The 68,739-nt window shown below is 56.5% G+C and overlaps 3 protein-coding genes across 4 annotated transcripts; 1 reads left to right on the top strand and 2 right to left on the bottom strand.

The window, feature by feature from the left end:
- Positions 1-626: 626 nt before the first annotated feature.
- SCNM1 (sodium channel modifier 1) lies at positions 627-7,458 on the bottom strand. Of its 2 annotated transcripts, none has more exons than XM_073323060.2 (8): positions 7,312-7,458; positions 5,720-5,790; positions 4,412-4,500; positions 3,958-4,055; positions 3,776-3,876; positions 2,695-2,882; positions 1,980-2,106; positions 627-1,506 (listed from the first exon to the last, which is right to left on the bottom strand). In XM_073323060.2, the coding sequence occupies exons 1-8, from the start codon at positions 7,360-7,362 to the stop codon at positions 1,452-1,454; spliced, it is 780 nt and encodes a 259-aa protein (XP_073179161.1). In that variant the 5' UTR covers positions 7,363-7,458; the 3' UTR covers positions 627-1,451. The 2 variants fall into 2 exon arrangements, with proteins under 2 accessions (XP_073179161.1, XP_073179160.1); XM_073323059.1 differs by having other exon boundaries at positions 627-1,511; positions 7,312-7,457.
- A 393-nt stretch (positions 7,459-7,851) lies between these two features.
- Positions 7,852-15,968, top strand: LYSMD1 (LysM domain containing 1). The gene is made up of 3 exons (XM_073323061.2): positions 7,852-8,442; positions 11,853-12,169; positions 14,121-15,968. The coding sequence occupies exons 1-3, from the start codon at positions 8,263-8,265 to the stop codon at positions 14,278-14,280; spliced, it is 657 nt and encodes a 218-aa protein (XP_073179162.1). The 5' UTR covers positions 7,852-8,262; the 3' UTR covers positions 14,281-15,968.
- A 3,452-nt stretch (positions 15,969-19,420) lies between these two features.
- On the bottom strand, positions 19,421-33,191 carry TNFAIP8L2 (TNF alpha induced protein 8 like 2). The gene is made up of 2 exons (XM_073323062.1): positions 33,060-33,191; positions 19,421-20,321 (listed from the first exon to the last, which is right to left on the bottom strand). Exon 2 carries the CDS (start codon positions 20,314-20,316, stop codon positions 19,756-19,758), a length of 561 nt encoding a protein of 186 aa, XP_073179163.1. The 5' UTR covers positions 20,317-20,321; positions 33,060-33,191; the 3' UTR covers positions 19,421-19,755.
- Between the last annotated feature and the right edge of the window lie 35,548 nt (positions 33,192-68,739).

Raw genomic sequence — 68,739 nt, forward strand, 5'->3', positions numbered from 1 at the left:
GCTCCTGGTTCATGGCTAGGGCTCCTGAGCAGTATCGTAATACACCTAATGCATAACATACAGCACCTAGCACAAGAGGGTCCAGGTCCATGACCAAGGCTTTAAGGTGCTACTGTAATACACCTAATATGGGTACCTCGTACATGGCTAGGGCTTGGAGCACTACCGTAGTACATGTAATATATAACTAATAGATAACTTCCAACACCTAGTGCCATTGGTTCCTGGTTCATGGCTAGGGTGCCTGAGCATTACCGTAATACACTTAATACATAACATACAGCGCCTAGCACAACAGGGTCCTGGTCCATGACCGAGGCTTTAGGGTGTTACCATAATACATCTAATAAATAACAATAATTTTAGCCCTCTGATCCAGCAAAGCACTTAAGCCTGTGCTCAACTGTAAGCCCTGATTTCAAATGGGACTGCTCCCATATTTACAATTGAGCATGTGCTCAGGCCCTGGAATGCCTCACAGGGACCACCACCCTTTTCCTTGTTACTGTGTGTGGTCGCTAACATACGTATATTTGAAATGAAGCGTCAAATGTAATGCAAATAGGAAGGTGCCACCTCACCCGTGGGCTGCTGCAGAATAGGCCCCAGGAAGTAGGAGAACAGAAGACGTCTGTATTGCTTTTTAATGTACCAAGCCACCCCTGCAGCACAGGGAGAAGCCAATTCGATTTGAGGATCGACTTTTTAAAAACAAACTTAAACCACCGGGGGAAAAAAGGCCAGAGAATTGCCTGTTAGGAGAGAGCATTGTCCCGTGAGCTCTGGGGGGCAGAGAGCGTCTCCTTTGTTCTGTATCTGTGCAGTGCCCAGCACAATGGGGATCAGCAGCTGGGATGCCTAAGTGCTACCGTAATACACCTAATAAAAGTGATCAGAACATAAGTGGGAGTCAGGACTCCTGAGTTCCATTCCTTGCTGCCAGTCTGTGCCTCAGTTTCCCCACATGAAAGGGGCATGATACTTTCCTCCCTCTGGGAGAAGCTTTAAGATCCTGGGTTGAAAGATGCTAGATGAGCCCGAAGCACTGACTTCCTCCGACACTCTCCACTTTCCCGTGTCCCGCCGAGAGCTGTGTCTCACCCTTGTGCTCATCCCCAGAGACAGAGCAGACCTCGTGCTGGGAACCTTTGGCAGTGGCAACATGACAGCTCCCACTGTGAGTGACCCCAGCAGTGTCTGTGGATACAATGAAGCGGTGATGGGGGTTTCTAGGAATTGTTTGGAAACATCCTTCTTCCCTGGTGATTTATATCCCAAGTCAAAGCCATGAGAAGATGCAGACAGGCCGTTCCTGCCCCCGCTGCCAGCCTCATCCCAAGAGATCGGTCAGCCTTGCTCGGTACCGGGCCCGGTTCCTGGGGGTATCTCACTTGTTGGAGAGGCTGAGAAGTCAGCATGGAGGCAGAGACGGTGGCTCGTCCTCGTCAGAGTCAAACTCCACGTTCTCGTCTTTCACCCACTTGCCGGAAGTGTCCTGGATCCAGCCTGAGCTGAGGGAAGGACAGACAGTCAGAGAGTTACAAACACTAGGACAGGTGGATGCTAACTGAAGAAGACTGAAGGATGGTGTTAAGGAGATGGTTTCTCTGCTGACATGGCACAGGACTCCTAGGTTCTATACCCAGTTCTGTCAGTGCCAGTCTCTCCATCCCACTCCCTGTGCCTCAGTTTCCCTTCACCTGTGAAGCCATCCCTTTGTAAAGCATTTGGAGATGGATGGATGAGGAGCGCTGTGCGGGACTGCATGCATGAGAGCCCAAGAACTAGATGGGCAGAGCCATGGAGGACAGATGGTAGATTATATCCCCGGGCTGGCCCCCAGCAATGGGCTGGAGAGGACTTTGGGGGCTTTTCCCTTTGCTGAGTGTTGAGATGAGCTCCTACCACTCAGCCCCAGGGATCGGACCCCTGCCGATGCACCCTGCTGCTATGCGGGGAACAAGCAGAAGCCAGCTCACCTCCTGAGCAGGAGATAGTGCTCCAGAGCTTGGCGCTTCTCAGGGCTGATGGCTTCAGGCTGGGGAGACAAGGAGGATTTTCCTTTGCTGCTTCTCTTGATCCTCGCAGCAGGTTCCTTCTGCAAATCTAGAATGAGAAGAAAGGGACGCGATGAGGCTGTGAGGCCTTGGAAGGTCGGGATGGAACATCGCTGCCCACCGCCTGGCACCTGTGCAGAGAGCTCATCACCTCTGTGGACGCACTTAGTTCCGAGCCAAATCGGCGGCTCATGGGAGGCTGAGATCAGGGAGCTCATGTGACAGGGGTAATGGCACTTTGTCACTCAGGGTTGTGAGCGGCACTACAGATCACTGTAGAAATGCAATGAGAAATGCACCCCCCAAGGGAAACCAAAGCTTGGGGATTTGCCCCAGCGCAACATAGCAAATAAATGGTGGGGAGAGTAAGAGAACCCAGGAGTGTGGAATTCCAGCCCCACCCCACCGCCCACTCTAACCACTAGACCCTACTCCCCTCCCAGAGCTGGAGATAGAACCCAGGAGTCCTGACTCCCAGCCCTGCCCCACACTCTACCAGGCAAACAACAGCAGTGGAATTTCCTGAGGATTGCAGAAACATATGAGCCACTACAGTGAGACAGGTGAATGGTCGATTTAACTGTCCCCAGGCGCCTCAGTGGAAGGGGCAAGACCCCAGAGCCTGTCAGGCTCATACCTGCTCGAGGGCTGGCATGTCCAGGAAGCCGCATGGAGTGGGGGGCGTCCGCAGCGGCACATTCCTCTTCACCTCTCGCCACGGAGCTTCCCGGCTCTGCCGGCTGCTTCCCAACAGCACTCCCGAAGGCAGTGGGGGCAGCAGGCTCCCTCCCAGAAGAACTAACGCTTGAGCTGCTGCCATCGGACCTAAAACAGACAGCAGGTCCCCTGCGACTAGTGTTGACCAGCTGCCCATTGTGCACAGCCACAGTGACAACCAGGGATGGTATCTTGCTGTCTAGAGCCCCATCCGTCAGAGGACCCCAAAGTGATTTCTGGACAGGGAGTAACCCGCACAACTCCCCACGTAAGGAAAATAAATATTATCCCGGTGTTACAGAAGGGGAAACTGAGGCACGGAGGGGACATGACCAAGTCAGTGGCACAGCTGGACACAGAACCCAGGAGTCCTGATCCCCAGTTCCCTGTTCTAACCACCAGACCCACTCCCCTCCCAGATCTGGGAACAGAACCCAGGAGTTCTGACTTCCAATCCCCCTGCTCTAGCCACCAGGCTTCACTCCCTTTCCAGAGCTGGGAAGAGAACCCACGCATCATCTCTTCTAGTCCTCTGCCCTAACCACCTAAGGCTGGGAACAGAACGCAGGTCCCCTGCTCTGACCATTAGACCACACTCTCTTCTCAAAGCTGCTGCCTTTACATGATACGCGTTCCACTGCTGAAATATAAAGCAGACATGGAAGAGACTTGCAATCCCCCGCTCTGAAATCATTCCCACTACACCCGGAGCCTGGCCTACCAGGAAAACGACCAGCTTAAGGATTCAGGGCCAGATCCCCAGCTGGTGTAAGTCAGCACCATGCCACGGACATCCACAGAGTTATGCTAACTGACACCCACTGGGCGAATGGCCCTTAGAGAGGAACAAAGCAGAAAAGCCTGCTGTGGGCAGATGTCCAGCAGATGGTGGCGCCACCCAGCAGCAAAGACCTTGCCAAGGTTGTGCCAGGCTCTCGTACCAGCCCCCGATGCCATGGCGAACCCTCAACCCGAGCTGGCAGGGAACGGATAGGTATTACCTGTTCCTTCGGCAGCAGCTGTTATAGGGAGAGGCTTTCAGCAAAGCGTTCTGGGCAATCTTCCTGGTCTGAGCCAGCAAGGGTGCAGGGAACGCAAGATCCTAAGGAAAACACAGACAAGCTCAGGACAGCCAGCCGGGTAAAGGTCGTGGGAGGGGTTCCCATAGGGCGCACATGCCAACCTGCGTGCCCGCCTCCTCTGCCCGCAGGAACTCCTGCTGCCACCGCTTCTGCACCTCATTCTCATGTGACCGCTTCTTTCCGTAGAACGTCTGCAGGCCTGGGACACAGAGAGAGACAGACACAGGTAATCCAGGCGCGAGACTCTCGCCAGGCAGTCTGCCACCCAGCCAGGGTTACACTGCCAAAGGGCTGCCTAAGTGGCTGTCAGTTTGGGGTGGCACGGACTGCCCCCTCCTGCTGTGTCTCAGGGGGATGGATGGATGGCTTTGAGCAATCCAAGCACTATAAAGGTCCAAACCTCGCTGGGACATCTCAATCTGTCTTCTACCTACCAGCACCACTGACTGCCCCTGAGCTTTGGGAGTGAAGCTGGACTCTTCCTTCCTCCTGCACCATCCCCACTACCCAGAGTCTGCAGCTCCCTGAGGAACTGAGCCCTTAGGGCTGACTTACTAGCTACGTGTTTCTTGCCGGCCCTATGGACCGTCAGCATGTCAAGTGTGTCAAAGACTGGACGGTGGAAACACACTGTGCAGGCGTATCTGAGAGAGAGAGGAAAAACAGTCACATCAAGCCGGGAGCATCCGCCGTCACGCACACCTATTAGGACAGATGCCTCCCAGCCCTTATCAGTGTTAAGAGACACAGCGCAGTTGGTAACACTGAGCTGGAAGAGACACTAGTTACATCCACTAGAATAAATTACCATGATTCTCAGATTCACCCAGCGCAGTGGGACCTCAACGAACGTAACTGGCTGAGGCTCTCAAAGCACAGGCAGCCAGGTTAAGTGTTACTATTCCCATCTCACCCACGGGGAAACTGAGTGATTTGCCCAATGAGTCAATGACAGAGCTGGGAAGAGAACCCAGGTATCTCGACTCCCTCTCCAATGCTCTGGATGCTGGACCACACACCTTCTGTTTTGTTATCCCCAGTTTGCAGTTGAGGAAACAGGTCAGGACAACGTAAGTGACAACCAAGGAGAGTCAAGAACTGAACCCAAAATTCCTGGCTCTGTGGCCACTGGACCGTGCTCATTCTCTGACAGACATCCAAAAGTCTGAATGCCGAGCCAACCGGTCTGAGTGTGTAATATTAGCCAGAGGCTCTCTGGGGGACGTATGGCTCTTTTACATCTGAAGAGAAATGGGAACTGCAAAGCCAAAATTAAAACTAAAATTAAAAAAAACCCAGATCAGCTTCAATATACAGCCCAGATCCCAGCACCCCGGATTTTGGTGGTGTTTGAAATCCAGATCTGGGTCTAACTTTTACAGATTGTCCCTATTTTTATAATGGGCCTGAGCAAAACATTCCTGAATGCTGGGGCCTTGGAAATCCAGATCTGAATTTAATAACAAATAACAACCCCAAGCTAGCTATTATCTAGTGCTTTTCATGAGTAGAGCTTGATAAAGGAAGAGCAGTATTGTTATCCCCATTTTACAGATCGGAAAACTGAGGCACAGAGTGATGAAGGGATTTGCCCAAGGACACTTAGCAGGCTGTAGCAGATCAGGGAAGAGAACCCAGGTGTCCTGATTCCAACTCCAGTACTCTGTGCATTAGGCCACACTGCCAATTTTGCAGCTTCAGTCCTCAGAATAAATAAATACACTAATTAATGAATTGAACCGATTCAAAGGATCATGTTTCAATGTGGGCTTTAGGCTGAGGTTGGATTTTATTTGACCCGATCCTTATGGCATACGGTCTTCTCAGAACCATATTGCTTGCTGTTGAATGGGTCTAACGCACCTGCCGTTCCTTAGCAACAGCGCCTCGTCCTCTGGGATGTAGTTTGCCAGCAGATCTGCAACTCTTCTTTTCTGAATAAACGAACAGGCCACGTTACTGAGGAATCAATCTCTCTGGTGTAGGCAGCAGAGCAACTGGCATCAGTGTGGCCATAGATCAATAAGAATAACAATCTCTAGCTCTTATCTAGTGCTTTTCATCCGTGGGTCTCAGAGCGCTTTACAAAGGAGGCTGGTAGCATTATCACCATTTTACAGATGGGGAAACTGAGGCATGGAGCAGGGCAGTGACTTGCCCAAGGTAATCCAGCAGGCCAGTGGCAATGCTGTGAATAGAGCCCAGAGCAGCAGGGATCGGGGGTGGGGGGGAAGAGGAGCCAGGGGCCGAGAGGTTTTGGGGTGGTTGGAGAGGGCCAAGAGGTGTTAGGGGCTCACCCTGGGGATGGGAGAGTGGTGGGGGGGAGCATTGGGGTGACTCAGGGGTTGAGAGGGAAGCTTGGGGACTGCTCTGGGGCTGCAGGGCAGTGGGAGGGCTGGAGGGAGCCAGGGGGCGGGGAGTTGAGGGGCTTGCTCTGGGGATGGGGAGAGCTGGGGAGGGGTCACGGGAGCTGGGAGGATTGGGGGGGGTCACTTTGGGGAGGGATTGAGGAGGAGCCAGGGGGGTCCCTCTTGGAATGGGGGGAGCTCGGGGTAGCGGGGAATTGACGGGAGCTGGGGGATCGCTTTGGGGATGTGGGGAGCCAGGGGGATGTGGGGGAACTGAGGAGTCGGGGGGTCACTCTGGGGATGGGGGGCTAGGGAGAGTCGGGCGGGATCGCTCTGGGGCTGTGGGGAGCCGGAGGGATGGGAGGCTCTGGGGGGACTGAGGCGGAGCCGGAGGGATGGGAGGCTCTGGGGGGACTGAGGAGGAGCCGGGGGGGTCACTCTGGGGCTGTGGGGAGCCGGGGGGCTCTGGGGGGACTGAGGAGGAGCCGGGGGGGTCACTCTGGGGCTGTGGGGAGCCGGGGGGCTCTGGGGGGACTGAGGAGGAGCTGGGGGGTCACTCTGGGGCTGTGGGGAGCCGGAGGGATGGGAGGCTCTGGGGAGACTAAGGCGGAGCCGGGGGGGTCACTCTGGGGCTGTGGGGAGCTGGGGGGCTCTGGGGGGACTGAGGAGGAGCCGGGGGGGTCACTCTGGGGCTGTGGGGAGCCGGGGGGCTCTGGGGGGACTGAGGAGGAGCCGGGGGGGTCACTCTGGGGCTGTGGGGAGCCGGAGGGATGGGAGGCTCTGGGGGGACTGAGGCGGAGCCGGAGGGATGGGAGGCTCTGGGGGGACTGAGGAGGAGCCGGGGGGGTCACTCTGGGGCTGTGGGGAGCCGGAGGGATGGGAGGCTCTGGGGGGACTGAGGAGGAGCCGGGGGGGGTCACTCTGGGGCTGTGGGGAGCCGGAGGGATGGGAGGCTCTGGGGGGACTGAGGCGGAGCCGGGGGGGTCACTCTGGGGCTGCGGGGAGCCGGGGCGGGGTCGCTCTGGGCACCTGACGCGCCCCGGCCCAGGACAGCTCTGCGGAGCCGGGGTGTCCGACCCCGCTGCCCAGCCCGACCCGGCCGCTCACCTGCAGCACATTCAGCTGGCCCGAGTCATCCCCCTCCCGCTTGAAGGACATGGCGGCGCTCCGCGACCCCCGGCCGCGGTAACCATGGGAACTGCGGCCACCCAGCACTTCCGGTTTGGTTCACTTCCCGGCCTACCCTTCCCAGCATGCCTCTTGGCGCTCCGCGCGGATAGGTCCCTTGGGCTAAACCTCCCATGAAGCATTGAGAGGGGCCGAGGAGGCGGGGCATGCTGGGAAATGTAGTCCCGGACCCTGGCCCCTCTCCCCTTCGGCGTGGCTTGTGGTTGGGCTGGGGGGAATGTTCCCCATTGTGCCACCTCTTTGGCCCCACGCGGTTATGGGGTGGGAGGAGCTGCCAGGGATCCTGGGGGGGCAGGCAACGAACCAGGGAGAGACCACATGTCCCAGAGGTCTTTGCGTGGGGTGGGAGGGGGACGGGGCTGGCCCCGCCCCGCCCCGCCCCGCTCAGCTGTTGGGGACCCGCTGAGCGACAGGGGAGGCTGCGGGCCCTGGCTGCTCTGCAGGGGAGGGGCCGCTGGGGGGTGGCTGGGTCCGGGGGAGCGGCTGGGGTGCGGGGGGGGGGTTGCCCCTTCCCCCGAATAAAGAAGGAGCTGGGGAGGGGACAGAGAAGATTGAGGAGGACCCCCCCCATCCCTCTCTGGTGTAAGGGGTGGGCAGGAAATTGGGGGACCTCCCTTCCATCCCCTCCCCCACCTGTTCAGCGTGGGTGCGGAAATTGCCCCCCCCGCCTGTGCCCTGGAGTAAAGGCTGAGGGGCGAACAAGCAGGAAAGCAGAGAGCGTTGTGGGGGGGGGCTCAGAGTGGGGGAGCCCTGGCCTGGCTGTTTACTCTGCTCGAGGGGGGTCCTGCCATGAGCACCCCTCAGGAAAGCCCCCCCAGAGCCCGGGCACCTCTGCTGCCCGCACTGGTGCCCCACTGACTGGGGGGGGGGATGGCCTCCCCCTCCAGGCAGGGGTCCCCTGGAGGGGCTCGGCTGCTCTGCGGCAGCAAGACCCGGTCCTACGGCAGCCTTGTCCAGTCCATGTGCTCCCCGGTGAGGGAGAGGAGGGTGGAACATCGCCTGGAGCCGGGGGACACCTTGCAGGGGCTGGCGCTCAAGTATGGGGTTACGGTAGGTCAGCGCGGCAGCTTTTTATTGCAATCAGGGGGGTGCAGGTGACCTGGCAGGAGGGCCCCAGTGAGGTCCCCCGGTTAGAGTGGGGGACAGAGTGCCGGACTCCTGGCTTCTCTTCCTTGCTCTGGGAGGGGACTGGGGTCTTGTGGATGGAGCAGGGAACTGGAAGCCAGGTCTCCTGGGTTCAGGGTGGATTTAATTTACATCAAATTGACTTAAATCATTATTTAAATCACTAATCAGGAAGACTTGATTTAATAATGGATTTCTGCATAAAAGTGCGTTCTTGTTCGTTGTTATAACCTTAATACACAACTTCACAACTCAGATAGATGTAGGTTTCATTTTTAGAAGGTATACACCATACATTTTTAAAGTGATTTATTTTGAAAACTTTTCAGATTAGTTTTACAGCTATATCAGAAAATGAATGTTTGGTTATTTCATTTACCAAAGGTAATTGAAGCAGATATTTATGAAGTCATTGGGAGGTGAACTATCTCCAATTCAAGAGATTATTCATTAATATTTGGAGAATTTTCTTGCCATGCTGTATTAGGAGGAGAACTTCACCAGACAGACATTTAAATTGTTTTATTTAACTAAAACAACAACATTAAGTATTCTGGATTTTTTTCTTCAACAGCAAACATATAATATTTTACCAAAACAAGCATATGAATTTTTGAATTTAGTTAAACATTCAAGTTTTTTAAAATCAGGTTTGTTTTGGTTAAAAATTGTTTTTAGCTAAAATAAATAAATGAATGTTAAACCCCCACCCCATCAAAAAAAAAAATCGACCATGTCAGCCAGGTCAACATGAGAAACTTAAAAAATTGGTTTCTGCAGATAACTCAGTTGTCTTCACCTTCATTTTCCTGTTTGTTCATAATCTGGAAAAGAAAAACAGGCTTTCCTGCTTTTTCAGGTACCAAACAATTTCTCAATTTGGAATAAGAAAAGGAGTACTTGTGGCACCTTAGAGACTAACCAATTTATTTGAGCATGAGCTTTCGTGAGCTACAGCTCACTTCATCACTACAGCTCACGAAAGCTTATGCTCAAATAAATTGGTTAGTCTCTAAGGTGCCACAAGTACTCTTTTCAATTTGGAATGAATTAGTCCAAAGGAAGAAAATATTTTTTCTACACCGGCAGAAGAAGCTACTGCTGTTAAAAGTGAGATTATCACTTCAGCAGTCTCTGAATCCAAGTGCTTAAGTGACTTCCACCAGTTCACTGGTGTGACTTTCTTTAAAACATCATCAGCAAACATATTTCTTGAATGGTTCTTATTCCCAAACTGGGTCTCTTTTATGGGTAAATTGTTTAGGTTAATCTTTCTATCTATACAAAATTGGGTTCCTAATCCATGAACTATTAGAACTCATTACAAAACTTTTCTTGAACATTACTTGAATATATATTCTCATATTATAGAATTAGAATTTATAATCCCTAATCCATGATGAGATATCTGAGCTATAATGTGTCTTAATTAAAACTATCTTTAGATAGGTTTTTTCCTCAAAAGGAATTTTAATACAAAAAAATCATTGATTTTTATCCACCCTGCCTGGGTTCTACTCCCCACTCTGGGCCTCAGTTTCTCTATTACAAAAACCAAGTTATTGCTATTGACCTATCTTTGGTAAAGCGCTAGCTATCTGATTTCAAATTGCCACAGCACTGGTGAATGCTCCTCAAGCTGCCAGCTCTCCATTTCCAGGCCCTCCTGAGGACGCTCTTAAGGGATCCCCTCAAGAAATGTGCGAAACAAGCAATTATATCTGTAGAGTGAATCCTTCCCCTGGGTTTCCTAATGCGTCCTGACTTTCATTCTTCCCCTTGTAGGCCCTGATTCTGCAGCTTGGCTCCAGATTGATTTCCCCCCCCCACCCCATTTTGTACAGTGCTTGGTGTGTCTTGGAAAAGGAGCTCTGCCGAATCATTTAGCGTTACCCCTTTTCAGTTTTGTTTGCCGAGTGTCTGGGGTGAAGCAGGGAGGGTCCTGTCATGAGCACCCCTAAGAAAAGGGGCACTGGGAGGAGTCACCTCTCCAGAGTCCAGGCACCTCTGATCCCCCTACAGTGAGGACTCCTGGCTCTTGTTTGAGGCTACTCCAAAACACATAATGAACCCTAATAATTGATACTGCTCCAGAGCAGTGCCAGGGGACTGGCTGCGAGATCAGAGACCGAGTCCCCACCCCTAGGACTCTACAATCCAGCACCCTGATTGTGGAACTCTGAGCGGGCACCCCTCTGGAGTCCCTGGGGTGTGGCGGTAAGGGGGGGTGCACGCGGGGCTGAATGTCTGGAGTCTCATGCAGGATCAGGGCTCCGACCCTGCACTCGCTGTCTCCTCTTGATCCCCTGTGCGTGCGGCTGCCTCCTTGTGAGGCTGATGTGACCCTGGTAATGTGTGCATACACACACACACACACACACACGCTCTCACATCTTTCTCATTTCCTGTTTTTGCAGCTTTCTGTTCCTTTGGCCTCATGTGGCTCTCGGGGAGGGAGGCGGGGGGCAGAGATCAGTTTCTGCTGCAGAAAAAGCTTGCCCCGTATCACCTCCAGCCTGCCCGGGGCCTGCATTTGTGATCAGGCAGCAGATGGCTGTTGAGTGACTCTGGGAGTGTAGCAGTTTGAATCTTGACAGGCCCTGCAGCCTGACAGCACCAGTTCAGTCTTCCCCATGACACATGCATGCTGCCCCCTGCTGGTGTGCTCCTGCCCTGCAGCTGGAGGGGCTGGGAAAGCGGGGAGCTGTCTCTGGGGCTGCCAGCCAGGGGGGCCAGCTGTGTTTGTGTGACAGATGCTGAGAACCTGCCAGCTCATTTTGCAGGAGCCCAACAAGCCACCAGTCAGGCGGAAGGGAGGGTCTTTCGGTCTCTGGGCTGGAGTCGCGGCACGTGCCATGGTGGTGGACTCCCAGCCTGTCTCCCTCATCCACCCCTGGCTGAGCGTAGGAGGCAAGTGTGCTAGGGGGTCCTCCCTGCCTAACAATGGCACGCCTCTCTTCTAGCCACTGGGACAGCACAGTACTTGCCTGGCTGCATTGAACACCATCCTCCAGGGGCTTGGTCAGTTTCCCTCCCCCTCCTATCGTGGCATTCAGGTTCCAGCAACCCCCTAACCCGTCTCCCTGCCAGCATGAGCCCGGCACCCGCAGCCCAGATCACATCATGCGCATGCCTGCCCTCATTGCTCTGTTTGCTTACTGGTGCCCTCCACCCCATTTCGGTGGTGCCATGATATTAGGTGTCCAGCCTGCAAAGGAGCTTTAGGGAACAAGCCCTGGATCAGAGGCTGTTGTTCTCCTGGTGTATAGAGAAGGGGGTTGGTGACGTGTGTCCCAGGCCTGGAGGGGTCACAGGTGCTTATGGTCTCTTCCCAGATGGAGCAGATTAAGCGGGCGAACCGGCTGTACACCAGTGACTCCATCTTCCTCAAGACGACACTGCACATCCCCATCCTGGTGGAGCCCAAGCAGATGGCGAACGGCTTAAACCTGGAGGAAGAGGAGGCGGAGGAAAAAGCCAGGCGGCCTGCCACAGGGGAGGAGAAGCCGGTGCTAAAAAATGGCCCTGTGACCAGCACAGGTGCCACCCCCTGCCACGACCTCTCGGCCGCGGATTTCTTAAGGAAGCTCGACTTGGAGATCAGCCTGTCCAAGAAGGCTGCAGTGAAGAAGCTGCGGGAGGGGGAGATCGCGTAAGTGCCACCTTGAGGTTACTGTCGCGCCAAGCCACTAATGCAGTGCCCGGGCTGTATGGGTAGAGGATCAATCCCCAGACCTGCTCGTAGGCCCCTGCCAGCTGCGCTAAAGGAGAATCTCCCCTGGCTGCCCTTGGGTTAGCGCTTATATCCTCTGTGGGGCTGCTACAGGGCGAAGTGACCCCACAAGTGCCAGCTTCCTCCTGCAGGGGACGCAGTGATGCCTGAGTACCCCCCGCTCAGGTTTTACGTGCCCCTTGGCGGGGAGGGAGAAATTAAAGCCCCAGTGAATCAGGCGCCATGCTTGTCAAAGTAAAAGAGCCCAGCGCCGAAGCCTGTGAGATCCTCCATGTCCTGCCCCATAGTTTGCTCCTCCCCAGCCCCCCAAGAAACCCACCTACCCAGGGGTCCCCAAGCCTGAGGGGCGGTGCCCTGGCAGGGGCTGTAGCGAATGGAGGTCGGAGAGTGAGGGGTCGTTCCTTGCTGATGGCGGGGAGGTGACGTAGCCTTAAGCTTTGCCCGCCCCCCCCCCCGGTGCCATTGGCGACTACGTGCCATGCTCATGGCAGCTAGGATGGGGGAGTAGAGACGTGCACGGTGGGGAGTTCTCTGAAGGCGACAAACAGCAACCCAGGCACACACAGACATGTTTGCTTTGATGCTGTTTGTTCCCAGGGCCCCTCCCTCCCCCAACTTCATCTCCCACTGGCGCTGTGCGGGCAAGAGATAAGAGCCAGGAACTCGTGTCCTGCCGGGCATGTGCCGCTCGCTGCAGGGCGTCGGGGTGGGAAGGAATTCATGGGGGGCACTGGGATGTTTCCTGGGTTACTCCAGGGAAACGGCCGTCGGTCGCTGCTGGAGGAGGGGGAGATGCTGGGTTGGATGGGGCCTGGGTCTGATCCAGGCTGTCAGCACCTACCTCCCTGTGGGTCGTGGGGCAGACCTCCCTGTGCTGCTGGAAACGGGGATTGACAGAAGCCGCTCAGTTATTTTCCTCCCTTCTGTGCAGTGCTGCAGGGGGGTTAAACAGCCAGTGCATTAGCTCAGGGCACAGCCAGAGGAGCCCGCGGCCACCGTCTCCCCTCAGTCGGCTGCTGTAGAGGGAATGCCCTTCTCCTGGCCTGGGAGTCTGGCACAGCTGGGCCTCTGAGGACTGTGTTAGGGGAGCTGGCTGGGCTAAGGAGCCGGCCGCTGCTTGCCATTGACTAGCCTCTGTGACCACTAGAGGGCGCCGTTGCCTGCGTTGAAGATCTCTGCAGTTCCTATCCCAGGCCTGGCCCCCCAGCTCAGGCAGTGCCCCTCAATCCTGACCTGCAGCCCCCTCCTACCCCAGCCCTGGGCCCCAACCCTCCAGCTTGGGCATTGCCCCTCAATCCTGACCTGCAGCCCCCTCCTACCCCAGCCCTGGGCCCCAACCCTCCAGCTTGGGCATTGCCCCTCAATCCTGACCTGCAGCCCCCTCCTACCCCAGCCCTGGGCCCCAACCCTCCAGCTTGGGCATTGCCCCTCAATCCTGACCCGCAGCCCCCTCCTACCCCAGCCCTGCGCTCATCCCCCAACCCCAGTTGTGCCAGTGTCCCTCAATCCCAGCCCCAGAAGTCCCAGCCCATGGCATCCTCCCCACAGCTCTGCTGATTCACTCCAGCCCTAGGTTACTTTGTAGCTTTGAACAAAGATCCCACAGGGATTATACAGGCCTCCCTACACCCTCCCCATCTGTACTCTGTCATCTCTGGTCCGTTGCACCCCTAGGTACCCCACTCCCCGCGCTGGCCCAGTGTGTCTAAAGGGGGCTCTTCCCTGGATCCTTCCCAGCCCCAGCACAGGGTGGTGTGTCAGTTCAGCCCCCCCCCCCCGAGGAGGGCATGGCTGGGGGGATCCCTGAGCAGGGCCCGTCTGCGGTGGTCATTCCCCGTCCAAGATCTAACTCCCTTCTCTCTCCCCGCAGAATCGCCAGGGCTGAGCCAGGAGCCAGCAGGACCTGCTCCTATCAGAGCGAGCCCTCGCCTCACGCTCAGCAGCGCTCCCTGCTGGGCCCCGTGCCGCTCACCAAAACCACCCGGGCTGCCACGCTGCGGGACCAGGAGGATGAGATCTTCAAGCTCTGATGGGCGGAGCCTTCTTTTCCTCATGGACTCGCCTCTCCCGTCCTAGCTGGCGCGTCCAGCCACGGGGAGAAGTGGGAGCGGCGCAGGGTTTGTGACGGCCCTGCCAGGGCTACGGCCCTGATCCTGGCAAGAGCCTGCATGAGCCCTCCCGCTGCCCCCGCCTTTGCGCCAATCTGCAGAGGGATGGGCTGGCTGCAGAGGGATCGGTGTATGGGGGACGTTCTCTGGCGGGGGGGGGCATGCACTGAGGTGTGTTATGGGGGTGACTGGCAGAGCACCCCCTTGGGGCGGAGGTGTCTTGGCGGCACGCTCTAATGTCCGGCTTTTTCTGCACTGCTCTGCTCCTTGCTGGCCTTTCCCACTGCCGGGCTCTCAGTCCTGGCTAGAGCAGCCAGAGCTCCCCATCCCAGCATGCCAGCCTCTCCCTGTCCCGTCCTGTCAGGTCACCTGCAACCCCCTTGGGTCTCCTTGGCTCCCCCGCTCAGACTTTAGGGAAAGGCCTCGGGATCAGGTCCTCCGCCCTGCCCCACCCCCCATCATCTACTGATGCCCCTCAAACCCGACCTGCAGCCCTCCCTGCTCTTCCTGTTGTGGGACCTTGGCCTTAAATGAAACAGGTACCTTCACAAGCCTGACGTCCTGTGGGATGGCAGGACTCCCTGGCAGCTGATCCCGTAGGATGCCTGGCAGGCAAGAGTCAGCATCACCGCCAGCGAGCCCACAAGGGGTCGGGCTGATAATGCTCAACTCCCTCATGGGAAGGGCTCAGTATCTGCTGTGTTGAAACCCAGCCCCTTGGGCCTGAGCCGAAATCCGCCCAAGTCTTTCCATTGGGACCTGGCTTGGGGGCCAAGGGGGCGAATTCCATATGCTGCTTGGCTTCCTCACCCCGAAAGCGATGGGTACAACCCCTCCCACCCCCACTCCCCATGGATCTGTCCCCTGAGTCTGCCAGAGCTACTCAATGACCTCTCACTGCTTAGGATTCCTCTTAGCCCAGCTCTGGGGGAGGGAGCTGGCATCTGGCCCTAAGCCCAGCAGTGCCAGTCCAGCTGTGGGGGAGGGAGCCGCGGTCTGTCCCTCCTTGTGTGCCATTAATCCAAGGGCTGACCAATCCTTTCCGCCCATCTGGCCCCACTGGGGCTGTATGGGGCCCCTGAGAGACTAGTGCTGCTGATCGCCTGTTAATTTGTCTCTTTGTTACTGGGTGTGAGAGGGAAAACACTCAGATTGACTCTCAGCTCCCAAGCTGGTGTTTCAGGTGGAGGGTAGGGCAGGGACAGCTAGTGGCTTGTAACTGGCGTTTGTGGGCCAGGGGTGAATGGAGGACTCCCAGAACAGCCCCTCTTTGGAAGGCGTTAGCTGCTTGAGCTGAGCCAGTAGCCCCAGACTCTGTGTGGGGCAGGTAAGCTGGATTCCGATTTCCCTGCTCGTCTGTTTAATTCAGCCGTACTGATTTGGAACTCTTCGCTGTCCAGTACGGCCCAGCTCTGGAGAGGGAATCGGAGTTAAAAATAAAACCCTCCCTTGGGTTCCTCTTTAAAGCCGTCTCACAGCTGAGAGGCCCAGATCCTCTTTAAATAACTCTGCCAGGTACTTTTCAGGCTCAAGATTGAGATCGGCCGGCTGCTAAGGGACCTGCAAATAAAAGTGTTCCATCCTGATTGCTCTTTGAACAAAACACGCAACATGACTCCGTGGTAAATCATTTCTGTTCCTCCCCTTTATTTCCCTGGTGAGGCACAAAGCAGGGTTGGGTCGGCCTTTGTACAGCAGTGGCAGTCAGCGGGGAGTGCTCCAAAAATGGGTCAGATCCTGTTCCCATAGAAGTCGCTAGATGTTTTGCCTTCCGTTGCAGTGTGCGGCCCGTATTGGCGGATATGTCGTTTGTCTTAGGCTCTCGATTGCAATGCGTACGGCCCACATGACACCTGTGTTACAGGGAAAGCTGTGTAGCCCAGGGCAGGGGCTGCGGCAGAGCTGTCTAGGGGCAGCCCAGGGCTGGGAGAGCAGCGGAGTGGTGGGCTCTGCGTTGGGATTGAGGAGCTGCAGCAGAGTCTGAGCAGGGCTCAAGGCTGGGATAGTGGGTGCTGGGGTACGGCAGAGCAATGGGGGGCAGAGCCGGTGCAGGGTAAGGGGGGCTCCTGGGTCAGGGGTGGGGTGTGTCAGGGGCCTGCTGATGCAGTGAGGGTGGGAGATTGATCTGTTGGGCTTGCAGTGATGGGAAAGCAGGACCAGCGCCTCCCCCTGGCTGAATCCTGAGCGGCTCTGGGCCTGTCCCTGTGGCGGCTGCCTCTGCCCTGCCCGCTGTGCCAGTGTGTCCCATTGCTGCGCCGTTTGCCTTCGCTGCAGTGACCTGCCCGCGATGCCCCAGGCTGGCCTTGCCTGCAGTCAGCCTCTCCCTTGGAACTGTCCGAGTCCCGCGGGCAGTGGTGCCAGCAGAGCTGCTCTCCGTCCCTGGCCTCTGCCCAGTGCACCTGGCTTCTGCTAACCGGTGACATTGCATCCCTGCGTGCGACAGGGAACTGCGGATTCCTCTGTCTACTTCCTCCTTGCCTAGGTGGAGTGGTGGTTGGATGCCCAGGCCGGGTCTGGCCTGAGAGCCCAGGCGATCTCCGTGTCCCTTTGGTGCGTGGGCAAACAGCCTGTTCTGAAGAGCCCCCCCACTTTTGTGCCATGGACACCTGTATGCTGCCAACCTGGCTGTGACCCGTCAAACTCATTTCACACAGGCCGCGGTACAGTAACAGCTTTTAATTGTGAAGCTTATAGGGCCCTAGGCTCTTCAATGGCTGCAAGGAGCCGCCTTGAGAAAACCGGCACCTTTAGCAGCTCCCCACAAAGCACTGGGTTCAGGGCTGAGGTGGCTGGAAGAGTGCCCCCTACTGACTCACCAGTGCAAGCTGCGGGAGCGCCTGGGAGCTCCTCTTCCAAATGCTGACCAGGTTGGGGCAGTTCCCACATTCCTCCTCTGATTAATTACCTGCCTGGCTGTAGTGGGACCAGCACAGATGCTCATCTGCAGGGAAGGTTTTACTTTTGGGGTCTAATATCTTCCGTAGAAGGCAGCTCCTGGAATGTGGAGAAGCCAGCAGCTCCCCTAGCTCTGGATTTACCACGCCCTTGTGGGTCGGGCAGCGGTGGGAATCGAACCTGTGACCCCTCCATCTGCAAATGCACCAGCCAAATTAAAACTGACAGCCAGGGGTTTCTGTAGTGAGGGTTTGGACTGTTTTAATTTCCGGGGGCCAGAAAGCACTGGGCGTGTGTCCCCCCAGATCCAGGTTTCTTAAGGGGTGGGCTGTGAGGGCTAAATGGGATGGGCACAAGGCAGTGTAGCACAGGGCAGGGGTGCATTCTAGTCCCTGCAAGGCAGGGACCCAGTTCCACTCTGCTTGTGTCCCCCTTCGTCCCACAGGGACCCGGATCCTATCGCTCGTTGATCTCTTTTCTCTTACCCACGCAGTGCGGGAGCCGGTGTTGCCCAGGGGCAGGTTTCAGCAGACTCCCCCGTGCTCCACCATCCAGGGAGAGCCTCCCCGTGCCTCAGGTTGCAGTCCCCTTTGCCCCGGCTACCCGGAGGAGCGGCCGGAGCTGTGCTCTGGATCGCAGTGGGAGCAGCCGCGCTGAGTCAGTCCACCAGCGCTGCTTAAAAGTGGTCGGGCCCTGGGCGCCCCCCCCCACGCCCCCTCCCAGCTCTGTGGCCTGTGGAACTTTGAGCAAGCGCAAAAACTTTGCAGAAGGGGGGGCATTTGTTCCCCGCAACCCCCACTAATTGATGCCACCTGGGCACTAATCAGCCTCTTACCCCAACCACGAGGGGGAGACAGAGCCATATGCTGGGTTAGCGCCAGGCCAGCATCTGAGTGCTGGAGAGGGGTTGGGGGGGAACCCCTGGGGTGCGTGGAGATGAGGCCAGGCTAGCAGAGCGGGGAGGCAGGCAACCGCTGGCCTCGTGCCCCCGTTGGCTGAAAGCACCTGTCTCCCAAGGTGGCTCATGCCTCGTGTTCACAAGCACGGTGAGGGGCTGTTTTCCCAGGGAGCTCCTGCTTTGGTCTCCCCGGCCTCCCCCTTCCTTCGCCGAGTGCTGTTTGACATCGCAGGCCTGGGATGTGCCCAGTCCAGCTGTGTTCTCAGTGAGCTGGCAGCAAACCGGGCAGGGGATGGTGGCTCTGAGGGCTGCATGCCCACCCTTTAACTATGCCCATGCCAGCCAAGGTAGCCTTGTCTGCTGATCTGTTCCCCCCGCGCCCGCTCCGAGGAAGCTGCTGGTATCTTTGCTTGACCTCGGCAGCCCCTGGGTTCGCGCAGGCCCCAGCTGTGGAGGGAGCCCGGCTGCTACGGGGCCTTCTGGAGTCATGAGTTGTCTGGGAGGAAATCGCCTGACCTTCCAGCCCCCGTAGGCTGCCATGCCTTTGGCCATAAACTGTGAGTCAAGGGATCACGGTGCTGGCGGGGCTGGGACAGGAGGACAGAGTGGCCAGGGAAGGCATGGGGGGGACCCTCCCATTTGCTTGCGGGACCTTTGACTGACATGGAGTTTGTGACCTGCATGGGGTCCCCCCATTTCTCACCCTGCTCGTGGCCTCACCCATGTCTTTGGCTGCGTCAGCGGCTGGGCTCGGGGAGGGAAAGTCCTAAACTCTGCATTGCTGAAGCTAAGCTCCTAAACTTGAGCTCGATGGTGGGGCAGAGCTCCACTGAGTGCAGCCCTGGGGACTAGACCTGACTGCTGGGGAACCATGCGGCAAGGACAGGGGCTGACGCTGGTGGCTGGTCCCTTCCCCTGGGCGTTGCGTTTCTGTGCAATTGACGTATAAGCTCAGAATCTGCCACCCCCGCCCCCTCCGTTTTGCTGGCTCGGTGGAGCCTCGACTGATCCCTTCAGCCTTGGGCAACCCTGCAGCGGGGAGTGTTTCTGGGGGGACTTGATCTATTGCCTTCATTGGCCCAGCCCCATAATGCCCTGCAGCAGGAGCTGAACCCAGCCCCACTTCCGCCGGCCTCACAAACAGAAGCATCAAGGGGTAGCTGCCCAGGCTGGCCCCGGCTCCCCCAGGCAGCAGATCCCCCATGCAACACAGCGAGGCGGGTGCGGCTTCTCCCCCCTTAAAGTGTTAGTAATGACAAGACAAATGTGTACAAAAATAACCACTCCGCAAGAGTCATTGATGGGGAGAAAGAGTCGGAGACTGGGGCGCTGATCCATGAGGGCGTGGAGAGATCTGGGGCGCATGTGGAGAGCACGGATGGTCCTGAGCGCAACCAGGACACGCCTGAGTCTTGATTGTCCTGTTGGATCATCCAGTTCTCCATCCCCTATAAACCTGAACGTCCTTGCTCCTTGGCTAGGATTTCCATAGGTGCCTAAGGGAGTGAGGTTCTTCCAGGCCCCCATTGGATACAAGCCCCCAACTCCCATAATCTTTTGCTGGCTGAGAAGGAGGAGAAAGGCAAGGCCCCCTCCCACCCCCCTCACAGCTTCCCCTCCTCTATCAGCTTGTTCAAGCCCTGGCAGATCTTCTGCAGGTGGGGCCGGTAGGGCTCCCCGGGGCTGTAGAGGTGGCTGAGCAGATCCTCGTTGGCGAAGTGGTCAAAGACGTGGCGGATGCGGCTGTGGGACTTGGCCGTCAGGTGCTTCTCCACCAGCTGCAGCAGCATATCCCGGCAGTCCTGCAGCAGCTGGGTCAGCACGCCCGGCTCGAAGGTGAACTCCACCTCGTAGAAGCTGACGGCCGTCATGGCGCCCTGGTGCAGCTTGTGTTTGAACTCCTCCGCCAGGCCCAGCTCGCCAGCGCTGAAACGATGGTTGCGGTACAGCACGCTGATCTTGACGGCCACCTTGATGAGGTTCTTGATGACCTTCTGGGCCTCGGCCCGGTTCTGGGTGTGCAGCTTGGAGACCCGGTACAGCTCGTCCAGGATCTCGCTGCTTGTGTCATCCAGGAAGACATTCGCCACCGACTTGCTGGCCATGTGGCTCAGGATCTTCTTCTCTGCCTGCAGGGCCAGGTTCCTGGAGCTGAACGTCTCCATTGTGGCTGCAGGGAGAATAAAGAGATGCCGCTGTTACGGGGTGTGGGGGTGACAGAGGGCATCGTGGTGAAGGCTCTGTGCTGAGACTCAGCAGAGCTAGCGTTGAGTCCTAGCTCTGCCCCGGCACCTTCCTGTATTTATATGAGGAGCTACAGAGGGGATGTGGACACATTGGAGAGAGTCCAGCGGAGGGCAACGAAAATGAACAGGGGGCTGGGGCACATGAGTTATGAGGAGAGGCTGAGGGAACTGGGCTTGTTTAGTCTACAGAAGAGAAGAATGAGGGGGGATTTGATAGCAGCCTTCAACTACCTGAAGGGGGGTTCCAAAGGGGATGGAGCTCGGCTGTTCTCAGCGGTAGCAGATGACAGAAAGAGGAGTAATGGTCTCAAGTTGCAGTGGGGGAGGTCTAGGTTGGATATTAGGAAACACTATTTCAGGGGAGGGTGGTGAAGCACTGGAATGGGCTCCCTAGGGAGGTGGTGGAATCTCCTTCCTTAGAGGTTTTTAAGGTCAGGCTTGACAAAGCCCTGGCTGGGATGATTTAGCTGGGGTTGGTCCTGCTTTCAGCAGGGGGTGGGACTAGATGACCTCCTGAGGTCTCTTCCAACCCTGATCTTCTCTAATTCGATGAGTGTATCGTGCTGTAGTGCTGATCTGGGGGTGTGACACCCTTTCTTTCCACCGACCTGAGTGACCCCTTGAGAGGCCGGCTTCTCTGACCCAAGTGCTCTGGAGGTCTCCCCTCCATGGCCTCACCTGGCTTGCTGAGCGTCAGGGTGCTGACTGCATGACGCCAAGGGAGTATCTGCACTAACTTCGTACACCTTCCTGTGGGTTAGGGGCTAATGACTGGAATGCAGGAGCCCTGAGTTCTATCCCATGCCCTATCCTGATTTGTGGGTAATTCTCTCCTTTCTCTGTGCCTCAGTTTCCCCATCTGTAAGATGGGGCTGCTGCTGCTGCTGTCCTCTTTTAAGGGCTAGGGAATTTTTGTTACCATCATTCCTTCTCCAATGACTCCCCCCCATCACTCAGCAAACATCCGCTCTGTGTGTGTCTCGTGAACCCCTTTACAGACTGTGATTTGGGTCACGGCAGACAGCCCCTCTCCTCTACTGCCCTCTGCATCCCACCCCCTTGCGGTTAGCAGCCCCGTGTTCTTTTTATGCCATTGCTCCAGGGCCGGACGTGTCGCATTGGGCCAGGTGGCGGGGGCTGGAAGGGGGAGGGGATGTGGATCAAACCATCCCAGTGCAGCCCTAGCGGAAGGTACGTCTCACCTGGGGCTCACGGACGTCTCTGACTCTTAGCAAAGCGCTGATGAGACACGGCCACCCCAACGCAAAACTGTGCACAGATGTTCTGCCTGAGTTCCATTTGCAGCAAATTTATTCCTGGTGAAACCAGAGGCCAGCGGGTGTTAATTGCCCTCCGTGCCAATTTATACCTGCTGAGGATCTGGCTGAAAGACAGACCAGGGCACAGCTCTGGCGGACACAGGGCATGGTTCCCAGCCATGCTGCCCCTGCTCAAATCCTGCTGCTGCCTTGTCTTGGAGGGGATGCCCTTGGAGCGTGAGCGTTCAGTGCCTGGCTCGACCGGAGCGGGAGCAGTTCGGTGGGATCGTCGAGGCTCAGCGCTGCTAACCGGAGTTTTGCCCACTTCTCATTTTGCGGTTGATGGCATTTACCCACGTCTCGTCTCAGGACTGAAGAGCTGACTCGCTCCTCCGAGAAGGCCAGCTCGGCTGCATCTCTCCCCACAGCTGACGTGCGTCTCTACCAGCTGGTCGTGCTCAGCAACAGACGAGGCACAGAAATCGTACCTTGTCAAAGTCTGAAGTGAGCCCGCCAGTGCTCGGCACGCGCGGATTGTCTGGAGACATCTGCTGACCGTCACACCCTATGATTCCTACAACTTGACGTAATTGGCTAGACTAAACCCATTCAAAATCAGGGCATCTCTGTACCCCTTTGTGCCACTGATGCCCCTGTGTGGCCTGGAACACCTAAAAGGTTAGTTTACCCACTTCTTTTTTTTACTGCTGGGGCAGTGAATGAATGACAGAGGCTTCTGAGGTGAGGATTTGCCAGGAACTGGGCTGAGACCCCCAGCTCGTGACACAGATGCCTTCTTTTGCACTGTCACATCTCCTTTGCAGCAGTGCCAATCGAGTCACGAGAGCGGCCCTGGATGTATAGGCCTTTGGGGGAGTCAGAGTCCTGGTGTTAAATCCGGATTGCCCACTCTGTGTGATGCAAACCGCTAAACCGACACTGTGCCCCAGATTTGCCTCGGCACTCTGTTATCAAAGCGCTCTACAAAGGAAGGGCAGCGTGGTTATCCCTGTTTTAGAGAGGGGAAAACTGAGGCAGATTTGGAAACTGAGGCAGATTGACTTGCTTGTGGAGCAAGCTGGCATGGTGGGAGGGCACTGGGCCCATAACCCAGAGATGAATGGAGCAAACCATTCTCTGCTAGCCCCCGCCTCCTTTTGAGGTGAAGGACGGTCCAGTGGTTAGGGTACTAGCTTAGCAGACCTAGGTTCAAGTCCCTCCTTTCCCACAAACTTCCAGGGTGACCTTGGGCAAGTCACCTAACAGCTCAGAGCCTCAGTTTCCCCATCAGCCCAATGGGGATAGATACCCTGCGTCACAGGGGTGTTGTGGGGAAAAATACATTACAGATGGTGAGGGGTTCAGCTAATAAGGTAAGGGGGCTAGCTAAGTCCATAGAAGACAGACAGAACGCCTTGCCTCAGAAAAGAATCAACTGTTTACATGGATAACAAAGAACGTCTGCAAATGCACCTGTCAAATTAAAACTAACGGCTAGGATTTTCTGTCTTGAAGATTTAGAGTTCTTTAATTTCCGGGGGGGGGCCTGATTCTGAGAGAACGCTGAGCATGCGTCCCCTGCCAAATCCCGGTTCCTTAAGGAGTGACTTGAGCACAAGTGTCGTGATTTTGGGTATTTTTCTTCAAGCCCCAGCTCCTGGAATCCTGTGATTATACAAGAATCCCAGCTTTCATTTAAAAACAAAGTGGGTTTCTAGCCCTTGTGGCTGCAGAGAAAAGCTGGATCCCCACCTCCAATGGCTCAAAACCCTGAAGATGAATAAAAAAGCTTCTTCCCCCACATGTATTCTTTGTTTTTAAAAATCTCATGAGTTTTAAGCCAATCTTGTGATTTGGGATGGGGTGGGGGGCCTGTTTCATGACTTTTCAACTGCTCAACTGGGCACCCCAAAATCACTAGTCACCCTTCCAAGTCTTGGCCCCTGATATTTGCTTTCTGGTGCTTCCCCCCCCGCCCCAAAAAAATAAAATAAAGATTGCAGGCTGAAATGCAGCCACCTCTGGTTCTCAGCACACAGCAACACTAAGCAACTTTAGGGCAGGAAGCACCAAAGACTACATATAGAATGTGGCTGAAATCACAGGGGGGAGAGTGTCCCCTATTGAGGCCAAAGAGCCTGGAGAAGGACATGCTATGTGGAGGGAGTGTGGTCTAATGGTTGGAGCAGGTCGCCTCAGTTCTAGTCCCAGCTCTGGGAAGGGAGTGGGGTCTAATGGTTAGAGTGGGGAGGGGGACTGGGAGTCAGGATTCCTGGGTTCTATTCCTGCTCCCTGCAGCACAGCGCCCCCTAGCCCTGCATTGGGGTCAGCTGGGGACATCTCAGCCCCACAGCAGTGGCCCTAGTGCTGCTCTGCCTGGATTGTGACACGGCTGAATCAATTGGGCCGAAAGGAGGAAGAGGAGTGTGGATCAGCGTGGAAGAAGGCTCCCGGTTAGTCTGCCTGAGGGGCCCTGCTGGGGAAGGGATGGGGGACAGTGCCCCTGCCAGTTTAATGGGGCCCCGGTGGCTGGTATTGTTTGGATAATTGCAGATTCCTCTTCAAGGGAATTTCTGCTCAGTGTGAGGTCCCAGGCTGAGTCTGGCTGTCTCCAGCTGGAGAGGGGTCTGGGCAGCCAGGGTTCCCAGCAGCGCTGCTGGCTTTGTGTGTGCTGGGAAGGGGAGGAAAGACCAGCTGCTGGACCGAGGGGACACATCCTCTGATAAGCTGTGAGCAGGGCTGAAGCCAGAAAGGGCTGGAGACAAAAGCCCTGATTGGCAGAGGAAGGGTGGGCTCGGCCTCTGCAGATCTTGGTTCTATTTCTGGGTCAGCCCCACTCTGCCTGGGTGAGCAAATTAGAGCATCTCTCTGTGCCTCAGTGCCCCGGCTGCAAAACGGGGCTCAGCTCCAGGTCTCATTTTGAAAGAGAATAGCTCCCCCTAGTGCCACACTGGGGTCCCCACCAACTAGGAAGGGAGAGCGCCCCCTACTGAGCCCCCAGCCTACTCCCTGCAGCATAGCGCCCCCTAGTGCTGCACTGGGGTCATCACTGCCTGCAAAGGGACAGTCCCCCCCATTAGCGCCCCCCATTCTCCCTGCAGCACAGCGCCCCCTAGTGCCGCATTGGGATCAGCACCTACTACCAAAGGACAGCGCCCCCATTGGTCCCCCTGCAGCACAGCATCTCCTAGTACCGCACTGGGGTCAGCAGTGACCCAGGAGGGAGACTGCCCCCTACTGAGCCCTCCCACTCCCTGCAGCACAGCGCCCCCTAGTGCCGCGCTGGGGTCATCACTGCCTGCAAAGGGACAGCCCCCCCCATTAGCGCCCCCCATGCTCCCTGAAGCACAGCACCCCCTAGTGCTCGGGAGGATAAATGCAGCAATGTCAGTGGTGCTGGGGGTGGGACAGGCACCTCCTTGCTTTAGGACCTGTGAGGAGGAGCGGGTGAAGGGAGCCTGAGGAAAGCAAACGCCCCAGCTCTGCAAACTCCAGCACATGTCGAATCCCACCTGTCCCCTTCTCCCCCCCATGTGGGGGAACCACAGTCGCAGCCCCCTGCCCCATACAACTCACCATGAAGCAGCCCCTCTCCAGTTTGGAGCCCTGATTCTCAGAGCTTTGGGCACCTCTCTCCTGTAGGTTCCTTGGGAGTTCGGTGCCTAAATATCTTTGAGAAGCTGGGCCTTGATTCCTGCACTTGGGGCAGGGAGGCCTTTAATCCGCCTTTATGTTCCCCCAGGTCCAGGGCTGCCCAAGGCCCTTGTAAAGCAAGGCAGCCCGGGGGAGCCCCGTCCTAATGCAAGGGGAGGGGGGAGCGACTGCTGGGGTGATGCACAGTTGGGAGGCTTTGCAAAGGGGGTGGTGCAGCGATGCAGGGGTGGGCAGGGCTAATACAGGGGGTTGGGGGCAAGGGCGCTGCAGGGCTGGAGCGTCAGCATGGTTGGCACTGCAGGGGGATGGTGCAGTGTTACGGGGGGAGGGGGTGGTGCAGAATCAGGGGGCATTGCAGGGGGATGGTGCAGTATCCCAGGGCATTGCAAGGGGATGGTGCAGTGTTACGGGGGGAGGGGGTGGTGCAGAATCAGGGGGCATTGCAGGGGGATGGTGCAGTATCCCAGGGCATTGCAGGGGGATGGTGCGGTGTTACGGGGGGAGGGGGTGGTGCAGAATCAGGGGGCATTGCAGGGGGATGGTGCAGTATCCCAGGGCATTGCAGGGGGATGGTGCGGTGTTACGGGGGGAGGGGGTGGTGCAGAATCAGGGGGCATTGCAGGGGGATGGTGCAGTATCCCAGGGCATTGCAGGGGGATGGTGCAGTGTTGCGGGGGGAGGGGTGGTGCAGAATCAGGGGGCATTGCAGGGGGATGGTGCAGTATCCCAGGGCATTGCAGGGGGATGGTGCAGTGTTACGGGGGGAGGGGGTGGTGCAGAATCAGGGGGCATTGCAGGGGGATGGTGCAGTATCCCAGGGCATTGCAGGGGGATGGTGCGGTGTTACGGGGGGAGGGGGTGGTGCAGAATCAGGGGGCATTGCAGGGGGATGGTGCAGTATCCCAGGGCATTGCAGGGGGATGGTGCAGTGTTGCGGGGGGAGGGGTGGTGCAGAATCAGGGGACTGGCATTGCAGGGGGTGGTGCGGGAGGACGGTGCAGTGTTGCAGGAGATGGGTGATGCAGTATTGGGGTGGGGGGAGAGGGGACGGCACACCAGCGCAGGTGGGGGAGGAGCCAGGGGGCAGGTTCTGCGTGCGTCTCAAGAGGCTGTTTTGGCAGCGCTGCCCACGCAACCCGTGTCTTTAGGGCTCTGGCTCTCCTGGCTTTGGCAAGGAGGGAAATTCCCAGCATGTGGCAGAGCTTGCAGGGAGGGAGCCGAGATTGCCACCCCATTTGTGTCACCAGTGGCTACGCTGGATCGATACCCTCCCTCGTGCTTCCGGGCCAGCCGGACAGAGGCTGCCCGCCCTACCTCTCTTACTGCAAAGCTGCCAGGAAGTGCCTCTTACCGCAAGAGAGTTGCAAAAATGAGCTTGAAACAAACACTTTCTCTTCCCCTATGTCTGAGCCTGGTCACCTCGCGAGGAACTGGGCAATCAGACTCTAGATTTCTAAGACAGCAGCACGGGAAGGCTCCAACCATCCTCCAGGTTCCATCGTGCTTCGTGCTACACAGACACAGAGCAAGGGACACTCCCTGCCCTGAACGGCTGGCAATTGAAATAGATCAGACTTCCATATTAGCCAAGTGGGGAAACCGAGGCACAGAGCAATCCTGTGACAGGTCCAAGGGCAGAGCGAGGCATTGAACCCTCTCGAGTGCTACCGAGCCACTGCTGACACTGAGGCCAGCCTTCTGGTTGGGCTGGGGAGCTTAATTAATGTTGGCAAAGCTCTTTGAGATCCTTGGTTAGAGATCGTTAGAGCAGAAAGTTTCTCTCTCTCCGTCTCATGCACACACAGCTTTACTTCCTGTTTTTCTCCTTGCCTCTTAGCATAACAACTGTGTCTCTTCCTGAGCCCGGGTCTGGTGCTTTCCAAAGAGGTCAGATTTGTCCAACCCCTGTTCCACCTTCCCCATTGTCTGTTTGATTAAGGCGATGTCATGGGAGTGTAAAGGGGGAGGATGAACATCTTGGCACAGATGAGACCAGGAAATGGGAATTCTGGTAATAGGGGCCTTCCCTGGCTCATGGCCAGGGTGGGGGGGGGGGCGTGGGCCTTTAAGTTCAAATGGCTTTTTGCTAATTTAGGGTCAGTATTTTTAGTTTTATTATATTATTAGCCCAATAGAAAATGCTCAAAAGATTTCAGAGCAGTCATCAGATTGGGGGTGAGGAGAAGATAGTGATGAGATGCAACTCAGGCTCTGCCCATCAACCCCCAAGCTCCTCCCACAATCCTATGATCAGCGGTGAAATAGTTAATATTATACACCACCATCATCAGGATGCAGTCAAGCCACTGAGATAATGGAAGTAGCTCAGACACCACTGACCAACCCCAAGCTCCTACCACAGTTGCAAGGCAGCTGGATAATTTGGCTAAAAATGTGACCACCACTGAAATAATTAACCACATTGACATTTATATGATAACATTAGGATCCAGAGTTAACAAACCTATTGACATAAACAGAGTGGTTCAGACTCCACTCACTGGCCCCAGGGCAACTGGATGCTTCCATTAAAAGGTGCTCAGCAGTGAAATAGTTACCCACTGTGACACTGACCCTCTCATCATCATTATGGTTCAGAGTTAACAAAGGAATTTTCATGAATGGGGGTAGCTCAGGCCAGCTCCACCCACCAGCCGCAAGCTCCTCCTGCAACCCCAAGCTTAGCCCACAGAAAGCAACTGGATTTTTGTTGGCTAAAAAAGCAGTTAACAACCTTAGCATTTGCACCAGCATCATTAGGGTTCAGAGTTAACAGCCTGCCAAGCTAAAGGGCATCGCCCGTGCCCTCGCCCTGTGCTATCAATTCAGGCTGCCGCCCCTGCAGACTCAGGAAGACAGCACTGCCTAGGGTCACCCTGGGGCTGAGATGTGATGAAATGGATGTGCAGCCATTACGCTGCCGGTGCAGAGATCTCCACAGCTGCTTGGCTGTGCTTTGGCAGCAGCAGGATCCTCTGCAGGCTGAGTCAACCCTCTGCCCTGGGGCCTGGATAACAGCATTCTGCTGGCTGAGTGCCTGCATCTCATTCGGGGAGACTGGCAGCCCTGCTGAGCCGATGAGGTGGAGCGGTGCAGTCAGCCGTCCTGGCAAATCACAGGGGAAGGACAGACACTTGCTGCGTGTCGCTCACCAGTGTAGCTGCCGGCGGCTGATCCGGTGAACATGCTCGTTGGAGACAACTAGCTGCGTGCGCCGTGCTGCTGCCTGATTCCCTCTGTTACTGGAGTCCTGCGTCCCATCTCCCACTCCGGCCCAGGCAAGGGATGGGGCCTCCCAGCTCTCGGCCAAAGAGCCTGGAGAAGGACATGCTATGTGGAGGGAGTGTGGTCTAGTGGATGGAGCAGGATGCCTGGGTTCTAGTCCCAGCTCTGGGATGGGAGTGGGGTCTAATGGGGGAGGGGGCTGGGAGTCAGGATTCCTGGGTTCTATTCCTGGCTCTGGGAAGGGAGTTGGGGGTCTCCTGGTTAGTGAAGGGGGCCTTAGGGATCAGGACTCCTGGGTTGCATCCCTGGTTTGAGGAGGGGAATGGCGTCTACTGGGGAGTCAGGACATCTGAGTTCTGTTCCTGGCTCTGCCGCGGAGGCTGTGTGACCGTACACAGGCCACTGCTTTTCTGCTTGCCCTGGTTAAACTCTTGCCCGGCAGTGCAGCTTGCTCCCCTGGGCTGCCCAGTGATGCCTTCAGCAGATGCATCCTCTTTCCCCAGCCTCCAGAACCCCCTTCTGCTCCTGGAAGGATACAGCCATTTGGGAGGAAGCTGGGGCGGCCAGACCAGGGGGCCTGGAGAAGTCATTTGTTCCGGTGGAGGGGAATGCTAGCCCTGCAAGCTGGCTTGAGCTGAGGTTTGGGAGGGAATGGGGGACAGATGGCGGGCTCTGCGGGGCTGTAAGCGGGTTGTCCCTGCTTGGGGCTTTTAACCTGGACGGTGGCAGTGGTGCCTAGTGATTACAGCAAGGGACTTGGGAGTCAGGATTCCTGGGTTCTCCGTTCCCACATCTGCCACTGAGTTGCGGTGTGATCCCTGCCCTTTCTACCTGCATCCCCGCAGGCTACCTGCACCCGTGCAGGGCTCTGTGGGAGGAAGCTTGCCCGGAAGCTGCCTGGGCTGCACCTGTTCTGTGGCTAGTGGATGCTGTGGTCCAGCTGTACGCTGCCCTGGAGCTGACCCAGATGCCCCTTTGGAGGCGCCCCCTCTCACCACTGCGGGTGGCTCTGTCTCTGAGCTGTCCCTCCACCCTTTAGTGCCAGGTCACAGCTTCAGGACCCACTGGCCATGCCCACCGTCATGAGGCATTACAGTCAAAGCGTCCCCCTCCACGTGGCCTGGCTGCGCTTCACAGTGACCCTTGACAGGCCAGTTTCTCGCTCTGTTGCTAATCAGTTTCACCCTCGCTGGGTTTCCAAGGCTGCCGGGGAATGTAACCGCAGGGAGCGAGGCCCCCAAGCCAGAATCGGAACCATCACGCCGAGCCAGCCGCCAGCCCTGCAGACTCCGCCTGCTCAGCTAAAACGGGAAGCAACCCCGAGCCCCCGGGGTTGCAGAACCAAGCCAGCAAGGATTTACAAAAGCAGTTCTTGAGCCAGCTGCCTGGCTTGGCCAGCATCCTCGTGGCTCGCTGAGGCCAGTCTTTGCTGCTTGACATCCCCTCTCCGCCCATTACAGGAGCTGGGCTGATTATTTCGTCTGGGCTTTGCCCTCTTTCTGTCCCATCTCTGTCCTAAGACCATGATGTTACTGAGCCCCTGGAGGGCAGTTAATGAGATGAGTCAATCGGGTGGAGAGATTAGCATAAAGCCGAATTAATCAGCTGGGCAGCAGCGCATGGGTCCTGACTGACTTGACAGGCCCCACTAATGGGATAATGTGCCCTCCTTAGACACCATGCAGTATTGGATTTGAGTTGGAATCCCTATGGACTGGGGTGCTAATCTTGCCTAGTGGTTAGAGAAAGGGGAGTGGGTGCCAGGACTCCTGGGTTCTGGAGGAGAGTGTTTCTAGTAGTTAGAGCAGGGGCGATTTGACATCAGGACTCCGGCTTGCCCTGGGACCTTTGGCACATCACTGTGCCTCTGGGCCTCAGTTTCCCCATTTGTACAGTGGTGATAATCCTGACCCACAGGGCCTTTGCAAAGCTCCTAAGTGCCAGTGCAGACCTGGAAGCCACAACAATCCTCCTGAGCACTTTGCAAACACAAACTCAGCCTGCTGCCAACCCTGGGAGAAAGCCCAATTATCTCTGCATTACACCCAGGAAGCCTGAGCCATCCAGGTGAAGTGACTTGCTCCCCGCCCCATGGTGAGTCAGTGCCGGAACTGGAATGAGATTCGCAGCCTCCTGCTGCCCCTCTCCCAAACTTCTGTAGGGTCCAAGACTTCCTCCCGGGGTGGAGCCAGGCAGGATCTCAGCCAGCGGGGCTGGAGGTGCCAGCCCGTGGTACGGTTAGTCACCCCCACTGGGGTCTGATAGCTGGGGGCCAAGACTATCCCCTGCATGTGCCATTGCGGGGTAGGGCTGGGAATGGTGGTCCCTGTCTCTGCGAACAGCACCGTGTTCCTCACTGGGCTCCCACTGAAGCCAGATGGGTCTGCAAGGAAGTGACTCTCCTTAAGTATACAGATGGGGTGTTCCTGGGCCTCCGCCAGCCTGACTTGCTGCCACGCAGGCCTGAACGTGGGCACGGGGTGGTGACCTGCAGCCTCAGCGGCCTGGAGGCAAACGCTCAGCGGAAGGAGAGTTCAGGCAAGGGAACAGCTGGGAAATGTCACTGGCATGCCGACCCCACCGCCAGCAAACCCAGAGCAGGTTTTCTCTCCCCCTGGATTTGTGCTGGAAATGGCCAAACTTGATTATCATACAGATTGTAAGGAGAGTGATCACTTTAGATAAGCTATTACCAGCAGGAGAGTGGGGTGGGGGGAGGTATTTTTTCATGCTTTGTGTGTATAAAAAGATCTTCTACACTTTCCACAGTGTGCATCTGATGAAGTGAGCTGTAGCTTACGAAAGCTTATGCTCAAATAAATTGGTTAGTCTCTAAGATGCCACAAGTACTCCTTTTCTTTTTGCGAATACAAACTAACACGGCCGTTACTCTGAAACTTCTCAGGATGTTTTCATTTAGTTGCCTGCCTATTAATATCCCTGACAAGCATCCAGCACAGCGATCGGACATCAGAAAGCTACCGGGCTTTCCCACGGGGATACCCCACAGAGGCAGAGTGCAAAAGCTCAGTAATAATCAGACCAACCTTTTGCCATCAAAGTACTTCCCCAGGGAGGTCAGAATCGTCACCCCTATTTCACAGATGGGGAAACTGAGGCATGGAGGCACCCTCCCCCGCCCAGCAGGCCCAGGAATAGAACACAGGTCCCAGGCCAGTGCGCTAAGCACTAGGCCACACCGCCTCCCTGGGATGGGGAACAGGACAGCTGCCATTTTGGCTGCCATGCTGGGAATTGAAGCAGGGATCTCAAAGCTGGGGGCTGTAACTCCACTGACCGGTGGGCTACCAGCATCTTAGCTAGGGCGATGTCCTCTTAACCCCACCCATGGGGAGAGCAATGCACCCAGGCTCCTCTCTCTACTCTGCCAGCAACTGCCCCCCCGCACCCTACCACCGACGGCTCGTGCCTTGGCCGCCGGTCTGGGGTGCCAGGTGGCTTTAATGCCACCACCGACCCAGCTACCTGCGCCATTACTGGGCTCTGCCTCAGCCAAGCGATGCGGCGTCTCGGCAAGCCTGAAGCCCCGCTATGCTTGGGGTTTACTGCCCCCTATGGACCAGCAAATGCCTGAGCCTCCCCAGCCCCGCTAGCCTTTCACGGCTCCCTGTGCCCCTGCTTGGGGGTGTGTGTGTGTCTCCAATGCACCTTGTGATGCAGGGGAGGGGGGTGCTGTGGTGTATTTATCCTGGGTCAGTGGGTTTGCTGAGATCTCCCTTCCCTCCTGCCTCAGCTGCTCCTGCCTTAGGCACATTGACCCATTCACAGCTGTCCACCAGGGACACATATCCATCGCCTGGGGATGTAGTGTCCGTCGCACTCAGAGGATCTGGGGTGTCCAGGGCGGGCAGCCTCCATTCTCCCAGTACTTCAGCTCTAGGGCAGCAGGGAGAGCCTTTGGCTCCCTCCGCGCGCCCCCCGGCACAGGCCTGCTTCGCTGAGAGAAAGGCAGAGGAGCGAGACGCACGTGTCTGCTCAGAAGTCTCCTGGCCTCCCCCTGCCCCCGCTTCTGGTATCAAACCCAGCTTCCCCTGTGGGCAATGCAGCCTGGTTAAACCCTTCCCAGCTGGGTCTTCCCATCCAGGAGTCCTGACTTCTTGCCCCCTCCCTGTACCACCCGTAGTAGGGCACAGACCTCCCCCAGCCAGCATCCTCCCCCCTCCCCATCCTTCCCTCCATCTCCGGTGCTCCGAAGTGCATTTGGAGAGGACTCAGGGCAGGAGTATCTGGGCGAGGAAGGAAGCGAGCGAGACTCCTGGTCTTGTTGCAGCGCTAACCTGTGCCAGGATCCAGCCCCGTGTCCCAGCCTGATCTCCAACCGCCCCCCATTCCATCCTCGGTGACTCAGAGCCGCTGCCTGTCGCAACTCGTTACGGCAGAAACTGAACTGAAAACGACACCCCCCCATTCCCTGCAAACAGCCCTCGTTCGTTCCCGACGCACTTGGTTCCCGACGGGACGGGATGCCCAATGCGCCCCCTCGCCAGCGCAGAAGACACTCACCGCGTCCCTGGCTGTCGCCCGCTGGCTCCCCCTGCTCATACAGGCTCCCCCGGAGCAGGCTTTGGCATGGAGGAGGGCAAAAACCCCAATCGGCAGCACACTGACGAGATAACCTTAGTGAAACTTCCTTGAGGAACCGTCGCTGGGGCCCGCCCTCGTCAGCTGACGGAGCTGACTTATTTCGGGGCTTGAACTGCTCCCTGCAGACACAAATAACAGCCGGCTGGCAGGCAGAGTGGGTCAGATACGGGGGAGATTTTTGTTTCCTCTTTAAACTTCCTGAGATCTTTATCTTGAGGCGCTTTGGCCTTGGTTTGGCTTTGGTTCAGCCTGATCGCGCTAAGACAAGGGGCCTTCACCCATCTGCCTGATGATCACAACGGGGCTGCAAGGATCAGCCCCTTCCCACCATGGTGGCACTTTTAATCTCCCTTCAGCAGAGGGGGAAACTGAGGCACAGAGAGGGGAAAGTGACTTGCTTTAGGCCATGCGATGAGTCACAGAGCTGGGAACACAACCTGGGTGTCCTGACTCCCAGTCCAGTGCCTTACCCATGGCTGGCCTTAATCTTGTTAGTGTCATTATATAGCTTGGGAAACTGAGGCACACAGAGGGGAAAGTCATCGTGCAAGGCCATATAGCAAATCAGTGGCAGAGTCCTGAATTCCATTCCCTCTTCCTAAGGACCAGGCCCTATGCTCCCTCCAAGAACTGCGTCTAGAACGTTGGAGTCTTGACTCCCAGCCCCCCCGATCTAACCACTAGACCCCACTCCCCTCCCAGAGCCAGGGATAGAACCCAGGAGTCCTGGCGCCAAGCCCTCCCTGTTCTAATCATGAGACCCCACACCCTTCCCAGAGCTGGGACTAGAACCCAGGAGTCCTGGCGCCTAGCCCCACTGCTGTAACCACAAGACAAGTTCCTTGCCTTTGCTGAGCAGCGCTGGGCTTTGGAGCTAGCCCATCCAAGCTGAGGCAGCATGGTTAACACCAATGGTACCTTGTGCAGGGATCGGATTCCCAGGGTGGGGTTGGAGTCAGAGAAAACCCCGCTGGATTTGCAGGGGCGGGGCACCAACTGTTCGGAAATCCCAGCATTGAGTCTGTAAACTGGGCACAATGGACCTACCCCGGGACTGGGAGGTTGTGGCAGGTAAAGATCTCAAGGCATCATGCTGGAGGGGCCGCTGGCCACACGGAGCCTGGCAGAGCCCTGAGCCAGCACACCTGATCCCATGCTGCTTTCTGCCAGGCCGGACCCCTCCTGCCTCTTGCCTCGCCAGGTCACACCATTGCTTCAAGCACAGCCCCCCCGTCTGCCCTGACCCCCGGATCAGCCAGCCACAGTCCCCGGAATCCTGTTTCCTGTAACTTCTTGTCTGGCCCTTGACAATACACGCTGCTGTGGAGGGCAGCCCCCGTCTCCCCTAAGCGCATGGGGCAGATTTCTGCCTGGCCTCAGCTTGCATGCCCTGAATTAGAGGGGCTGCTTCCCAGCTGCTTGCTTCTTGCTGGCCTGGCTATTCCGGACAGGGAAGGGAGCTCAGACACATGCTGCATCCGGCTGCCTGGGATCCATGCGGCCGCGTCCCTCTGCAAACGTGGGCAGCAGGCCATGGCGGCGAGCTCCGGTGCCCGGAAGACTGAGCGCCATCAAGCCAAATGGCCATCCTGTGGAGTAATCCAGGGGGTAACGAGAAGGGGCTGGAGCAGTGACCAGGCAATCAGGCCCTCCGGCATGGGGAGCTGCTCCTGAGTCCTGCCAGCCCCGATTACGACCCGCTGCCCGAGGCCCAGTAATTGACTGTCTGGAAAGGGTTGATCTCCGTCACGGGCAGTTTTTAGGGCTCTGCTCTAGTTACAGCTCCACAGAAGGCAGTTCTCTGTTCGGTGCCAGCCAGGATGATCACCGCGGTCCCGTCCGGCCCTTCCACTCCAGGGCTCCAAGGCCCACCGGAGACAATGGGAGTTTGCCTGTTGATCTCGGGGGGCCCTGCACCAGGCCCTAAACAGAGCGGGGCTGAAATACATTCTGCTGGCTGAACCGCAGAGGCTGGGCGAGTGGGTAGAGCGCTGGGCTGGGGTTCTGGTCAGTTCACTCTGGGAGCTCTTCGGGGCCAGGGTTCTCTTGCCCTTGTGCGTGTGTGCAGCACCTAGCACCCCGGGCCCCTCCCATAAAAACTGCAATCTACAAACTCTTTCATTCCCTCCCCCCCATTGACTTCCCCATGAAAATAAAAGTGGTGCTGGGGAAACAATTGCTCATCGGGGTAGGCAGGGTGGTTTGAGCACTGGGCTGGGATTGCGGAGACCCTGGCTTCTATTCCTGGCTTTGCCACTGGGTGGCTGAAGCAGGTCACTTTGCCTCTCCGTGCCTCAGTTTCCCCATCTGTAAAACAGCCCTGTTTGAGCCTACCCTGCCTTGAAAAGTGCTTTGGGATCCATGGATGCTAAGGGGATGTGATTATTCCTTTGCAAGGAGCAGGATTCAGAGTGGCAGGGGCCCAGTCCTGTCCCACGCAGGCACCTGGGGAGGCCGGAGGACAAGTGGGGTGGAGGAGTGGGGTGGCACCATGCTATTTAGAGCCCCAGCCCTTGATCTGCAAGTCAGCAAGAAAAAAACCCCAAAGCAACACTTTCTGCCTAGCTTGTGCATTTGAAGCCTCTTCCTTTATCTGCCATCTGTCCCCCTACCTCCCCTACTTCCTCTTCGGAGCGCTCATGCCGTGAAAGGCCAGCCCCGCTCTTCCTCTTGCACTTCCTCCCGGGTTAGGTGTGGTTCTGGGGCTGCTCTGCCTGCCAGCTCCCCAGGGCAGCACCTCGACACTGGGGTCTGTGAAGGAGTCTGACTGAGCTAGATGACCCCAGCTCCCTTTGAGGTTTGGCAGCTTGGCTCTCCCACCCTTGAACCCTCCGGGCCTCAGTTTCTCCCATCTGTAAAATGGGGAAAATAATCATTCTGCCTTTCTCCCACTCTGTGTCTGCCTCGAGTGGGAGCTCTTCTGGCCAGGGGCTGGCTCTTACTCTGAGTCTCAGCAGTGCCCAGAAAATAGGCACTGATCTCGGTCGGGGTCTGTGCAGCGCCCGGCACCACGGGGCCCTGATCTCGTTCAGGGTCTGTGCAGCGCCCGGCACAATGGGGCCCTGATCTCGGTCGGGGTCTGTGCAGCGCCTGGCACATCGGGGCCCTGATCTCTGTTGTGGTCTGTGCAGCGCCTGGCACATCGGGGCCCTGATCTCGGTCGGGGTCTGTGCAGCGCCTGGCACATCGGGGCCCTGATCTCGGTCGGGGTCTGTGCAGCACCTGGCACATCGGGGCCCTGCTCTCGGTCGGGGTCTGTGCAGCGCCCGGCACCACGGGACCCTGATCTCGGTCGGGGTCTGTGCAGCGCCTGGCACATCGGGGCCCTGATCTCGGTCGGGGTCTGTGCAGTGCCTGGCACCATGGGGCCCTGATCTCTGTTGTGGTCTGTGCAGCGCCTGGCATCTGGGTCAGGATCTGTGCCGTGGCTGGCACAATGGGGGTCCTCACCTTGGTTGGTGTCTCAAGATGCGACTGTCCTACAGATAAGAATAGATACTTTTGATGGGGCCTAATGGGGCGTCTCCAACTTTAGGCAGATCCAGAAGCACCCAGAGCTGTGCAGGGGCTGAGGGGTTGTCCCATCTGGATGGAGAATGTAGCCGGTTCCAGCTGGGCAGTGAGATCCAGCCATACTCTGTGCACTAACCCCTCCCACCCCCCCAAGGCTCCTCCTCCCTCAGCATCTTCTCATTCATTAAGAAAACCAGAGCTTGGCCTGAGTAAAGGATGAATGGTTCCCCAGGCAACAGCGCGGTTTCCTGCCAGCTTCCTGTCTCATGTGATGGCGTCTCACAAGGAAGGATCTGCTGAGTGCTTTGGCTCCCGTGTCCTGAGCCAGGGGATTCGGCTGCAGCTGGGGCAATCCCGGGGGGATGCCGTGCTGTCTGTCGCCGTCTCCCGCCCGCCCCTCTCAGCCTGGGGGTCACGACCCACCACGGCCATCCAAACAGGGTGGCGAGCCCCCTCCCTTGTGTCCCTACCCTCAACGGTTGTGAGCTAACCCCGAAAATGCCAAGCCATGCCTGCCTGAGTCTGCAGACAGCCTGGCACTGGAGCGCTAAGGCAGAGCTGCTTGCCAGGGGGCAGCGGCTGCCACCTCTCAGCAGGCTTCGGGGAGCCATAACCCGCTGCTGAATAGACGGGGGGTGGGGTGGGGTGGCGGCGGGGTGGTGGTCAGGAAAAGAGCATTCCAGTGTGGAAAAAATTGAGACCCAAGGCCTTCAAGAAGGGCCATTGGAAGAGGCCGCGGCGGGTCCTGCTTTGGTGGCATGTGGTGCATATCTGCCAGCCAGGATGGCATCTACCCATCCCTGTGCTACCCCACTGGCTGAGGGTCAATGACTAGCTAGAATTGGGGCATCACCAGCTGATTGGGATGAAACCTGAGGCCAGCCTGCTTTCTGCTCTTGCTGCCAGGTTTCCATGCCACCCTCACCCCAAGGCTGCAAATGCCAGCCTGTCTGGGCCATGTCGAGCGACACCTTGGCACCAGGACTAGCACAAAGGAGCAGCTAAAAGGCTTAAGCCCCAGGGAAGTTATATCTGTGCAGGTTCAAGGCATTTGTCTGGGCCTTGTCATTAAGGCACAACCCTGGGCTTCAGGACGCCTGGGTTCCAGCCCTGGCTCTGGGAGGGGAGTGTGGTTTAGTGGTTAGAGCAGGTGGGTCAAGACTCAAGGCTCCTAGGTTCTATCCCCAGCTCTGGAAAGGGAGTGGGGTCTAGTGGTTAGATCAGACAGGGCAGCGAATCAGGACTCCTGGTTTCTATCACTAGCTCTCGGAGGAGAGTAGGGGGCTAGTAGTCAGCATTCCTGGGTTTTTTTCTCTGCTCCGGCAGCAGAGAGGAGCCTGGTGGGGAGAGGAGGGAGGCTGGGAAGCAGGACTCCTGGGTTCTCCTCCCAGTGCTCAGACGGAGTGGGGCTAATGGTGGAGTCAGGACTCCTGGTCCAATTCTCAATTCATTCATGGTGTGACCTTAGGGGAGCCATTTCCTGCTGTTTGTTGTGCCTCAGTTTCCCCCTCTGTACAATGTGCTAACCCCCTGCTGCCAGGGAAATTGTGAGGCTGAACTGAACTCTCTGATATGCTTTGTGATCCTGAGTGTGCTAGAGACAGGCAACGGGGCAGTCACCATGACTACCCCGTTCATGTTTGCTGCGGGAATGAATTTCCTGTCGGGGGGAGAGGGGGCATGGGCTGAATCTGCCCCAATCTGGCACCATGCGGCTTCCTCTGCCCCCTGCACTGATCCAACTCATCGCTAATACCAGCCCTCTGGCTGAGGTGCCGGGGCAAGTGGCAGGTGATGGCTGGTGGCCACTGGTTGCCTACAGCCCAAGCCCAGTAGCCAATGGGGTATCACTGGCCAGCTGTTTCAGCACCAAGGACAGGGGCTGCGGAGCACCTTGAGCTACCCACCCCCCCTGCCCCACCCAGGTCCCATCCTGGGGTTTTTGGGTCTCCGTGTCCCGCTGTGGGAGGGGCCGGAAGGACAGGCCCAGGTGGAGCCTGGGCAGAGGCAAGGCCAGCTGCCCCCACCATGCACACACTGCCCCCTGCAGGGCGAGAGGGGATCTGAGCCTTCACCAGGCTTTGACCTCTCTGCCAAGAGGCCGCCTGCAGCCAGGTGTCTGGCACATGGGCCAGTGCTGGGTCGCTCGGGGTCAGTTGTCCAGGCTGCAGGCCGGCCAGGTGTTGGTTATTTTTTCCTCCCTCCGCTGGGATGCTCGTTCCCCTCGGGATGGGCAGAAGTCAGGGGTATGCAGGGAAAAACAACCTGCGTCTTCACTGCACTGAGCCCAGCGGGGCCAGGGAGCCAGACAAAGCCCAGGGAGCCGAAGCCAGACACCGGGGGGGCCTCACTTGCGCCCCTGCAGGACGGGACTCGCAGCCCAGCCTGGAGCAGCCTCCCGCTCTGATGGCAAACGGCGAGAGAGAGACGGGAAGGAGGCAAGGCAAAGGAGTGCACATGTTCACACTCGACCTTGCACGTATACACTCAACCCCCATGTGCATATGCAAACACCCTGTGGGGCATCCGCACTCACCCTTCACATGTACCTAGGCACACCCCCCCATATGCATACCCCGCCACGTGCATATCCACACCCCCATGTGAATACACAATCACCTCCACATGTGTACATATGCACACGCATCCCCACACACCGACACACATGTGCATATGCCCATCTCTGCATACACATGTGAACCTTCACAATCACTCCCAACACACGTACTCTAACCCCCCCCATTTGTACATGCACACCCCCACGAGACCCTTAAACTCAGATGGATTCACCCCAAAGCACAAGCGCACATGAACACACCAATAACAAACCCCCAAACACACGTGAACTCACCCATCCCACGTGTACACACGCATACAACCCTCCACGCATGTACCCACTCACCCACACCCATCTCAATGTACACATGACACATGCGCACGCACACGTGTCTACCCTCACTCACACACTGAAGGGGCCAAAGCTCCAGCGGGTGTAGATCGTCTCAGCTCCACTGACATCAGTGAGCCTGGCCTACACTGTCACATGCGTGCACACGTGAACATACACGCATGCCTGCGCAGTCACACAAACAGACCCAGAGCCACAGCCCCAAACACACACACACACACATACCCACACTGTACAGTGTAAGCTCATGAAATTCGCCCCCTCCCTCAATGTGGAGAGGAAATATACAACCGCTTTTTACCCCAAGTTATAACTGGTTTGTGATAAAGCAAAAACAAAATTATGAACTACAAAAGATAGATTTTAAATGATTATAAGGGACAGCAAACCATCAAAGCAGGTTACCTAGCAAATAAACAAAAAAGCAATCTAAGCTCAATAGACTAAAGAGATTGGATATGAGTAGCAAATTCTCACCCTAAATGATGATTTAAACCGGTTGCAGGCTCTTAAAGGGCAAGCTGCACTTGCTTGTAGCTTAGAACCCCAGGTATTCCTTTCACAGGCTAGAAATCCCTCTAACCTGGATCCAGCCCTTCCTGCCAGTTCAGTCCTTGTTCCTTAGGTGTTTCCAAGCATCTCCTTTTCAGTGATATCTTTACATGCCTTATCTTGCACAAAACACACCATAATTATGCCATACTCATATCACAATAACATTACTATGAAGAATATGGGGCATAGCGTCACAGGATCATCTGAGAGGTGCTTGTTCTTTACATCAGAGCCAGCCTGCTGCATCCGCCAGGTGTCTTCTGCTTGGAAGCTGGGTGAACGGAGAGCTTCTCCAGCCACCCAGAATGGTTGGTGGGACTCCAGGTGGGTGAAGAAGGTTGTCATGGAGCAGGTTAGCGGGAGCTTTCTTGTGCTCACACACCAGTGCCATCTCTGGCCAGAGGAGGGATGTTTGTGAGGAGTGGAAGCCAAAGCAATGAATCATAGAATATCAGAGTTGGAAGGGACCTCAGGAGGTCATCTAGTCCAACCCCCTGCTCAAAGCAGGACCAGTCCCTGATGTTTGCCCCAGATCCCTAAATGGCCCCCTCAAGGATTGAACTCACAACCCTGGGTTTAGCAGGCCAATGCTCAAATCACTGAGCTATCCCTCCCCCCCAAATGGAACAGAGGCAGGCCATGGAGTCACTCTGTGTCTCAGTTTCCCCATCTGTCCATGGCAGTGTTTTGAGGCTACATACATACAAGAGTGGGAAGCGCTTTGAGATCTACTAGGGAACTGTGCTATCTAGGAGCTATGGATTGTTACATCCGCATCATCATGTGCATAAGCACCCATGCCCCCACTTCTGCACATACTCCCATCCACGCAGACTCGGTTTCACACACTCAGCCAGGGAGGGCCATCGACAGTCTGGGCCGTGGTCGCTGTGGCTACATCTGAAGGCATCTGGGGAAGGGGGAAAGAGTTTTCTAGTCTCTGCCGGGCCAGCACCCTCCACAGCTGAGGGAAGAGCCCTGCCCCTGGCACTGCCAGGGGACCATGCTTGCAAAGGCAGCCCAAAGGGCGTTCAGGCTATCCTGGGGGGATGCTGTGGGTCAGTGCCCCAGTCAGTGGCCTGAGGAGGCGATTGGCTGGAGAGGTTTAACCGTTTCTTTGCCTTGTTCAGCTCACTGGCTGCCCACCCCTGCTGGCAGGGAGCAGGCAACTGCCTTTGAGCCTCAAAGCAGGAAGAGAAACTTGTGGTTCCTCTGGAGATGGGCAAGAGGCTAAGAACAGAACTCAGCACTTCTGCATCTCATGTGGAGGGACCTCAGAGCCTCGGCCCCCCTTCGCCACTGGGCCATGGGGCAGGGCTATGAACTAGTCACAGAGAGGAGTCAGGGATGATTCAGGAGTCTTGACTGCCCGGTCTCTGCTCTGTTTATTATTAACTTCTATGACAGTGGGGTCTGGAGGCCCCAACTGAAATCGGGGCCCCATCACGCCAGGGTGCTGCACAGACACTGCATGAGAGACAGGCCCTGCCCTAGAGAACTGACCGTCTAGACAGACCAGACAGACAAAAATGCCACCATGGCTAAACAGCAGAGGAAATGAGCTGGTTGGAGGCATAAAGGCACCCTTTAAAAATGGAAGTCAGATCCTAGTGAGGAAACTAGAAAGCAGCCAAAACTCTGGCAAGTCAAGTGCAACAGTCCAATAAGGCAGGCCAAGAAAGACTCTGAAGACCTTCTGGCTGAGGACACAAACACTAACATCAATTTTTGTTTAAGTAATCTCAGAAGCAGGAAGCCAGCCAACCAAGCAGTGGGGCTGCTGGACAATCGAGGTGCCAAAGGAGCACTCAAGGAAGAAAAGGCCAGTGCAGAGAAGCGAAATTAATTCTTTGCATCAGTCTTCACGGCAGAGGATGTGAGGGAGATTCCCTCACCTGAGCCATTCTTTTTAGATGAGAGATCTGTCCCAGATTGAGGTGTCAGTAGAGGAGGTTTTGGAACGAATTGATAAATTGAACAGTAAGAAGTCACCAGGACCAGATGGTAACACCCAAGAGTTCTGAAGGAACTCACGTATGACATTGCAGAATTCCTAACTGTGGTATGTACCCTATCGCTTAAATCAGCCTCTGTGCCAGATGGCTGGAGGATCGCTAATGTGATGCCGATTTTTAAAAAGGGCTCCAGAGGTGATCCTGGCAAATACAGGATGGTAAACCTAACTTTAGTACTGGGCAAATTGGTTGAAACTGTAATAAAGAACAGACTGATCAGACACATTGATAAGATAGGTTGGGGAAGAGTCAACGCGGCTTTTGTAAAGGGAAATCATGCTCACCAATCTATTAGAATTTTTTGATGGTGTCAGCGAACACGTGGACAATGGTGATCCAGTGGAGATAGTGTACCTGGACTTTCGGAAAGCTTTTGACAAGCTCCCTCACCAAAGGCTCTTAAGCAAAGTAAGCAGCCATGGGATAAGAGGGAAGGTCCTCTCATGGATCAGTAACAGCCTACAGGTTAAAAGATAGGAAACAAAGGGTAGGAATAAATGGTCAGTTTTCAGAATGCAGAGAGGTAAATAGTGGTGTCCTCCAGGGATCTGTACTGGGACCAGTCTTATTCAATATCTTCATAAATGATCTGGAAAAAGGGGTAACCAGTGAGGTGGCAAAATTTACAGATGATATAAAATTACTCAAGATAGTAACGTCCATAGCTGACTGTGAAGACTTACAAAGGGATCTCACAAAACTGGGCAACAAAATGGCAGATGAAATTCCATATTGATAAATGCAAAGTAATGCACATTGGAAAACAGAATCCCAACTCGACATGAAAACTGATGGTGCCTAAGTTAGCTGTTACCATGCAAGAAAAGAGATCTTGGATAGTTCCCTGAAAATATCCGCTCAATGTTCAGTGGCAGTCCGAAAAGCGAACTGAATGTTAGGAACCATTAGGAAAGGGATAGATAATAGGACAGATAATATCATAATGCCACTCTATAAATCCAGGCTACGCTCACACCGTGAATGCTGTGTGCCGTTCCAGTCACCCCGTTGCAGAAAAGATATATTAGAATTGGAAAAATTGCAGAGAAGGGCAACAAAAATGATTAGGGAGATGGAACAGCTTCTGTATGAGGGGAGATTAAAAAGACAGGGATTGTTCATCTTAGAAAAGAGACGACTATGGGGGGATGTGAGCTAGGTCTATAAAATCATGACTGGTGCGGAGAAAGTGACTAGGGACGTGTTATTTATCCCTTCACATAATACACGAACCAAGGCTCACCCAATGAAATTAACAGGCAGCAGGTTGAAAACAAACATAAGGAAGTACTTCTTCACACAATGCACAGTCAACTTGGGGAACTCCTTGCCAGGGGATGTTGTGAAGGCCAAAAGTATACCCGGGTTCAAAAAAGAATTAGATAAGTTCATGGAGTTGTGATTTAGTTGGGGATTGGTCCTGCTTTGACAAGGGGATTGGACTAGATGACCTCCTGAGGTCCCTTCCAACCCTGATATTCTATGATTCTACTGAGTATAGGTCTATTAGCCAAGATGGTCAGGGACGCAACCCGAGGCTCTGAGTGTCCCTAAGCCTCTGACAGAAGCTTGGACAGGACAACAGGGGATGGATCACTCAATAATTGTGCTGTTCTGTTCATTCCCTGGGAAGCATCTGGCATTTGGCCAGCATCAGAGACAGGATCCCAGGCTAGGTGGGCCATAGGGCTGACCTAGTGTTGGCCGTTCTTACATTCTCTCTAACCCTAGCCCATGTGCGAGAGGCGGGCATCACTTCAGCCAGCCATAGGATTGCAGCAGAGGCTGGTGTTACTGCAGGCTGAAGGGAAGCAAAGCCTTCTTAGAGGAGATTGCCCAGCTTTGCCGAGCAGCGAGGGGCCTGGACCAGCCCCCCAGGGGGAGGGGCAGGGAATTGTCCATTGCTTGAGGCTGGACAAAGCTCTAGAAGACACATGGTAGAGAACAATGGAACCCAGGGCTCTGGGTAACTGACGAAGCAGGACATACACACGGGCCAGATCCACAGTGCCATATGCCCCATGTAGCCCAATCAGTGGGAGAGCTAACGAGGGTCATGTAGCCACTGATCCAATAGGAACCTGTCATTACTTGACGGTCACCTTTACCAGGAACTGCTGAGGCGTTAGAGAGGCTGTCACTTGTTCTTTCCACCCGTCCAGGTTAGCCAATGTCTGTCTATTCTGGTTATCCGCCAGGGGAAGTGTTTTGCAAGAGGGGACTTCTCCTTTTCAGCTGGGTTACAGGAGCGACTCCGACAGTCCTCCCCATCCCCGACTGCCCATGGAACCCTGGAGTCCTGCCTCCCAGCCCCCTGCTCTAAGCACCAGGTCCTCTTCTCCTCCCAGAATCTGGGACTAGCACCCTGGAGTCCTAGTTTGCAAGACCCTGCTCTAACCATTAGACACCACTCCCCCGCTAGATGCCCATGTTGTCTCCATGCTCCTCCCTGCTTCGCTCATTGTTCCTGTTTTACTGGGGCTCTGTGACACCCAGGGCAGTGTCTCTCTGGGCTAGTGTTGCATTGCTCCGTCATACCCGCCCTGCAGACGGCTGTGGTTATGCTGCCTTCCAGGCAGCACCTGACTCCAATTAACCTGCAAAGAGTCAGGTGAGGCCATTAAGGTAATGTGAACACCTGACTCTAATTATGACCCTTCTGATACTATAAAAGGGCTCACTCCAGTCAGGCTGAGGAGAGCCAGGGGGGAGGAAGTGCAGCTGAAGGGCTGGTTAATGAAGACACCCTCAAGCCATTACTCGTGCAGAGAGCTGCTGTGGCTCTGTGTGGCCAGCAGGTGTCAGAGTAGCACCAGGTTAGCCCTGGCCCCATGGGCTGCTACGGGAGGCCAAATGCGGATAACCCATCCCTGCCCTGCCCCAAGCTCAGGGCAGCCCTGCGAGACATGCCCACGTCCCTGGGGGTAGCTGGGCTCCTGGCTAAGGGCTCAGATCTCAGCAGCGACCAGGGCTGGCTGTGCAGTCACAGCACGAGAGCCATGCAGCCGTAGGTCGCAAGAGAACCACTCAGAGCAACGGCCCACCCAGCCCTGCATCCCCCCAAACCCAGCCCTAGTGGGGCAGACCACTGGCCAATCTAGTGCAGTCGCCCACCTCACTGCAGGCCTGGCCTTGCCCGCATGGAGAGCTGCCACACGCCCGCTGTGGTCAATGAACAGGTGGATGGCCGCACACCCGGCCGCATAAGTGGCAAGATGATCTGGGAGCCAAAGTCCAGGCCACCCTCTTGAACAGCCCCTGGGAAGAAAGGGTTAAGCTGGGTTTGATCAGGGCTGGTCTAAGCCTAAGTTCCCGCTAAGCTGCATGGCTGCACAGCTGTCTATTAAGACTCACACAGGGGCTCAGGGCTGCGGTGGGGAGGGAAGCCTCTCCACCGGCCCCAGCACGGACCTGCCCCAGACTTGCCACGGCCGGGGGAGAGGAGCCCCGCCCTCGGCCCGCCGGAGCTGCTGAAGCTGGGGAAAAGCGCCTCTCCCCTCTGCCCCAAGCTGCTGTGGTGAGAGAGGGCTGGGGGAGTCCTCTCTTCCCACTGCAGCTTCTGGGAAGCCTGCACCCCCAAAACCCTCATACCCGGCCCCACCCCACAGCCTGCAGCCCCCTGTACCCTAAACCTCTGCCCCAGCCCTGAGTCCCCCCTGCATCCCAAACCCCTCAACCCTAGCCCCACCCCAGAGCCTGCACCCCCAGCCAGAGCCCTCTCCCCCTGCACCCAACCCTCTGCTCCAGCCCTGAGCCCCCTCCTGAATCCCTCATCCCTAGCCCCACCCCAGAGCCTGCACCCCCAGCCAGAGCCCTTACCCCCGCACCTAACCCTCTGCCCCAGCCCTGAGCCCCCCTCCCAAACCCCTCATTCCTAGTCCCACCCTAGAACCTGCATCCCCAGCCAGAGCCCTGATCCCCCCAAACCCCAACCCTCTGCCCCAGCCCTGAGCCCCCTCCCGAACCCCTTGGCCCCACCCCATCCCATGAATTTTGCTATGTCGCCTCCATATTGGGTCACGTTAACAAAATTCATTCCACACACGGACATACAAAATTAGAGGGAACCCTGGCCGAGCCCCCTGCATTTGGGATGGAGAAACTGGCCCGCTGCAGCGCTGCGCTCTGGCCAGCCACATCTGCCCACCCTGGCTACCCCATGGCATTCGCCCAGCTGAAGCCATAACAGTAGCCAGCGGGGAGAGAGGCGTGAGCTTCGAACTCCCCCTGAACATCATAGGCCCCTGGGTTTCCCCTCATTGACGGAGCCCTCCCCGAGCTGCAGGTGACTGTGGGTGCTTGCGGGCTCTGCCGGCCCAACCGGTGGCAGAAGCGGGGGAATCGGAGACAGGCCGCTGAGCCCAAAGCTCCCAAATACGGCACAGCCGGGAGCAGCAGCCTTCAGGCCAGAGCTGAGATGGAGGATCAGACACAGTCACCACAGTTGGGGTGGGGGGGACCTGCTCTGAGCTGCCTTTGACCCAAATTTTGGCTCTGATCAGGGATGGGCAAAGCCCCGGCTACAGCTCCCCCCGGCCCGTAGGATGGGAAGCGTCTCCTGGCGGGCGAGGGCTTGGGGGGTGGGGCTGTCGTGGGCTCCCCCCTGCTACGTCAGGGGCTGAGGGCGTGTTGCCATGGGCTGGGGCTGAGTTATGGGGCGACCCCATGTCAGGACGCCATGTCCTGATCTCCCATGGGGCTTTGTTTCGGGTCGCAGTCCTCTCTCAGGGTGGGTCCTCCCCTCCCCCACTCCCCCAGCAATGGGCCGGGGGCGGGAAGGGTCTCTCGAGAGACCCTGTCCTGTTGCAGAGAGCTGACCTTGGGGTGGATCTGGCCTCGTGGCGGGGGAGTGGACTGAGGTGGTGCCCGCTCTCCCTCACAGGAGTGGTGGTGGCAGGGGGACTGACCAGCAAGGAGAAGGGGGGGTTCCCCAGAAAGGGGGGCTGGCTGGAGCCGGGTTTCCCACTCGCGGTGGGCAGAGTGGCTGGGTTGGGTGCAGCGTGAGTCTGGGGTGTGTATGTGGGGGAAGGGGACGCCCACTGGGGGTCCGGCAAAGGGCATGGTCCAGGCAGGTAGAGGGTGGTGGCTCTGCATGGCTCCCACCAGTTGGGGAAGATCTTCTGGCTCCTACTGACCCAGGCAGGGGGCTCAGCTCCCGGCAGAGATGGGCCCAGCCGGGGGAGGTGACTCTATCTTCCAGCTGGGACCAGCCTCCCGCAGGGGAATTGGCTCCCAGCTGGGCCAAAGCAGGATTGTGTGTTAGCTGCACCGGTCCCAGCTGTTCAGCCAGGGATAGGGGTGGGCTCCCCATCCCATCCCTCAGCACTCCCAGCAGATCAGCCCCACCAGGACCACGTGCAGGGGGGCAAAGGCTCCAGCAAGGGGCTGGCGACCCTCTCGCTGGCCAGTCTGTTAACCTGCTCACAGGCTGAGGGCTCCAGCTGGAGTTGCCCTTGTTACTTTAATGCAAGGCGGGGGGAGGGGATGGGATAAAGCAGGGGGATGGAGGGTACTTGGGTCTCAGGAGCCAGTCGAGTGGGCTCGGCCACGCCGCTAACCCGTCTGCTGATTGGCCAGTGAGCGGGGGGGGGGAGAGTATAACGATCACCAAGGCAACCCTGCCACTGCCGTGGGCACATGCCCCAGCAGGGTTGTCATCCTCCCCTGGGCAGCATGGGAAACTGAGGCATGGGGAGGGGAAAGGACGTGCCCCAAAGTCTCATAGAACCTGGGAGCCTAGGCTCCAGGTCTCACCCTGCTCTATCCCCTAGCCCCCGCTCCCCTCCCAGAGCTGAGGATAGAACCCAGGAGTCCTGATGCCCAGCCCTCGCCTCCATTCTAACCATTTGACTCCACTTTCCTCCCAGAGAGGGAAATAGAACCCAGGAGTCCTGAAACCCAGGGCCCCACCCACCTCCGCTCTAACCATTAGACCATCCTATCAGTCCATGCCAAGTGCCCTGTTAATGAGGCAGGGCAGGTAGCTGGGCATGGGCCCATCCGTATACCCCAGGCACCAGACTGACCCAACCCCAGGGAATCAGCTGGCTGCTTCTAGTTCCAACCACAGCTCTCCTGGCACCAGTACACAGGTGGCCGCTAGGTGTCCCCCCTCACCTTTCCCTGCCCGATTCACACCCCTTCCCCAGGGGAAGTGATGGGAGCAGGTGGCTGGCTCAGAAGGTGGGTGTGTGCAGTGGGATCATGCCCTCAACTCCCCTTTCCCCAGGCCTGGGGGAAAGGTTAATGGCTGCCCCCTACCCGCTGCCCCGGGCAGGCTAAATCCTGCCCCAGGAGACCTTTTAATGGGGGCTTTGACAGCAGTGAGCACATCATCTCTCCACCGCGGATCGAAGAGCCAAGACGCACGCAGGGAGACATTAAAGCACTGAACGGGGGCTGGCTGCGGCTGAGAGCGACTCTGCCTGGCTGCTTGGTGTCTCTCCCTGTGTGTGTAACGTTCCCCAGAAGCCAGCAGGCCCCGGATGAGCTGCGCCCCGCAGCAGGCCTGTTGCCTGGAGTGTAGCTCGGGGGATCAGGGGCAGGACCCTGGAGCTCCAGGAGGGAGATCGGGGAGTCAGGGTGCTGGGGTTTTCTGGGGCTCACCTCAGGAAGCTCTCTGGGTGTCTTTTCCCTGCAGGGTGAAATGAGGGGCACAGCCCCCCCTGCTCTGGGGTGGAGAGTGGGCGAGGCAGTGTTTGTACAGTGCTCTGCCGTCCCTGGCAGGAGGGGCAGAGGGCTGGGCTGTTTCCAGAGACAGGGATTCCAGGGTTTCATGGTGCCAAGGTTCCTGCTTCCGGGCAGCGCCCAGGGAGATGCCACCAATTTACCTTGAAAGGGACCTGGAGCCTTCACTGCCACAGCTTCCCCCTCGCTGGCCCCGTGCGGTGACTAGCCGTGGACCCCGCGGCGGCGGCGGGGGGGGGGGAGCTTGGGACCCTCCCGCCCAGGGCTTGGCGCTGCCATGCTGAAGTTGCAGGTTCTGATGGTTCGAGTGCCGTACGGGGGGCAGGCCGAGCCCGGTGTTGGCTAGGTTACAGTGGGAGGTGGCCTCGAGAGCAGGGGGCACGGGGTGTCGGGGCACCTGGGTTCCGTTCCCAGCTGCGGGAGGGGAGTGGGGTCTAATGGCTGGAGCGGGGTGGGGGTGCTGAGTATCAGGACTCCTGGGTTCTGCTGCCAGATGCACCCCTACCCTGAGCAAGCCTCTCAGGCTGTATAACATGCAAGCGCCCCTGTGGGTTGGGAGTGGGGGGTTCATTAACTCTTTGCTAAGTACTTGGAGATGGGTGGGTGGACGGTGCTGGGACTGACCTGCTGGGCATCAGCAGTGTCTTCCTGTGGGGTGAATGGGGGTCGGCTCCCCACAGCGCTGGGTAACTGGGCACAGTGATCAGCTCCCCATGGCGCTGGGTGACCGTCTGGGCACAGCAATCAGCTCCCCATGGCGCTAGGTTACTGTCTGGGCACAGCGATCGGCTCCCCGCGGCGCTGGGTAACTGGGCACAGCGATCAGCTCCCCATGGCGCTGGGTGACCATCCAGGCACAGCGATCGGCTCCTCGCGACGCTGGGTGACCATCCGGGCACAGCGATCGGCTCCCCACAATGCTGGGTGACTGTCTGGGCACAGCGATTGGCTCCCCATGGTGCTGGGTGACTGTCTGGGCACAGCGATTGGCTCCTCGCGACCCGGGGTATCTGGGCACAGCGATCGGCTCCCCGCGGCGCTGGGTGACTGTCTGGGCACAGCGATCGGCTCCCCATGGTGCTGGGTGACTGTCTGGGCACAGTGATAAACTCCCCTCGGTGCTGGGTAACACCTGGGCTCTGTGCCTCTTGCTGCCTCCTACCCCCTGCTCCCAAACTCGTCTCTTTAAGTGTCTCCTTCCCTTCCAGCTTTTTTATCCTATTAGGTGACAAATTGCTGCTAATCCCCATAACCCTGTCCTGAGGGCTGAGGTCATGACTGATGGGGTCTCATCATGTCCCACTGCAGGGGGCTCAACATTGGGGCAGCTTCTGGCAAGCTGAGAAGCAGGGCACTTAGCAGGCAGGCTGCCCCCTTGTCTTCTTGTCGCCCGCGATTGTGTTAGTAGAAGCCAGTGGGTCTGTCTGGTCACTTACCTCCCTGTCGTCCTCCCTGCGGCCAGTCAGAGGAAGGGTGGCCATGTGGTTGGGGTGTTAGTGGGCAATCTGGGTCCCAGTCCTTCCTCTGCCACAGCCACCCTGTGTGACCTTGGGCATGTCTGGTAGCTGCTCCGTGCCTCAGTTTCCCTGCCTGCACCACAGGGATAACAGCCCTGCTCCCAGTGAAGCCACATCAGTGATGCTCAGACTGAGGCTTGGGAGCCACAAGTGGCTCGTTAATTCGGCTCTTTGCAGCACGTGATGTTAAAATGCCGGGTGAGTTAACGATTAACCGGTCTAAGTTATTAACCAATCAGGGCGCGTTTACTATGCTAGCAACCAACTGGAGAATACTTGCTCAGCCATTTTGCTGTGAGAATAATCTCTCTATATAAATAGCAAAGGAAACCAGGAATGCCCACTCCCGTGGCTCTGTGGGGTAATGCCGATCACGAATCTGGCTCCCGAATCACCGAGGACTGAGTATCATGGAGCTAAATCCACTGACGGGCTCAGATGCCCCAGGACTGGGCGCTGCATCCACAGGAGACTCCGCCCTTGATGATGTCCCGCTTACTCTGGTTTCCTCCAGGCAGTTCCTAGCTGTAGTGTTTTCCCCCTATGGGTCCTGCATCCGCCTCTCCTCTCCCCCGGGCTGGGGCAATCAGGAGTAGGGCTCTCTGCCCAAGTCCGTGGGGTGAAACTAGCGAGATGGGAACCTGTGCCGGTGATGGTAGGCGGGAGGGGCTCTGCCCAGTCACCAGGAGTAGCCGCAGCCCCTCTGCTGAGTGGCAAATGTTGTCCCAGGCGTGTAGGACCAGGACCCCAAATGCCCAGCACCCACAATGGGACCCCATTACGGGCCAGATTTCCCAGAGTGCCCGGCGCCCGGCAGTGGGAAACGAAGTGCCAGGTTTTCCAAAGAATCCAACCTCTTTAGACAATCTGCCCCCACCTCCAATCTTCATGGGAAGATCCTCTCCGTTCTCCACCCTGGGCTTGCGGGACAGCCGTCCCCTGAATCACCCTTCCCTAGGGGAGAGCGAAGCGGCTAGTTCTCAGGGGGGTGCTGATGCCAGGTTCCCGGTTGTGGGTGATTTGTGCAGGAACGTAAAATCACAGAGATGTCAGGCTGGAAGGGCCCTTGGGAGGTCACCACGTCCAGCCCCTGGCACTGAGACAGGACCAAATACACCTAGACTGTCCCTGCCAGATCCTATGAATTAGGAACATCCATCAATGCCGGGGCTTAACACTGTGGCTGCGACGGGTCGGCAGCGAAAGGAAGCACCTGCCTTGGCAACAGCTTCTGTAATAGCTGGAAAGAGGCACAAGCAGCCTCTCCCGAGAGCAAACCCAGGGTGGGACCGTGAGTCGATGAAAACACTAGTGCAACGAGTGTGCGAAGCACCAGCCGACCAGCATGGCAGCATTGCACGCTTGCTTTGCACGAGTGTAAGTGACAGCAGGAGGGGGCAGGGAGAAAACAGAATCAGGCCTGGTGTTTAGAGACAGTTTAATTTTGTGCGTCAGCCCAGCTTGTGTGTGTTGTGTGTGGGGGGGTGTAACTCAGCGGGGGCAATGCACGGGATGTGGGGGGGGGGGGGGGGGGAAGCCAAGCAGGGGCAATGCATGGTGTGTGTGTGTGTGGGGTGGGGGTGTACAGTATAGCCAAGTGGTGGCAATGCATGTGGGGGTGGGGGTGGGGGGTGTAGCTGAGAGAGGGCAATGCATGGGGTGCGTGTGGGTGTGTGGGGGGGGTGAGTGTAGCTGAGTGGTAGCAATACATGGGGGTGTGTGTGGGAGGGTATAGCTGAGAGGGGGCAAAGCATGGGGTACAGGAGTGTGGGGCTGCATGGGGCCTGGCCACAGGTTTGCTCCTCCCTGTATCCACCTCCCCACCTCATTCCCAAGGACCCGAAACACTCGGGCCCCTGCAAGGGACAGGAGAGGAGGGCGAGCGGTGGGGGCAGCGGAGCAGGGTGGGGGGTGGGGCAGTGGAACAGGGCGGGGGGGCAGTAGAGCTGGGGGGGGCATGCAGAGATAAAGCAGCACCAGCGATTTAAGGCCCAATTCTCATTCAGCCGAGCCGTGGGGGCTGTTTCTGCTTGGGGAGCCAGTGGCTCTGAGGTGCCGCTAAACTGGCTCTTTGCTCGGGCCTGGGCCTGCACGAATCCCCCAGCTCCGTGGCCTGCACAATCCAGATGATCGGGGTGGGTGGGGGATGTGGGGGTTAGATTAGATACCTCCTGACATCCCTTTCAACCCTGAGTTTCTATGATATTCTATGATTCCATGTGGTAATGTACAAGCCCCGCTTTACCCTGGGCGGGGGCCGGCTTCTTGCCCAGCCCACATTAGGTGCAGTAAAATCCCCAGGTCTTGCCCCTTTGATCATCGGGGCTGAGGAATCTGGGGAGCAGGAACCGGTTCAGGAAATGCCGTCCCAGGAGAAACCGATGCAGCGTCGCGCTGGGAAGCGGGGAAACGAGCTCTTTGCAGCCCTCACTACGCTGGATTCAAGGTGATTTCCTATCTCTGAGTCCACTGGCTCCAGGCAGCTATGCTGGTGCACACGGGGAGGGCAGCAGGCCTGCGAGGGGCTGTGCATGGGGGAGCCCTCCAAGGCTGATTCATTGATACCCTGAGGTGTGAGATTTCCATAACCGGTGGGGCAGGGGGAGAGACGGGGGGATCCCAGGGGGCAGCGCTATTTCCAGCTGCTTGCCAGCCCGCGTTCTCATTAGCAACCTGGTGGGCTGTGCCCGAGCTTGCACTGGGGAAGAGCGGTATTTTTAGGCTGAGAAAAATCACATACACACAGTGCATGGAGGGAAAGTGCTGACTCGGGCAAATGCAAAGGCCAAGGATGCTGGGCTTGGGGAGGCTTTCTGTTTGCAATTGGCAGGGGAGCCGGCTTCTTCTCCGTGGGGCAACAGCCGGGCCTGGTGCCTCTGGAGTCAGCTGCTCTCTGCCAGCCCAGCAGAACCCTGGCCAGGTCCCATGGAACGAAATAACAATAAACCAGTGCACTTCTGCAACAAATCTTGCCCAAGGTTTGCTCAATCAACCTACCCCCATAAACTCCCCATGTAGTGATCTATCAGAATACAGCCCCATCTCTCTATCCCCATACTCCCCTTCTATCTATCTCCATACACCCCATCTGTCTATCCCCATACCCGCCCCCCCCACATTTATCAGCTTTGAATCTCACAACACTTTGCAAGTATCAGTTACCTCCCATCGCCCTTATAATGGGACATAGAGAGATCACGTCACCTACCAGCAAAATGCGACCACTTCTGGGGAGGACTAAGGTAGTAGTCTGGCCGCCCACAGCAATGCTATCTAGTTTGGGCCCGGAAGCCTGAAACCTTGGGGGAGATTCTAGGAGGCAGAACATAACTGTGGGAAGTGGGAGGTGGACAAGGGCCTGTGTCTGATGCCCCTGTTTGTGTGAAGAGTTCCCAAGCACTCAGGAGGGACCTCGGCTATTGGCAGCTCACTGTTCATCTGCGGACAGCGTGGCACTTAGCCATGACCCTCCAGGATGTCTGGGTGCCCTGGTCGCCTGGCTCTGATTATAACGGGTACGATCTGCAGACAGAGTGAAGGAGGAGGAAAGAGGCCTGGGGAGTTGAGGTCAGTTCTCCAGGGAGCTCAAATCCTCTCCCTCAATTTCTCTGTAGCTCCCTCCCTCCCTCTCTCTCTCAATCTCCCTGCTCAGCTCCCCAGCTCTCCCCCCTCCCCCCACCTTCTAGGGCTCTTGCATTCAGCCAACCTGTGCGATCACTTGGAGGAAATTACCTTCCTTTTTAATAACTCTGTCTCGGGCTTCGTTGCCGGGATCCTCTGTGGGCGGAAGGGGGGACTTTCAGAGTCAAAGCTGCAGGGCTGGGTGGCTCGGAGTAGCTGCCAGGCGTGGGCTGGAGTAGGGGGCAGCCCCTTCTTAGATTAGCCCCAAGAGGCCTCTTGGCTTCTATGAATACCTCGCGCTGCAAGGGATTTTCTCATAATCATAAAAGCCCCGGCTGTGGTCTTGGCACTTTTGGATCCCACTGAAACCCCCCAGCTGTTTCCCCTTTGCCCTCTCTGGGGCCAGAAACTGCTCAGAGCGGGGTCCCATTTCCCCTCCAGCTGGGGAATCCTCAGACAGGGGCGTGAGACTGACTCACCCAGAGACCACTGGGAATTGCCTGCCCTGTGCAGGACTTACTGGGATCCTGGGCTCCCAGCAGGCTTGGAGCTCGGGCCAGGTTTCTGCACGACTCAGGGAACCAGTAAGCTGGGTTACAAGCCAACCTGGAGAGCTGCAGGGTCACCTCTGGCTGGCTTTCATGCTCCTCTGACAGATCTGTGGCCAGCTGGGGCTACTTGCTTGTCATTAGGCTACTGATCATGGTCTCTTGGGTATTAATAGCAGTGTGGCTAGAACTCACATTGCCCTGCTCCAAATGCTCTAACTCCAACACCTGAGCTAAAGGACAGGTTTCAGAGTAGCAGCCGTGTTAGTCTGTATCCGCAAAAAGAATAGGAGGACTTGTGGCACCTTAGAGACTAACACATTTATTTGAGCATAAGCTTTCGTGAGCTGTGGCTCACGAAATCTTATGCTCAAATAAATGTGTTAGTCTCTAAGGTGCCACAAGTCCTCCTTTTCTTTTTGAGCTAAAGGAGAATCCCTACTAACCAGTAGCACTATAGGGCCTCTGACACAGACTTAAGCTGTTCTGATCCCATCCTGCAGAGGGCAGTAGTCATTGATAAAAATCCCCCGTGTCCTTCCCCGTCAGTTGATGACACAACAGCACAGGTCATCCCAAAGCACTTTCCAGACTGCTTTTATCCCACCACTGAAATGCAGCCACCTCTGGGGCAGCACAGGGCAGCTGTTTTAATGAAGGCACTGCACAGCCCTTTTGCATAGGACATGAAGGAGAATCCTGTATCCCTCCTGCAAGGGGAGTTTATTGATCATCATCATAACATATTAAGAGCCATGTGCTGTACATTTATTAGCTGTATTATGGTAGCACCTAGGAGCCCCAGCCATGAACTAGGACCCCGATTGTGCCAGGTGCTGTACTTTATTTATTAGGTGTATTACAGTAGCACCTAGGGTCACCAGTCACAGACCAGGACTCCTGGAACTGAGTGGCTAGAGGCGATTTGCCAAGGGCTCAGCTCCAGTTCAGGCAGGTGATCATTTCAACCCAGAGGCAGTGGCTGGGTGTTGAGCACTCGAAACTCTGGCCAGACTCACCCAGCTCCCTCAGGACTCCTGGGTTCTATCCCAGGCTCTGCCACCGAACTTGGGTACGTCCCTTCCCCGCTCTATGCCTCAGTTTCCCTCCTCACCCTTTGCCTGTCTTGTCTGCTCAGTTGGTGAGCTCTCCAGGGCAGGGCCTGGCTCTCGCTCTGTGTCCATACAACGATGGGGCCCGGATCTTGGCTGAGGCCTCTAGGTGCTACTGTCCTACAAACGATTATGAATTAATCAATTATGCAAATTCTGGAAGGGCTATTAAAATCTTGGGCTTCAGGGCTGAAGCTGAAGCTGATCTCTGCCTGTTTGGGCTCAGGATGAGAGCTCCTGTAGGGGGCAATTTATCTCGTGTCTGCTTCTGGGGGGTTCTTATCCCTTCCTCTGGGATGCAGGACACTGTCAGAGCCGGGATACTGGGCTGGATGGGCCTCCGGGCTGATCCAGAGACACTGCAGTTAACACCCCTGCTCTGGCTAATTAGAGCCTGATCTGCATCCTGACCCAGCACAAGCTCCCCGATGCTAATTTGCAGGGGAAAGGATCTGTAGGATTTTCAGGGGAAAGGATTCTCTTCCCACCCCCTGAGCCATGCAGTCTCCTTGGTCCCCGGAGACCTACCTGCTGTGGGGAAAGCCACTTAGTTTCCCTGACACCTCGGTGTCTTTGCAGAATTGTTTGCAAAATATTATTTGGGTTGCTCCAGCCGGCTGTATGATAATAGACTTTCTAATGGGCCAATTTTTCCTACTCAGTTGATTTCTTGCAACCTCAGCCGTCTCTGGAATGGCCACATTTTTCATGCGTTTGCTCTAGCTGGTGCTTTCTCGCCTGGTGCTTGGTAATATTACATCAGCAGCCGGGCTGCCTTCCCCATGAAATGGATTAGGCAATAAAAATATAAATGGGGCAGAAAAATATTTCAGGGAAAGGGGATTTTAATGGGAGGCCTGGAATGAGACTTGGATTGGAGTTTGGTGCCCGCTCGCCCTCTCCCAGTCAATGAGCCATCTACCCTGTTCCAGGGGTGAACTGAGAATTGAAATATGCAAGTGTCCTTGTGGAATGGATGGATTGCGAAGATGGCAAAGGAGTGTGCAGCTGTGTTGCTGGATATCATGTAGTAGAAGGTACCTGCTGGATGTTCTAGGTGCATCCAGGTAGAACCCACCTGCTGTACTGTTGGGTGTTCTAGGTATGTCTAGGTAGACTCCCCTTGCCGTACTGCTCGATATTCCAGGTACATCCAGGTAGAACCTACCTGCCACGCTGCTGGGTGTTGTATGTCCATGTAAAACTCACCTATTGTCTTGCTGGATGTTCTAGGTACATTCACGTAGAACCCATCTGCCGAGTTGCTGGTTGTTCTAGGTATATCAAGCACATCCTAGAGCTCCATTGACTTCACTGGACCCCAGCAGCACATGGGGACGGAGTCAAGGACCCAGGTCCAAAAGCATTAGGCTGCACCCTCTTTGGAGAGTGCCTGCTGCTCTCACCTCTACAAAGCAAGGAATCCCTGGGCTGGATAGTCTGGTCATCACCAAAGGACATGGGAACAGCCAGGCCTTGATATCCCAGGTTTGATCCCACACTCTCACAGTGAGGAAGAAGAAAGAGCATTACCACTGAACCTGCCAGATCCTGAGAGTCTTAACAAGCACCAGACCCTCTCCAGCCCATTTGCAGCCTGGCAGGAGGAGACCAGAAGCCAGACAAGTACGTGGTGGAGTCCAGTGACCATCTCAGAGGCAGAGCGAGCTGTCTAGCAGGGGGCATGGCAGCTGGGCTCTGACACCAGCCAAGGCTGGAAAACCAGAGGGGCACGAGGGCGCGATGCCAGTGCGTCTCGCCAGCCTGATGGAGAACTGGGGACAGAGGGAGCTGAGGAAAAAGCAAAGGTCCCCGACCTGGGCTGCTAGAGATGAAACTGAACAAAAACAAGTGTGAAACTGCTCAGTCTCCATTCACGGTGGGATCCAAGGAAAGAACCTCCGTGGGTCTGAGGGTGGAGGCTGGATCATCTCCAGCCCCATCATTCCGACAAGGAAGGGCCCTTGTTTTTCCTGCAGACACGTGGGGCTGGATCCTTGGGTGTGCCAGGGTTGGTTTGCGGGGGCTTGGAGGTCAGAGGTCACATTATGGCCCACACTGGTCCTAGGACCAGCCAGGGAGTGAGTTGGGCCCTGGCTCAGATAATGGTAGCCCTGTACGCCCGTCATGTTCCCAGATGGGCCCTTCCGCATTGCCGGGGAATCCCCCTGTGACAGGGGCATCCCGCAGCTGTTTGAGGGGCTCAAAGAGAGGCACTGCTAACGGAGAGGCTGATCTGATCATGTCGGGGAAGGATGTGGCCAGGACTCTGTGCACGGGGCGCAGGCAGCAACGGGAAGCACCGAGCGAGGGAACTAGGCCAGGCACAGACCGGGAGGATTTTCATTAATTGATTTAGGTCGTTAATTGCTCCAGGCAGGCGCAGTCAATGGAGCTGTTAAAGCGGGTGAAATTGGTTTGTTTGCTCCGCAAGCAGCATGTGTGTGTGTGTGTGTGTGTGGGGCAGGGGCGGGGTTGGTGGTGGTGTGTGGAGTGTGTAGGTGTGGGGGGGGGCAGGGAGCGGGAGAGGATGTGTGTGTGAAGGAGAATAAGTGTGTGCAGGTGTGTATATGTGCAGCTGTGGGTGTGTATGTGTTTGGGTGTGTGTGCACACAGGTGTGTATATGTGTGTGCATTCTGGTATGTGTACGTGTGTGTATATCTGTGTGCAGGGTGAGTGTGTGTGTGTATACAGGGGTGTGTGTATATGTGTTTGTGTGCAGGTGTGTGTGTATGTGCAGGCAGGTGTGTGCATACAAGTGTGCGTGTATATCTGTGTGCGTGCGTGTGCAGGTGTGTATCTGTGTGCAGGGTGTGTGTGTATACAGGGTGTGTGTGTATATGTGTTTGTGTGTTTGCAGGTGTGTATGCGCATGCAGTGTGTGCATACAAGTGTGCGTGTATATCCGTGTGCGTGCGTGTGCAGGTGCGTATCTGTGTGCTGTGTGTGTATACAGGGGTGTGTGTATATCTGTGGGTGTACATGTGCAGGTGTGTGCCGGCGTATATCTGTGTGTGTGTACAGGGGTGTGTGTATATCTGTGTGCATGCGTGTACAGGTGTGTATCTGTGTGCTGTGTGTGTGTGTGTACGGGGGGGTGTATATCTGTGTGCATGCGTGTACAGGTGTGTATGTGTGTACGGGGTGTGTGTATATCTGTGTGCATGCGTGTACAGGTGTGTATCTGTGTGCTGTGTGTGTGTGTGTATACAGGGGTGTGTGTATATCTGTGGGTGTACATGTGCAGGTGTGTGCCGGCGTATATCTGTGTGTGTGTGTGTGTACAGGGGTGTGTGTATATCTGTGTGCATGCGTGTACAGGTGTGTATCTGTGTGCTGTGTGTGTGTGTGTACGGGGGGGTGTATATCTGTGTGCGTGCGTGTACAGGTGTGTATCTGTGTGCAGGGGGTGTGTGTATACAGGGTGTGTGTGTATATGTGTTTGTGTGTTTGCAGGTGTGTATGCGCATGCAGTGTGTGCATACAAGTGTGCGTGTATATCTGTGTGCGTGCGTGTACAGGTGCGTATCTGTGTGCTGTGTGTGTACAGGGGGGGTGTATATCTGTGGGTGTACATGTGCAGGTGTGTGCCGGCGTATATCTGTGTGCAGGGTGTGGGTGCGTGCATGAAGGGCTGTGTGTGTATGCGGGTGTGCGTGCTGGTGTGTGTGTATTTACATGCAGGTGTGTGCATACAGGTGTGTGTATGTGTTTGGGGGCCTGCAGGTGTGTGGACGTATAGCTGCGTGCGGGGGGGGTGTGCAGGGCTGCGTGTGTGCATGCGGGTGTGTGCATACGAGCGTGGGTGTGGATAGCTGCGTGAAGGGGTGTGGATATGCAGGTGTGTGCAGGGCTGCGGGTATGTATGTGCATTCACAGCAAGCACGGGGAGATGAGGAACGCGGGGGCCTGCAGCTCTCACCCTCTCTGATCGCTATCTGTTCCCTACAGCAGCCGGACCTGGCCACATACTGAGTGCCATGGTTAGCCCTGGCGAGAGGCGCTGGACCGAGAGCCCGGCAGCCCCGTGCAATCTGTGCCCTACGCCTGGGCAGCCTTCCCTGCCACGCTGGCCCTGCCACGGACCCTGCCCCCCAGCAGACCCCCCCACTGGAGGCCCATCTCTGTGGCCCAGTCAGTCCCTGGACCCTCTCCATGGGCTGCCACGGTGGGGGATGGTTAGTGCCAGCCGTGGGGGTGGTTTTGTACCACGGATGCTGGGAATCAGACTAAGACCAAGCCTGGTTCCGACAGCTGCAGGATGCCAATAGGTTTCAGCTCCCACCAGCCAGAGCTAAATTCATGCTGGTGACCTAGAGGCGAAAGGTGCAGGGGCCTGACGGGTGGATCTCTGTGCCTCCCTTCACGCTCCTCTGGCATTGAAATGCCAGGCTGCCATTGCTGCTAGCCCATTACGGAGTGGCTGGGCCATTACGGATCTCACTCCTGGCTCACAGGACTGGGATAGGGGCCCAGGTCCTCTCTAGCATCCAACAAAGCCCGGAAGGGTGGCATAGCATATCGGACTTGGGTACGGTCCCGAGAGCAGCAACATGTCTGTGGAGCTCGGTCTGTCTGTTTCTATATAGTTAGTAAACACAGAGAGTTGGAACCCAACCCGAGCCATGTGGTTATCTCATATTCTTCCCGGCGCGTCCCGAAAGCAGAGCCACAACAGATGGCCCAGCGATTAAGGCACTGGGCTGGGAGCCTTGGCTTCACTTCCTAGCTCTGCCATTGACTCCATGTGTGACCCAGCATGAGTCACAATGTCTTTCCGTGCCTCAGTGTCCCCCCAAGGAAGGATAATGATCCTTCCTTTGTCTCTTGAGTCTACGAGCAGCAGCTGTCTCATTATGTTAGCCTTGCTCAAAAGGGCCCCGATCTGTACTATACTGATGACGGCGGTTTGGTGGCCTGGGTGAAATGAGTTTGTTAGGTCTCTGCTCCTAATAAATAGGTTTGTGTGTTACGAAGGTTACCTCTGGAACTCCTCATTCTCCTTAGCAGCAGTCCTGAGCAGTCAGGTCCCAGTGAAGCCCACTGGCAAGGCAGCTGCAAGCCTGGGTGCCTCTCGCCAGTGCTGAAATAAATCAAGAAATGGCAGATTTTATCACAGGTTCGTTGCATCCTGGCAGGAATCCCCACTGGCTGCTTTCAGGAGGGCTGTTGTATCTGGATCCCAGTCCAGAAGCAGGGAGCATGGCCTGTAAATCCAGCACACTGTCAGTGAACAATAATTCAGGCCTCAGTTGCTCTGTTCCAGGGGAAATGAATAGCTTGGAATTCTCTGCAGTAGATTTGGCCGGCTCTGAAGCTGCTACAGAGCACGCTCAGGCATAAACTTTCCAATTAATATTTGGCATAACCCTGCCTTCTCCCTGCAGTTAATACAGTGTGGCCAACTCTCGTGATAGTTGGTGTTTCCCTTCAATCCCCAGCTCCTGGAGTCCTGTGATTACACAAGACTCTCAGCTGGCATTTAAAAAAAAGTCACTTTCTAAACCCTTGTGGCTGCAGAGAAAAGCTTGAAAATGTGCCCCTAAAGGATCAGAAGCCAGAAAGCAAAGAAAAAGAGCCCCAAATAGAGTGTTGTTTTTAACCTTGTGATTCTTAAGCCAGTCGCAGGACTTTCTGTGGCCAGATGTGTAAATTTTGAAATTTGAGGTTGGTGATATTATAGAATCCAAGTGAGTTCAGGGCTCCAGCATGCTGGGTGCTGCATGACACACAGCGAGAGACAGGCCCTGCCCCCAAGTGCTCCCAGGCTAGACAAAGGGTGGGAGGGGAAACTGAGGCATGGAGACGGGAAGTGACTTGCCCAGTGTCAGAGGTGGAGCTGGCAAAGGAATGCGGGGGCCCCAGTCTAGAGCCCAGGCAGGGTGGCTGGGTTGCCCCTGTGTGCCCTGAACATGGATATTCCTGCGTGAGAATTTACAGTGCTCTGAGGTATTGGAGTTACTCCCCAACTAGCCACTAGGGGGTTCTTGCACCTGTCCCTGGTGCCCGCCGCTGCAGGGTTGATGAGCCACGGCGCCAATCCTTCCTGCTGCCCTTTTCCCATGGTTACCTTTATCCATGGTGTGGTCTCTGCAACATCACAGTGAATCGTCACGGAAGCCATTCTGATGTCACGGACGCAGGCCTGTGAGGTCATCGCTGAATGGGGCAGGCTACGAAACAGGTGTGCCCCCATCATACTCTCCCCCACCTTGAGGGGACCCCATTTCGGACTCCGCCTCTGTCCTGGGCCTCACGTCCGAGGCCGCCACTGAGTGCAGCACCTGCCAGCTGCGCGGGGTGAGAGCTGGGCGCCCGTTTGCCGACGGAAAACACCCAGTTGACGAAATCGCAACATTTCTTTGGAACGTGTCAATTTTATGAAATATTTTGGTGGGAAAGCAGGAGCACCTTTCATTTTGACGTTCTCGTTTCTAGTCTATTACAGTCAAAATGTAAGGCTCTTAGATGTATAGATCCCAAGGTGTGGTCATCTAGTCTGACCTCCTGTAGGATGCAGGCCCGAGGACATCCCTGAATGAATTCCTGTCTGAACCAGAGCAGATCTTTTAGGAAAACATCCCACATGATTTAAAAATTCCGCATGGTGGAGAATCCACCTGAGCCCTTGGGAAGTTAGTTCATTCCCCTCACTGTTGAAAATGTGTGCCTTATTTCCAGTCTGAATTTGTCCAGCTTTGATACTCAACAATATTTTGTTTCACGAAAAAACTCAGAGATTTTTGATTTCAGGATGAAGTCCATTTTTGGAATTTCCCGCAGGATGGAAATTCTGGTTTTTGGCCAGCTTGTTAGGGTCTGGGTGTAGGCACTCTGGCCTCTAGTGGTCACGGCTGATCATATCCACAAGTCAAGGGCGGCCAGGAGGTGGTAATCAGTGAGCTGGGATCAGAACAAGCGTTACTGGCAGCCAGGATCAATAGGCCAGAATCAGGCTGGGATCTGAGATCAGAAAGCGAGGTGAGGTGTGAAGTCACAGCCAGCCAGAAAGCTGTGTGGTTCCTGGGGCACTCTTTGGGTTAAATAGTTAGCACGGGCCAATCAGAAGGCTGCAGGGTGCTGTCACTCTGGACCCTTTGGGCAGCTCTTCCTGCGGTGCCTAGTCCCCACAGTGCTCCTTGGATGGAGCTCTGCATGGCCTCCTGGTGGTGATGTCGGCTATCCCCAGGCTCTGTGACCCGGGTTCTAGTCCCACAGAGCCTTACGTGGCTCTAGCTGGAGTTGTTTACAAAGGGGCAACTTCAGAACTTGAGAACTCAGCAAACTCGTCTCATGCAACAGCCCTCAGGTGATGATCAATTTCCGAGCCTTAACTTGGATTGGAATCTTTGAAGCTAGGGCCTCTTTTTCTCTGCCCTACCACCCCCAGCTGGCTCTCCGCACTGGGGCAGGGAGGACAGGACACGAGCGTGTGTGTGTGTTTGTCTGTATGTGTGTGTGTGAAAGATGCTTCGCAATTGGCAGAGATGGGGGAGGAGACGTGGTGGAAACATCCGACGGTTTAATGGGGATTTGGACGCGGGCTCTTCGTTGGCAGGCGCTGCCTGGTAGTGTCTAGACAGAGCAATATGTCACTGTCTTTCCCTTCACTCTGAGCAGTCATTTTCCTCTGTCCCCTCAGGCAGATATTGGGCAAGGGGTGGCAGGGGCCGCCGAGGGCGGGGATGGGGCGGGGGGAGGGGGAATTGCTGGCCCTCACTGCAAACTCTGCAGTGCCAGGTTCTGAGCTAGCCCTGGCCGGTGGGTGAAATTCACCAGTGCTGCCTGGGCCTCCTGTTAGCTCTCTGCTCCGGGGTGAATTTCATGCAGAGGCATCCCTGGGCAGTTGCATCATTGTGACCACGAGGGCAGATGCGGGACCCAGGAGGAGAGATTCTCCACAGGATGTCAGACTGGAATCTATGATCAGAACGGTGCCCGCCTGGTGCTGAAATCTACGAGATTCCCCCTCCCCCGCCGCACCCACCGGTGTGTCCCAGCCCTGCCCTGTCTAGGAGCAAGAGGGGAGATCTGCCCCTTTGCTGGGGCTGCCGATGACAGGGCTCGGTTGTGCCAAAGTTGGACTCTGGGTGCCTGGGTGGACACGTAACCAGCCCTCAGGAAGGGCGGGAGATGGAGGTCTCTGAACTGGCTGTTAGAGATGCAAGCCGGGCGGGCAGCAGATTTGAACATGCCTCCACATGAGCAAGTGATCCCTGCTCCCTGGGCTACCGTTTATCACGGTGCCGCCAACCCACCCCGCTGCTTAGAAATAGTGTGAGCTACATGGGCTGCAGTCGGCCAAAGCAAGACAGGGCTGGTAGCCAGGGCTGGCCTGCTGCTGAGGCAGACACAAGGGGCATGTGCTGGAAACGCTGTCCCCAGGGGTGTGGGCCGTGGGGCTTTAATGTATGCAGATTATTAAGGGTAATATTACAGTAACGCCTGGAGGTCACAGCTGAGATCGGGTCCCCATTGGTACCAGGTGCTGCACAGACCCAGAGTAACCGAGATCATGGCCCTGTCGTGCCAGGCGCTGCCCAGATGTAGAGTAACTGAGATCATGGCCCTGTTGTGCCAGGTGCTGCCCAGATGCAGAGTCAGAGACAGTCCCTGTCCTGAAAGCTCACAGTCTGAATAGAGACAGTGTTGCCAACTCTTACAATTTTATTGAGAGATTCATTATATTGGGTGTGTTTCTTAAAGCCCCAGCTCTGGGAGTCACGTGATTTCCTGAGACTCTCAGCTTTACTTAAAAGAAGTGGGATGTTTCTAGCCCTTGTGACTGGGAGGGAAAGCTTGGCATGTCCTGCAACCTCCAAAACCAGGCAGAACCAATCAGAACCTGATGTTTATTGTGGTTCTTAGAAGAGTCTCTTGATTTTGAAGCTGATCTTGTGATCGTGGGGCTGGCAACAAAGGGGGGATTGTGCCCCCCTTTCACAGATGGAGCAGCTATGTCCGGTATTGGTCTGCTCCCCATCACCACAGTAACTGAGCACCTCACAAGCGTTAATGTATTTAAGCTCACAACCCGCAGTGGGGCACAGCCGTTATCACCATTGCAAAGGTGGGGAAACTGAGGCACGGAGCGGCCAAGTGACTCGAACAAAGTCACACAGGGAATTTGTGGCAGAGCAGGGCCTTGACCCCAGGTCTCCTAAGCCCTTAGCACATGCCCAGACTGCTCACACGGAGGCCAGAGCAAATCCCCAGCTGCTCACTGCCTTTACCAGAAGGAGTGTTATTTCAGAAAATTTTTTTTTGCAAAGTTGTGCCAGCTTATAGATCAGTATATGTGATTATATTCTACCCTGCAAAGTAAGGAGGGAGCAAAATGTGGAGCACACAGAAAAGTCAGGGGGCAGGGGCAACTTAGCAAGTGGTGCCCCTGTTTGCCAGTTCTGAGTGTTTGCTCTCAGGTCTCAGGGGATGCTGGGCCCAGACCACAAGGCCTGGGAGTGAAGGCGCCCGGGTAAACGCCCACACCGGGCTGTGTGTCTGCAGGTGTGCCAGGTCTGCCCCCCAGACACCCTTGCCATGGGGGCTGCGGGAATCAGTGCTACCTTGGGGCCCTTGGGGCACACTGACCAATGGGTGCGGGGCTTGGGGAGGAAACTGGGGACCCAGGGCAGAGCTGCCTCTGGTTTCGGGGCAGTTTGGGCCCCTCTCTGCTCATGAGGCACGATGCAGGTTGTAACTCCCAGTGGTCACCTACTGGGGGTCAGTGAGTTGCTAGGGCTGGCTTGTCTCTCATTTACCCCTCACTGGGTAACCTGCCTGCTGCAAGCGAGAGGCAGGACTGCACTGTGGTTTGGCTGCTAGCCATGGACTATCGCTGCTCTGCCACAGACTTCCTGTGTGACCCTTGGCCTGCCACGTGGCCTCTCTGTGCCTCAGTTGCCCTTCTGGCTGGGCTACATCTACCACAGTGCATCATGGTCTCCCTTCCAGTGCATCATGGGAGTTGTAGTTCTGGGGGCCTCATGCCCCCATTTGCCTCAATGGACCAGACTCTCTGACTGAACTACATCTCCCATGATGCACCTCAGTCTCCCTTGAACAAATGCAATTGTGATGCAGCAGGGAGTGGGGCGGATTTGACCTGGGGATGTTGCAGGGGAGTTTCACTGGGGATGGGAGACTTCCCTTGAGGGAAGATACCTGAGCCTGTAACCTGAGCCAGGAGGGGGGTTGCGGTGAGGTGACACCTTCTGCCCCGGAAACTGGACAAAGGCTGGAGGAGGAGCCGTGGGGAGGTTGGGTGAGACGGCTGGAGGGGTTTCCAGTTTTGGGAGTTGGCTAGGGTCTAATCTCCCTGTCCCCAAGAAGGGCCTGACTAAAGGATCCTGTTTATGCCTGCAAGCTCTGGTTTGAACTGTGTTCCTGTCATCTCTAATGAACCTTCTGTTCTACTGGTTGGCTGAGAATCACGGTGAATCGCAGGAAGTGAGGGGGAGTCAGGATTTATTAGAGATGTCTGGTTGCTTGTCCAGTCCACCAGGTCACCCCTCATTAACACCTGAGTGGGCAAATGGTGGTGCACCCCCACGTCCTTAGGGCCCTCCTTGGCCTCCCATTTCAAATGTACCCTCACCATGGGCACCTTGAATGTGGTCCTGCCCACCCCCATCAGGGTCACAGGGTCACAGGGTTGGGCACCACCCGATCTGGGGCCACCACCTCGGGCAGGGCCAGCGTCACCTCAGCGTTCATGTCCCAGTATCCATTGACCTTCCTCCCATCCACCTCCAGGGGAACAAGGCACTCGCTCCGCAGGACAGCCCCGCGCCCACCCTGTAAACTGAGAACCTTGAGTCCGAGGCATCCAGCCCTCCAGAGACATTGGTCTGGGGCACTCCCCGATCCTGAGCAGTTGGAAAGCTGTCAACCCCCCTGTCCTGGGAAGCCTGCCCCTCCTCCGGCTGGGTCCCTACCCAGTTAACCTGTGTGGATTTGGTCTGCTCAGTCTGTCCTTGAGCTTGGGGCACTGGGTCCATATGTGGCCTCTCTGGCCACAGTGATAGCAGCTCATGTTCCGTTGGTCACCTCGAGCCGGTCGGTTGGTCCTGATGCCAGATGTTCCCCTTGGGAGGGGGTTCTCCATATTCCCCCTTTGGGAGGTCCCAAGATGACTCTCTCTCTGCATCAGGGCGGGCCTGTTCCTTTGGGACTCCTCCCTGCAACCCCCTGACCGGCTGTTCACAAACTCATCAGACAGCCGCCCTGTGTGTCGCTGGTTCTCTGGCTTTTTGTCCTCCAACCAGAGCCTCAGGTCAGATGGGCACTGCTCACACAGTTGCTCCAGTACCACCCGTTTAACCAGGTCCTCCTTCGTCTGGGCCCCATCTGCCCACTTGAGGGCATATTCCTCCATGCGGGTGCCCAGTTGCAGATATGTGACCTCCGGGGTTTTATACTGACTCCGGAATCTTTCCCGGTACATCTCGGGAGTCAGCCCAAACTCATGTAGCAGGGCATTTTTGAATAGTTTGTAGTCCCTTTTCTCCACCCCTTCCATTCGGCTGTACATTGCCATGGCTTTGGGGTCCAGTAAGGGGGTGAGAAACTGGAGCCTGTTTGCATGGGCAACCTGGCGCAGCTCGCAGGCCGTCTCAAAGGCAATCAGGAATTCATCTATGTCCTTCCCTTCCGTACGCCGGGCCAGGATGCACTTATCAAAGTTCCATGCCATCCTGGGTCCCCCCTCACTCACCACAGCTGGGGCCTTGCTGCTCCTCAGCCTGGCCAACTCCTGCTCATGCTGCCGCTGCTTTTCCCGCTCCTCCAGCTCATGCTGATGCTGCCTTTCACGGTCCTCTCACTCTTTTTCATGATCCTCTCGCTCCTTCTCTCAATCTTCCAGCTCTCTCAGTCTTATCTCCCTCTCCTATTCCAGCCGCCTCAGCTCCAGGGATGGGGAGCTCCGCCAGGAGGATCCCCTGCTGGCTGCAGGGGTCAGGGTGCTCTCGGTATTTGCTGGGCTCCTTCCAGCCCCTCCCCTAAGCATAGGTAGGAGGGGTCTCGGGCAATGTTCCCTCTAATTTTTGACAGGCCGTGTGCACAAAAAATTTCTTCTGTGCAAATTTTTGACAGGCCATGTGCGCAAAAAATTTCTTCTGTGCAAATTTTTGTGTGTGCAGTGTTTCGCCGTGAGCGCGGGGTTTAGGATCTGTGTGTGTGCACACATGCACACAGCTTAGAGGGAACGGTGGTCTCGGGATGCCCTTAGTAGCAGTCTGACCCCTCCCAGCTGGGTCAGGCACCTGGGCCTGCCTTGCATCTGCCAGGCTGCTTCCCTCAGAGACAGGGATCGGTTCCTCCAAGCGATCCTCCTCCTCCAGCTGGGCAATCAGCTGTTCTTTGGTGAGCCTCCCAATGCACAGCCCCCTCTGCCTGCACAGCTTGACCAGGTTGCTCTTAAGGTGCTTATTATACATCCTTCTGCGGGCCACTCCCGGGCCTGTGTGCTCGCAGCTCCCCACAGTTTCCAGGAGGAACTCCTCCTGTGCCAGCTCTTCTCCAGGTCACAACCTCTCTCCCAGAGTCAAGCCGCAGCCTCCGCCACTGAGACTGCTCGCCGCAGTCCCCAGGGGGACCCTGCTATTGCAGCAGTCGTTCTCGCTGGTCACACACTCCCAGGGTTAAGCGTAGCTCCTCTGCCCACCGAAACCTCTTCTCTCTGAATCTTCAGCATGCCTGGTCCTTGTCAATTCCCCTTTGTTTATTGTTTCCCAGTCACTTACTGCAGAAAGTGCTGTCCACGGGGTGTAGTAGATCCCACTGCTTCCACCAGTTGTCATGGCATGAGCGGGAGTCAGGGCCCTGCACCCCCACTTCCTGTGATTCACCGTGACTCTCAGCCAGCCAGTAGAACGGAAGGTTTATTAGAGACGACAGGAACACAGTTCAAACCAGAGCTTGTAACCATAAACAGGATCCCTTAGTCAGGCCCTTCTGGGGGGCAGGGAGATTAGACCCCAGCCTTGGGGCTCCCTCCTCTTCCCCAGGCAACTCCCAAAACTGGAAACCCCTCCAGCCATCTCACCCAGCCTCCCCCCAGCTCCTCCTCCAGCCTTTGTCCAGTTTCCGGGGCAGAAGGTGTCATCTTGCCCCAACCCC

The sequence above is a fragment of the Lepidochelys kempii genome, chromosome 24 (assembly GCF_965140285.1).
Source record: "Lepidochelys kempii isolate rLepKem1 chromosome 24, rLepKem1.hap1, whole genome shotgun sequence".
NCBI lineage: Eukaryota > Metazoa > Chordata > Testudines > Cheloniidae > Lepidochelys > Lepidochelys kempii.

What these genes read in the sequence shown, in the direction of transcription:
- SCNM1 (XM_073323059.1), bottom strand. Translation starts at nt 7,362, where the DNA reads ATGTCCTTCAAGCGGGAGGGGGATGACTCGGGCCAGCTGAATGTGCTG. An exon ending in CGGCAAGAAACACGTAGCTA is followed by an intron (nt 4,056 to 4,411) that starts GTAAGTCAGCCC and finishes TCTGTGTCCCAG; the next exon opens with GCCTGCAGACGTTCTACGGA. An exon ending in CAGAGGAGGCGGGCACGCAG is followed by an intron (nt 3,877 to 3,957) that starts GTTGGCATGTGC and finishes TGTTTTCCTTAG; the next exon opens with GATCTTGCGTTCCCTGCACC.
- LYSMD1 (XM_073323061.2), top strand. Translation starts at nt 8,263, where the DNA reads ATGGCCTCCCCCTCCAGGCAGGGGTCCCCTGGAGGGGCTCGGCTGCTC. An exon ending in CGCTCAAGTATGGGGTTACG is followed by an intron (nt 8,443 to 11,852) that starts GTAGGTCAGCGC and finishes GTCTCTTCCCAG; the next exon opens with ATGGAGCAGATTAAGCGGGC. An exon ending in CTGCGGGAGGGGGAGATCGC is followed by an intron (nt 12,170 to 14,120) that starts GTAAGTGCCACC and finishes CTCTCCCCGCAG; the next exon opens with AATCGCCAGGGCTGAGCCAG.
- TNFAIP8L2 (XM_073323062.1), bottom strand. Translation starts at nt 20,316, where the DNA reads ATGGAGACGTTCAGCTCCAGGAACCTGGCCCTGCAGGCAGAGAAGAAG.